Source organism: Meleagris gallopavo, chromosome 1, assembly GCF_905368555.1.
Source record: "Meleagris gallopavo chromosome 1, MGAL_WU_HG_1.1, whole genome shotgun sequence".
NCBI lineage: Eukaryota > Metazoa > Chordata > Aves > Galliformes > Phasianidae > Meleagris > Meleagris gallopavo.
The window spans coordinates 164,386,403-164,458,491 of NC_139404.1; the positions used below are offsets into that span (position 1 = coordinate 164,386,403).

At 40.0% G+C, this 72,089-nt stretch overlaps 1 protein-coding gene across 1 annotated transcript; it reads right to left on the reverse strand.

Moving 5' to 3' along the window:
* Positions 1-21,952: 21,952 nt before the first annotated feature.
* Positions 21,953-27,171, reverse strand: LOC104917523 (snaclec bitiscetin subunit beta-like). The gene is made up of 5 exons (XM_085216887.1): positions 27,086-27,171; positions 25,218-25,432; positions 23,484-23,615; positions 22,363-22,498; positions 21,953-22,087 (listed from the first exon to the last, which is right to left on the reverse strand). The coding sequence occupies exons 1-5, from the start codon at positions 27,141-27,143 to the stop codon at positions 22,005-22,007; spliced, it is 624 nt and encodes a 207-aa protein (XP_085073013.1). The 5' UTR covers positions 27,144-27,171; the 3' UTR covers positions 21,953-22,004.
* Between the last annotated feature and the right edge of the window lie 44,918 nt (positions 27,172-72,089).

The window sequence follows — 72,089 nt, forward strand, 5'->3', positions numbered from 1 at the left end:
TGTAATGAGTCTAAAATGACCCTGGACATCAGTGTTTAAGCAACTGAATCCACCTGTAATGATTAAGCATTTGGGAGGATCTTGTAATTTCTCACATTTCCTCAAGAAGAGTACTCTATAGCTTTCAATGATTTGTTTGCTACAGTCTCCTCCCATAGATCCAACTGGAACAGGGACCAGGAGCCTTCTTATTCTTTGGATGAACAAGTGACTTTGGCATCTCTTGAAGAAGCTTGCTTTCATTCAAGCTCAGGCTGGACAGGGCTCTGAGCACCTCGATCTGGAGACAGGTGTCCCTGTTAATTGCAGAGAAGTTGGACTATATGACCTTTAAAGGTCTCTTCTAACTCATATGTTTCTGTGTTGATTCTATTCTATGATGAAGCAGCTTTAGTCTTTTGGAACTTTTGGAAAATTCCAGTAGTCTCAGCACAATGCTCTTGTGGTGCTTAGTTCCCAGGATCAAGATAGTGCCTGCAATGCTGGGTTGTCTGACTGTCATGGTCAAGCAACACAAGATAAGAGCTGGTTCAGGGGCTCAGTGTCTTCAGAAGTGTGCTGTAAGGGATTGCTAACTGCCCCTTATTTTTTTCTTCCAGTAACAGTTCCTGTAATCTGCTGAAATTAATATGGAAAAAGTTAAGACAAACTCCTTTCTCAGTTTGCTTTGTTGTCTGAACCAAAAACTCTATTGAATTGCCCACTGCAGTCTTGGATAGCTTCTCATTTAAATTGTGCCCATTATCCTATTTTCTTTTAATTTCCAAATGAAGATTCAAATGCAGTTAGAAAGGTCTTTTTTCCCCCTCCCATGTGCATAACTATTATCAAGTCAGAGAATGATCTTGCATTTGTGTCAAAATTAATTTTTTCACTCCCTTTAAATTGTCCTCTCTTGCTGAAATTACAACACTGCATAATGAACCCTTCATGTTTCAATATCCAGAGGGAGGTGCTTGAATAAATATTTTTAATTGCTCTTTTTGTGTTTCACAGAGGTGAGATTCCCAGTATGAAAAAAGTCCGGAATGTCTTATTAGACTCTAAGCTTTTGCTCCTATTTATTTTTACAATACCATCCCTGAAGAGACTCTACCTTTTCCCAGGTGAACACAGACCATCCATACATTCAGCCCATATTCAAAGCACTGTAAAAGGTTTTCACTGGTGGGCATTGGACATATTACTTGATGCCAGCAAAACATCAAACACTTTTCAGCTATGATATTGCCTGACTCAGTAACATTTTGTTTGTCTGCTTCAAGAGGCCACTTGGTAAATGTTTATCTTTTTCTTATAGAAGCACGAGCTGCTTTCATGTACAATTACCATTTTCAATCGCTTGTTTCCCACAAAAATTCTTTATCGTCTGGTGGCTGATTCAGATTTGCAAACTGAAGTTTGCTTCTAGTATGCATTATCAATTTACCTATGTGTAAAACTAATTAGCTGTTTTCACATTTTACATTTAGAAGAAAGAACAACCCCATTTAAAACTGGCACATAAACTTTCACAGCTGAATTTCCACCGGATTACAGAATGGCTGGGTTGGAAGGGACCTCAAGGATCATGAATCTCCAACCCCCCTGCCACATGCAGGGCCACCAACCTCCACATTCAATACTAGACCAGGCTGCCCAGGGCCCCATCCAATCTGGCCTTGAACACCTCTAGGAATGGGGCATCCACAACCTCTTTGGGCAGCCTGTTCCAGCACCTCATCACCCTCATAGTAAAGAACTTGTCTTTGCCTTCCCTAAGTTTTTGGCTCATCCTCTGCCAGTTGAGAACTTCACTTGTTTACTTTTTTTTATCTCCAAAAATCTTTCTAATTTGGCATAGTTATACCTATTCCCTTCCCCTTTATGCTTCCAGGCATGTTTTTTTTCCTTCCTTGCTGGTTTCTAACAGATACTATAAGAAAACAATTGCTCTTGTTACTTTCCTTTTCATATTTTCTTTTTTTTTTTTTTTTTTGTTTTTTAACAACATATTAATTCATAGATTAAAATTAACATCTCATATTTTGAGGGTCAATGAGCAACATACGTATAGAAATTCTCCAGAATAACTGAGAAAGTAAAATAAAATAAAAAATGACAGTAGAAAGACCTGGAGAAAAATTGAGCAATAAACACCCGATTTAACTGAAAGACCTAAAGGGATCTTCTTCCTTCTTTCCCTCCCCCCCACAAATATTTGATATTTCATTTACGTATTGTAGAAAGCATTTGCATTATTATTAGCTCTTGTAAACTCCAAGACCAAAAGTGAACGTTGCAGCCATGGGTCTTAGAGAATATGACCAGGGAACCCCCTGAGTTAACAAGAAAACAAAGGCCACCCAAGAGACGCATATGGAGGAGGTCAGTGAGTTAGTTCCCGCTCATATTAAAGTTGAGGGGAATTTTTCTGTTGAGTTTAAAGGGAGCGGAAGCTGATCAGAAGGCAGCCAGCGTGAGTTTTGCGTAAGATTCTCAGCAGCTATCTGCTGCTTGTGCATGTGCTTGTGCTTGTAGCTCAAAGGGAAGAATTGTGTGCGTGCAGAGACAATACCGCTCGGCAGCATCACTTCTTTTCTGCTTCATCAGAGTAGAAACGTCGAGACACATAGCTGTCCTAAAGCCTAAGCATTTACTGTGGGAGAGACTGAAGACACCAAAGTCACTTCCATCTACTGAACTATGTCCTGTTTATGCACTCTGTACACTTCTGTAAAGGGTAACTTGTAATCCTTTTTTAGGATATCCAAATGTTATTGCCTCAGGAGCTGTTATTTTTCTCTAGGAATAGAAAGGGAGGAGCGGCGCAACTGTTTGAAATAACCTGCATGAATTTCTTCTCTTGTCCTATTTATGAGTTTTTGGTTTTTTTTTTTTGGTGTGTATGTGTGTGTATTGAGGAAAAGACAAGTAACTTTGAGTTGACATTGCCCCAGTGTTTCTGTTTCTTCCACTTAAAAACAGTATCTGAAGTTCTATTGCTTCGTTATCATTCTTAAGTAGCATAGCTTTCTATACCTTGTATTATTGTAGATATTATTTTTATAGAAAGCACAAAACACTGATTTTCAGTAACAAAATGCCAAAAGACTAAATATATTGAATAAAATTGTTCATTTTACTGCCCAGAACACGCCAAAAACTTTGCATGCAGAAATCTACCAGTCTTTCACCAAGAGATCTGTCCTGAATACTTTTTATCAAAGTTCCTGCGGGCTTTTTGACTAGGATGAGATTCTTTTGCCCAAAAGCAGGCATAAAGGAATATGGTCTCCCTTTAGGGTCAATGTAAAGAAACACAAACACAAAACAGAAGCAATGAAGAGAAATCCATGAGAGCGATTCCTCATCTCATAGGTTTCAGAGTGACAGCTTCTCTCTTCTTCATGTTGCTTCATGTTGCTGATTTGACATGGACTTTGGGAAGATTTTGAGTAGGTAAATCTCACCTGTAACATGGAGAAACTCTCCTTGTTCAGATTTGTCAGGCTTTGCTCCCTCTGCATCTGAATGAAGGCATAGAAGGGGCTGCCTCGTGCTCCTTGACATACACAAGAGATTTATTTGCTGCTGTTGTATATCAGACAGTTATGCATCAGGCTGGTGATGGGGCATATAAAGGTGACATGAGATTATGTGAAAAAGCACAAGACAACTGAGTTTAGAAAAGAGAGATTAGGAGATGGCAATTTAATTGCTGGAGAAACAACAGAGAGAAAGGCAAGATAACCAGTCCCAGCTTGAGACCATCTGGCAAGCATGCACATCCATCGGCTGGAGAGCAGAGGGAAAAAATAAATTCAGTCAAACATCTGGAAAATCTGCAAACCAGCCAACAGTCAGCTGCATAAAGATTGGCTGAAAGCCCATGTGATGGTTTTGCAGGGACTTTTGCCCCTTGTTTGGAACTGTTTCCTACCCACTCCAGCAGGAGACCTGCTGGAATGGAAGAGTGAAGAATAATACTGTGTGTGCCACATTTGTCAGGTGCCTGAAACAAATAATTCCTGTGAGAGCAGGAAGCACCCCTAGCTTTGGTCACCAATTAGAGCTACACTCCCTGAATAAATCCACTTTGGAAACAAATATGAGGGGGCAATGATAGTCCTACATTCTCTGATTTGTTCCCAGATCTAGCACTTACCAGCTTGGTGACCATGGTGGAACTGCGGAGAGGTTTCCTTTGCTTTATAGTGAACACACAGGAGAGTTTGAATGAGAAGTGTTTTTTGTTCCTCTTCAGCCTTCTTCTTCTTACCTCATGTGTGACCACTGCTCCTTCTGAAAGTGTTTTTAGAGACACATGTCCTGACAGCGGACGAGAATCTTTGGAGGTCCTCTCATCCCCACTTTGCTGTGTCCCATCATCTCCCCTGCGCTGACTCCAGGGTCTGGGTACCCATATTAAATTTAGTGATGTTGCTTATCTGAAAAGAAAGGAAAGTAGATTGAGAATGCTGTAGAGAAAGCAACTTTTTTTTGTTTGTTTTTATTTTTTCTCTTGTTATTATCATTAATGTTAGGAAAGGGCTGTATCTGCTCCTGTCATAGCAAGAAGAAAGCATTTGGCAAAGACACTGTAGTTGAGGTGAGCTCTGTATGGGCAGTGCCGTGTCATATCTATATGTGCACAAGCAATAATTTTATGCAATCTTACTGAATCTAGGCCATACAAGCAGTAAGATAAGACTGTTCACAACTGCCACTAGATGGAGAGCTTTAGATATACTGTGCATACGTATGTCTATATGTAAAGATTCAGAGATTGGAAAGGCTGGAAGGTACCTGAATTATCTTTGAGTCTGAGCTCCAGCAAACAAAGAAGAATTTATAACTTAAAGATTTCTCTGTCAAAGTCGTCATTCCTTGCTGTGCTGAAACATAGCTTTCTACAAAAGACAGATGTCCTTTTTTTAAAGACTGCAAATGAGAACCTACTCAATCTGTACCAAAGTTGTTCAAATAGCTAGTTGAAATATGTATTTCATTTCTTATCATGGCTTAGAATTCTAACTATTGCATTTAAACTTTCATTGATTTTAACATCAAGCCATTAGCTTAAACCGAGCGTTTATCTGCATTTCTTCATCTTTCACCTGTATTTCCCTAACCTGGTGTAGGTAGGAGCTGTCTGGCATTACTGGAGAAACTAAGTGCTCACACTTTGAATTGTTAAATTGCATTTTTGTTCTAAAAGCACTACTTTAACACTTTACACAGTTTAAAAAGGGGAAAGAAAAAGCTTTGCTAAATTCTTCTGTCATTAATTTAAGAAGTTCCGAGGAGAGTTCGGTGCTGTCTAGTTTAAGTGAGGTTATCTTGAAATGCAGCACTTGTGACTACAAATTTCTACTTCAAAAAGAGGCTGAGAATCAGTCATCAAATTGTTCCATCAAAGTCCAAAGCAATAAGAACCTTGCTTCTGTCTTTGTCATTGCTAGTTCTGTGAATTCTTTGCATTGGGAAGCTGAATCCATATCGCTGCCTTAACTCACTAAGCCTTTTCTTTGCAGTGCTTTCACTGGAATGAGGAGAGTATGAATAATATAGTAGAGACGGTTTCACACAACAAAACAGCTTTCTTACTACATCTGTTCTCAGTTCATTTCAATTTCCACTTCAGGTTATATGTAGTTTCAAATTCCCCAAAATTCATCTGGAGGTTTTGGGAACATACAAATGACATATGCTCATAGGCTTTTGTGGCATTACAAACAGTGCTTTCGCTACTCACCATACATCAGCAGAGGACCATCTCTCGTCTTTCCCTCACTACCTGGTTTGGCCCAGACAAGAGTGGGGTTAATATACCACCTCAAGGATGCCCTCTGGTCTGGCCTCATCCCGCTTCTTGCAGAGAATGTTGAATGGATGGAAAATTATTTGCAGTGCAAGCGGAGTGAGCACATTGCTTCTCAACGCTCTCTTGACTTAGACATCTCCAGGTGGAGCAGGGACTGGGTACCCATTTGCCCTGAGCACACAGTGTTCCAGTCCTCCTGTCTGCACCTCCTCAAGTCATGTAACCTCTTCATTTGCCTCCTCCCAACCTGCAGCAGGTTGTCCATCTGTGCTATCAGGAAAATAGATTCAATAGTGAGGATATAAACAGGACCGTGGGGTTAGTTTGCCTCCCTCAACCATTCGCACGTCCAAATGGGAACCCCATCAGACAGTGGCCACCAGGTCCCACCAGGGAGGAGAACGGAGAAGAGGGCTTATTTTGTGAAACAAAACTTCCTTCCTCTGGAGGATTTTTACAGCCTTAGTTCTGCTATGCAAAAATCAATGACCCAAAAGCAAAAAGAATCTTGGCGCTGAAGTATTTGCTCTTGTTCATGCACTTATCAAAGACATAAAGGAAAGTTAGACAGGAATCAGACCTTTCTGAAGTCTGCATTTTCATAAATATTTCCCTTTAAGAGTTTGTGAAATTGAATTTGGGTTGATAACCCTGCTTTGTTCAGCCAGCCTTACATCTTCAGAGAGCGGTGAGAAAAATGAATAGATTTTAACAAAATGTAATCATGGCAATTCACTACAATGACATGGAGACAAAGATAAGATGAGAAAGAAGGTGCCGTTCTCTCTGCTTTCCTTGTTCCCTTGTTTAAGTGATAATTTTCATACCTTACCTTTGAAAGATATAATTACAGTAATTGGAATCTGGCTATTTCTGAGAGTTATGCTGCACAGTACTTTCTCCCCTTGGCACTTCTATCTTTTTATCAAATATAAGATCTACTAAATAAATACATAGGACAAGATTCTCTGCTGTGTGCGAGCACTCTGTACTTCTTGGGCAGCTAAGATCTGCACTAATGCCAGCATAAGGTGCTGTGGGAAACCTTGCCCTGGAAAAAAAAGGGCAATTGAAAATGGTTTTAGCATTACAGGTGCAAGGCATAATGCTGGGTGTCACCATGTCCAAAGGAGGGCTACAAAGACAGTGAAGGGTCTGGAGGGGAAGATGGAGCAGCTAAGCTCCCTTGGTTTGCTCAGCTCAGAGCAGAGGAGCTGAGGGGAGGCCTCGTGGCATCTGCAGCTCCTCACTTTATCTGCACTTTTAGTTCAGTTCTAGATGGTCTGCTCTGTCAGGAGAGAGGTCCAGCTGAGCTGCGTGCCAGGCTGTGCGCACGACCAGATATTTCCTTCTGCTCTGTCTTTGAGCTGAGGTAAATGGAAGCAGAAATACTCAGGGGACCAGACTACTGCCCAGCCTGCCGTACAACTTGGGAAAGGCAAAGGACCATGTTATACACTTTATTGCATTCAGCTGCCCCTTGGCCACTTCTCAAGGCACAGTCAGTATACCCACTGTCTTCCAGTAACACTGTCCTGGGCAGAAGCCAAGCTTCTTGACCAGAGGGCAGTGCAAAGAGGACAGTTCTGCTAGCATCAGTGAGCTATAAATGGTCCTACAGGGTAATGTGCATGCTGCTAAAATCTTTAGATGTGAAGATCCTACCGCTTGTGTTCTGGCATGCATATGAAGGCAGGAAGGTTTTGAACAGCTGCAGGACATTGTGGGATAAGGGCACATTTTAAAAGTTTCCCTAGGATAAGTCTTCTCAGACTTCATTAGTCTGATACCATCAAACGAGCAGAAGCAGCAGTGACATCAGTGACAACCTATTATTGCTGCAGAGAGCAGGACCCACACCAGTCCCATCTCTTTCAGTCTAAATCTTCCCATGTTTCAGTGTTGACGATGATTGGGCCCCTGCTTGCAAGATTGCTGACAAAACAGAATGAATCTGGGAGATACTAGGATGGCTGGGGACTGTGGCATAACATGTATGAGGACAGTGTGAGGGAACTTGGCTTGTTCATCCTGGGGAAGAGTTGGTTTTGGAGGAAGCTAATATCAAACTGCCAGTGCCTACCTAGTCAGGGATGTGATGATGGCGGTGCCAAACATTTTGCAGTGATGCAAAGGCAAGGAGCAACAAACACAAGTTACAAAAAGGGAAATTCCAGCTTAGTACAAGGAAAAAAAGATTTAACAACATGATGAAGTGATGGAAAAAGTTGCCAAGTGAAGCTGTGCAATCTCTATTCTTGGAGATACACGAAGCGCAGTTGGAGAGCATGACCTTAATTCAGAGATAACCCTTATTCATGGAATCAAGTAATCAGAGATTGGACTAGATGACATCCAGACATCTTTTCCACCTGAATCAGCTGAGATCTATATTTTAATGGAGTGAGTCGTTAACCCTTTGGCAGCACACTGTATTCAACTAGCATGCATAGTTCCAGTAGTGCAGGCAGTACAGTACGTTTTGGTATCTTTCATCCTTACAGAAATAAATTGAGATTTCTTTTTGCTCTTTTTCTTGAATAATCTTCCTGATTGACAACCACACAGTACAGTTATATTCATTGACCAGTGCTGTAACCAGCTTCCTTGAGAGTGATGGTATTTTTATATCAAATTAAAACATTTTTTTGTTCAGCACCATCTCAAATTTATCACTATTAATTTCTGGTCAAAGGAATGAAGCAAGAGAGAGCACACGAGAGAGTTCTGCATATGTTTGCACTCTTTGGTGTAATGGACTGATAATGAACAGGCATGGCACCTTGGAGTGGTCATATACTTTTGTTTGTAATAGCAGGCTATAACAGGAAGGACCAGACATGCTACAGCACTTACCCACAAGGACTCTGACTGCTCCTAGCCCACCACAGATATCTTTAGTGTCTGAGCTCCTCTTAAGCTAAAGCCATCCCAAAAGGTCTTTGTGCTCAGGACTCAGAATCCAGTTCTCAGCCTTTTCATTTTCTGTGATGGATATTGCTTGTGTGTGCATCCTCATTTCTTTGTACATTACCTGAGAGATAGAGTCAAGGTTCTGGGAGAATACTTCTGAGAACAGAGGAGAACAAGCTTAACACCTTAAATGTATTTACTATTCATGCCATTATTCTGTGTGAATAGCACCAATTTACATATTTTTTTCCACTGAAGTTTTTCTGAAGTCTTTTTAATGCTTGCTAAATTGCTGTGTACCTTCAGTACAGAAATGTAAGATAAACTCATTATAATATAACTCAGTTTAACTGTCTTTACCTCTAACTGGAGAAAAGGGAAAAAAAAGGCACATCTTGACATCTTCCATTTTAGCAAGTAGATTTTAGTAATTTCTCATTTTGGTCTGCTTTGTTCTCTCCCCTTTAAAATGACACTGAAATAGAAAATAATCCAGTTAAAATGAGCAGTAGTAAAAAAATGGTCACTCAAGATATTCATTTGAAAAATGGCATTTGGATTTCTGGGTCAAGTTTGCTCTCATAGGTGATGCATTTGGACATTTTCTAGTTTTCAAAAGATTAACTTTTTCAGTGGATGATTATTCATTTGAGAAGGTGCTTCATGTGCTAAGAAAGCTCCTAGAGACATCACATGTGTGATGATTCAACAAATAGGTTAGTCAGAGTGGGTACTTTTTTTAGTGATTCCTACTTTTTAAGCTAATTTGGACTTTATGACTGAAGCACAAGAAGGTGGAGTGACTTTCTTACAGTCACACTCTGAGTCAGTGGCTTGGTACTTCCAGGCTTCCCATATTTTTATTCCAACCACTGAGAAGACCACATGGCTTCTTCTTGGCATGCATTGGGATTTCACGGCTGAGAGGTGCAGGCTGTAAAAGCTCTTGCTGCTGCTGATTGGTGAGCTGGTGATTTTACAGAAGAGCTTCTTAATGTAGGAGGACAGGATCCAGCCAGCAGCAATCAGTTGGCTTCTTGTCCACTCATTCCACCCCCTGTTTATGGAGCTCCTCTCAGACATTTTCCAGCAGCACTAGCGCTCACCACACAGTCTCTGCTTACCATGGGAGACAGGAAAATCGCCGTGGTTTCTGTTCCCAGGCTCTATGTCAACCTTTTGTAGTTTTGGATGGTGAGATTCATAGACTTATTTTTGTTCATTGCTTCAATTTTTGAATGAACGTTCCCTCTTTCCTATCCTCCGCCCCAAAAACCCAAAGCAAAAATCAGCTGAAATGGCCTTTTTTTTTTTTTTTTTTTTTTTTTTTTTTTGCCAGCTTTCAGATGGAAACCTTGCAAAACCACTGAATTTGGCTTTGTGTCTGCCGGAAACTATAAATAAGACTGTTCGGCTGAAACTCAGCACTTGGTTGACTCAAGCCACAACCCAAAGTTGTGAGACAGTCTCCAAACCCGGGTAGATGTTTTGGAGAATACTGGCCAAGTATAAGAAAATCTAAATTCTGCTGAGTTACCTTCTTGGTTTAGGTTTTCACTACAGAGGTTTTGTACAGCTGTATTTACCATTAAATGCTCTGAAGGTTTCATCCAGTTACCTCCTGGCCCTCCTTCAGCCCTGACCTCTGCTTCTCAGCAGCGCTAATTCACTGGTTTTTGTGTGAAGGCTTCTAATTCCTCCCTGTTAAGAGGATAATTTGAAACCTAAAGTCGAATTCTGTATGCACACTTCTCTGAGCATTGTATGACTTATTCAAATTCCTTTTTTTTTTTTTTTCTTCAGACCTAACTCAATAATCTTTGGGAGATTATTGAAGGAAACTATTCTGTTCCCATCAGTTTAAAGTAATAATAGAGGCCAAAACAAGGGTAAATATTAAGGGTATAACTCTGTACCAGTTTAACTCTGAGCTTAAGATATAACACTGAACTTCTCATGGATTTCTAAAGGAGAATTAGACTATAACAAATGTTTGGATCGATATCCCTTTCATGCAGCAAATAAAATAATTTCAACACATTTAAACAGGAAAGAAGATTAACTATATACTTTTGAATTATTCCATCTTTAGAGAGAACTGTTTAGTTACATCCTACTATTTGTTTCTATCCTTATCCCCTCCAAATACTTCACCTAAGTAGGTTAGGCTTTGTGCTGGATTACATCATGACACAAGAGGCCTTTTGAAAGACATTAGATTTTCAGTTTATTCACCTGAGATAACAATGTATTCTTGTGTGAAGCAGAGCTGTCACACTTCATTTGATAATTCAGAATTTGTTCTGTGGCTTAGTGGATGAGGTGGCTTTGCAAGGCAGAGTACTCTAATGAATTTATCTGCCTGGAAAGTGTCACCAAGAATCTGTGAGTGATCTATCTTTATATATTAGCAGATCAGCCATGACTCTGGAATCACCTCTCGGTCATGGTACATTTGAACCGCTTTGGAACTGGGCATGTAAATAGGGAGCAAGGAGCCACCTCCCAGTTCAGGTGTCTGACAAGTGCTCCAGAGAAATTAATCACAGAGCCAACCATGTTTATTGCCAATCAACCATGAAATACTATAACAAGGACTCCTTGTGAGACCATAAACACTGTGTCTTCAAATAACAGTGAGGGTGACACCACTGAAAGGAAAGCATCTATCTCAAGTTCTCTGTACAGAGGGGGATGCAGACTGTAAACCTCTTAGCAAGTCTAGGCAGGCCATTGAAGTGCTGCTTTGTCATGTAATTTTTGTCTTTTGAGAGCCCAACTTGAGTTTCCCATCTGATTTGCAGAATACTTGAGAGTTCACAGCTGTGGATACACAACACCAGCAGCTGCACTTTGAAGGGAGAAAATGGCAGATCACAGAGTGTCACAAATAAGAAATCCCCAAATCCATGGATATTCTTTGCTACTTAATCCCCACTCTACCATATTTCTTGATCTTGAATAGTGAGCCAATGCCATTTCTCATATCACAGGGATTATGAAGGACATGGGAATAGCACTAGAGCTGTGGAAACACTATATATTGAACGAAAAAGTGATTTGAGTGAAAACTCTATTCCTACCCTACCTGATTTATCCCTTGCTGTGTGGTATATCCTCTCCATAACTGCAAATTTGTCCTAGAGAGAGCTCATCCTAAGAGAACCAGGGAGTGAATGAACAGTTGGTAACATGGGTGGTTGGGTTGAGATCCAGACAGTGTCTATAGCACCAAATAAACTCTGTCCCTTCTTCCCCCAAGTTTTCCCGGTGACATTTCAGACTCTCTCCTTCAATCTGTGACCTGTTTCCTGCTGGCTATCTTTACCTGGCATCACAGGTAATCTCAATAGCACTGGGCAAGTCTTTGAGCAGGAGAAGGCCTCTTTGTCAAGTATGAGCACCTACAGTATAGTTGCCCAAAATCAACTTGAGGAGCCATGCAAAGAAATCAGCATCCTCTGCCTAACCCCATTCACAGAAAAATATTATTTTTTTGTCAATGAAATAGTATCTATGTAAAAAGAATAGCCTGAAGCAGACGTAGAAAAAGGAGAGTTCCAGTTTAAATGAAAAAAAAAAAAAAATTGTAAAGGACAACTAAACCTTGTGGCAGGTTGGGCTGAGCTGTATTTTATCTATTCTGTGCTTGCATTGTTTATATTCAATTTATCTGTCTAGACGAGTCTCTTCTTTAAAGGAATACCAAGATCTTTTGAATGTGTAGTACAAAAAACCTAAACATCAAAGAAGAGGGCATTTTAGGCCGACTGCTTGAATTTTGTGTCTTTTTCTTTTTTTTTTTTAATGGATAAACAGGACTCTCCTGTTAACTCTATTGCAACTTTATCTCTTTCTCTTTTTGTTTGCTTGCTGTAAAATGCATTAAAACAGCTCACGATGCTAATGGGTCACGTGGTCCCAACCCAATCAATTAACAGCTTTAAAAGATGACTCATTGTTTTGCCTGTAACATAAAACAAAAGTCCAGAGTGAAAGCCCAGCACAGGCTTTTGCAAAAACTCCAGAGATTTCTTTTTCTATTTGTGGTTTTATTTTTTAGTGTTTCTCCTAAGCCTGAAGCCCAGATTGTGATGAAGTGATAGGGTATGTGCATGCAGAAGGCATTTCATCTTTTGGCAGTTCACATCACTGCCCTGCTTCATCTGCAAGTATAATTTTAGGGTACAAATCTGATTCCCACTCCTTATCTTGATATAGCTGTATTCATGCAGTAAGCCTTGACTTGAGTACAAACAGCCCTATTTATGGCAGGGAAAGGGTTTTTGAAAGTGGCAAGCAATTTCCTTTTCATGAGTCTGCAGAATCTAAACTGCTTATTATATATTTTAGGATATATTAATTAATATCAAATCTCTATCTGACTCGTTATTTTAGACAGAAAGAATCTGCAGAAAATCTGCACTGAAATAAGCTTTCTCCATTTCATGTTATGTAGACAGTACCCTGTTCTAATACAGAAGACTTCAAAGAGGCTTTCTAGATTGTCACTTTTTATTAGTGTAACTTGGAGCCTTGGACCCTATCTTATGTGGTATTTTCAGCCCAGAAAATTCACTGCAAAGTAATATGTCAAAAAGAAAACAAAAAGACAAACCAACCAACGAACAACAACAACAACAACAACAACAAAGAAAAGGAAAAACAACAACTACAACAAAAAACAACCAAACAGAAGCTCTTCTCTCAATAAAATGAAAAACGAACTGGAACAAACAGACATCCTGCCTGCAAGATGGCTCTTTCTATCAGGTCTGGCTTTCTAGAAAGCTGAACAGAAGAAAAAATACTTTTTTCATGTCTCCTCTCAGATTTCTATAGTTCTTAATCATAGAATCATAGAATTGTTTGAGTTGGAGGCGACCTTTAAAGGTCATCTAGCCCAGCTCCTCTGCAGTGAACAGGGACACCTACAGCTAGATTAGGTTGCTCAGAGCCCCGTCCAGCCTGATCTTGTGTGTCTCTAGGGATTGAGAATCCTTTTTATTCAGTTAGTTATTTGTTTGGTTGTTTTTTTGTAGACCAACTAAATACTGTTGAGTACTACAAATGAAAAACAAAAACTTGTTGGATAGTTTTAGGCTCCCTATCTGTTTTCCTCTATGAAGAAGAGTCTGGCAAAGTGGAAAAAAAAAATATCCCTTGAAAGGTAAGGAGCCTACATACAATTTATTTTGGATTGAAATAAAAATAAAGGAGGCTTCCATGCTGAGTGATCAGTCTCTGAGGCAAAACCCACACCAGTGAATGAAAACACTGTTTGAGCTTTCATTACCTTTCCTCTCCCCTTATTTTTTCCAGGGAGCCTCATGTGTTGCCTGGCCCAGGTGACCCAATGTGACTCCACGTGCATTGCCTGTCTGCCTCCACCTAATGAAGAAAGTTCCTAGCTGAGCTGCATCATCAATCAGCTCCTCCTGGAAATCATGTATATACTTTATATTCTGCATGAGAAGCAGAGTATTAATAATTCCTTGTTTCGTATATTAAAATATTTATTCTTCAAGTTCTTTCTGCCCTCTCTTTCTTAGATATGGCAGTGAGTGATGAAAAGATATGTCTTACATTAAGAACTTTTCCAAGAAATCCAGAAATCTACATTATAATAAAATTTCGTTATCTGTGGTGAAGGCTCCTGAAACTCAAGATTTCTTTTCAGCTGCCATTACTGTATATGTAGAGCTGACTAATTAGACATTAACTAGTGCATTTCGTCTGAATTTGTTAGCACACAGTCTGAACCTTAACACTTCTGCTAGTAGTCTTGGTGCGGCCATACCTGAGATGTTGACTGTGGAGACACTGGTCTAAATTAAGGAAAGCATCTTCCAGGCACTCAAAGACCGATCCTGCTGGTCACCTTCCTCCATTCAATAAATGAATCTTGCTTTTTTAATCCAGTACTGTGGTGCTTAAACCAGGAAAAGCAAAACTTCTGTGATTTGCTTTATTAGCTAAACACACAAATGATGAGCTTGGAGGAAGATAAATGGGTATGGAATGGAAAACACGGATTGTGATTCATGGTGAGATTGGAGTATTGGGTTGCAGGTATTCTCTATGGTATTTGGAAATAAAGCACAATGCAGAAATTTCAGATTCATTAAGCTGCTTAGGGGGAGATCAGAAAACTGGACAATTTGAGAGCTTTATGTCTTTACCAAAGGGCTTGGCATCTTCCAAAGCACTAATTTGTAATGGCACATTGTCTTCTGCCTCCTGTCAAGGATTTCTGCCTTGCTGAACTCTGTTCACTGACTTTGCAGAGAAATGGAGACTCCTAGTTGTGATCTACTTCACCCTAGAAGAGTTGGCTGAATGTGATCAGAGAAATTTCTCCCTGAATATGCCAATTGCTTTCTAAGGCCTAAGGAGGTAGATGAGGACAGCTCTCCATAGATGACAGCAATGTAGATGCCTAGGGTCAACAAAATGAATCCCACTCAAGCTGTTCTTTTGTTTGCATAGAACTTGGCCCAGTGGAGCTGTGATTAGCTATCTTGGTCTCTCAAAGCACTACCAGCCTGTAGATCATCAACTCTGATAATGATGCTGAGAGAAACAGACACAGAGGAATGGAGCTGATCTACAAATGTGAATTCATGAGATATAATCTTTTCATGAATGATCCATCTCTCATTTCTAAATTAAATTTCTCAGTCTTGCCAATACTAGAGGCATACTGCTAAATCCAACTCATCTAGCAAAGTGGTGAGGAGATAAATTTTTTATTCTTAATGTTGTCAGTGATCCCAGTGATCCATTTAAGAAGGGCTTGATCTCTGGCCACTCAGACTCTCACCATGGTGCCCACATAGTACAGCAGAGGTTTAGCAAGAATGGAAAACACTTTTGTGATAGCTTAGTATAACAAGCCCTGGAGAGGTGGTTCAGAATAGCCTTACTATCATATCAGCTTTTTACACAAAAGTAGATTATCTTTTTTGTATAAGAAATAGTGTTGCTAGCAGGAACAGGGAAGTAATTGTACCTCTGTACTCAGCACTACTGAAGCCACACAATGAGTACTGTGGTCAGTTTTTGGCCCCTCACTGCAAGAAAGACATCGAGGCCCTGGAGTGTGTCCAGAGAAGGGCAACAAAGCTATGAGGGTCTTATGGGGAACAGGTTGAGGGAACTGGGATTGTTCAGTCTGCAGAAGAGGAGGCTCAGGGGAGACTTCATCGCTCTCTATAACTACCTAAAGGGAAGTTGTAGTGAGCTGGGGATCGGCCTTTTCTCTCGTGTAACTAGTGATAAATGGCCTCACATTGCACCAGAGGAGATTCAGGCTGAACATTAGGAAATACTACTTTTCTGATAGAGTGGTCAGGCACTGGAATGAGCTGCCAAAGGAGGTGGTGAAGTCACTGACCCTGGAGGTGTTCAAGGAACATTTAGATGTCGTACTGAGGGATATGGTTTAGTGAGAACTATTGGTGATAGGTGGATGATTGGACTGAATGATCTTGTAGGTCTTTTCTAACCTTGGTGTTTCTGTGATTCTATGATTCTTCCTTGCAGTAAATGAAAAATTCTGTGAGATTCTGCTAGTACAATTCCCAGGTGAATGGTGTCTAGTCTTTCTTGTATGCAGTTATAAACAGGAGTCTCCTTGCATCTGTTTTTCCAGTCCTCTCTTCCTTTGCACCATCTTGGAAGAGGCATTTCTCTGTGATAACACAGATCCTATCCAGCAAGGATAAGCATTGTTTTCAGGAAAGTATTTTATTTTTGAGCCACTGATACTTCAGTGAAGGTGCTATATTGTTCAAGCTGTATTTGTTGTCTATCTATCTATCTATCTATCTATCCATCTATATATTTATCCATCTATCTATATTTTTATTTAATTTTATTTTAAAAGGTATCCCTTTTAATAATAATAATTTTATTATAAAAGGTATCCCCTCTGTAAGCAGAACATAACATATCAAGAGAAAAACTACAGTTTCCCAGAAAGAGCTTTTGGCAGCACTTTAAAGACTTTTGAGGAATGATGAATTCTCTCCAGTATGTGTGCATCGTATAGGGTGCTGTATTAGCCCTTGGTGTATTTCGAGCATGTATGTTAATCATCACCTAGAAGCAAGAAGAAAATTGTTAGAGTCTCTTGAGGGTTTGTTGTATACTGTAGTGGTCTGGAAGCTGAATTAACTTACCTTTTTTGTCCCTTTTTTCCTTTTTATTCTTCTTTTTCCTCTTCAGCACAACCAACCATAGCTACAGAAATGGATTTCTTGCTTTAGAAGAAGAAAAGCATGATTTTATGTATTTCCTACCAGATAAATGCAAAAAGAACTATTCAAGTGATTTTTCATCCTTTTGGCATGGTTCTATAGGATTAGGTGCATTTGATCTATGTCATTTGTGGACTCCGGTGGACTTTTTATTCAAATTCTATGGTATTTACCTTAACATTCAATAGTGGAAGGCAGAGTTCTCACCCAGAGAAAAAATTACTTTTTTTTGTTGTTGTTGCTATGATCCAAGGATGATCTTTAAGTTTATGCATGTATCTACAGAGACATCTATCCTGCATATATGATTGTATGTGAAATAAGGCAGTCATATATATGTTCATATGAAGAGCTAGGCTTTTGTCTCCAAAAGCACACACACACACAAAATAATATATATATTAATATATATATTTATGCATATATATATATAATCTTGTTACATTTCTTAGGAATATGTAATGTAGTGAGGCAGTGGCAGGTCAAACTAAATGTTCTTTAGATCCAGTATTCTATTTCCTACAGTGTTGAGGAGTGGAGGTTTAGGAAAGAACATAAGAAGAGGCAAGTTATTCTAATGTTTTCCTCTTAACACTTTCTCAGCCTCCAATGTCTTTGAATTTTTGTGACTTTCTGAGTCTGATCAAGGTTTATTGATGTCTTAAATGTTTTCAGTCTTCTTTGGAATCTGTGTACTTTTTCTGGATCTGCAACATCCTTTGCCAAAGAATTCTGCTATGTGAAGAACAACTTCCTTTTGTTAATTTTGAATTTTGTTCCTTTTACTGTTATTTGGTATCTTTTCGTCCTAATATTGAATCTTGGCTTAAGTGTGAAGTTACAAGTCCAGCCATAGTTAGCTGTGTGCTGAAGGATGGCTTAGAACACTAATTCAGTGGCATTTTTGCCAATAAAATACAAAGAATGCTTGAAATTTTCTTTTCTTTCCCAACCATGTTATGGTGTGTCATTCTGGACCATTCCATCACAAAACAAACCTTATGCCTAATTGCTCACATTTATCCCTTTAGCTTTCATCTTGTGGTAGCTGCTTGCACAAATCAGGACTAAGATTTAGTTTGCATAGCTCAGAAAACTGTGTTAACAAGACACCAATCTAATGTCATCTATTGCCTGAGGGAAAAGAACCCACAAGTTAGGCAAAGTGTGTAGAGTGATTGACTGTCAGCAATAAAACATTCACAGAGGGCTACCACAAAGTTCAGATGGTTTGGCGAGGCCTTTTAGGCTGTGTTGTCTCACAGTTCTAACAGTGTACAAGGAGGGAATTTAATGAATAGTCAATCAAATGTGTCTTCTGCAGGGAATGGTGCTTCCCTTCCTATTCCTCCATACTGTGTTTTGCTACACAGCAATGAACAGCCCAGACTTTTCAAAAAAGGGTCATCAGCTTCATAAGCAAGTGCAGAAAACAAGAGAGACAAACCGTCTCACATCTTGGTTAGAACACTTCTCCTTCATCAGCCTTAATTCTCTTTTTTCATAAATTAAGCTATAAGCTTTCAGAACAAGAGTGCATGCCTTCCTGAAAGCCTTCCTGGAGAGCACCTAGGATAATGAAGCTTCCTTCCTTCTTCTGGCCTTTAGGCATCACCATAATATAAAAGATAAATAAAATTATTCTAATTCATGGTCATGGCACATAAACAGATTCCTTCGTATCAGCTTGGGAACACAATAATTAATTGCTTTTTAAAAATGAATTAATAAATTGTATTCCCAAACATGTACAGCTCAGGGAGGATGCTCAGTTCATTGCCTGAAAATAGAAGCTTTTTGTTCATAAATAAATAGGATGTGGGAACATTTTCAAGTTTACAAGTCTATTTGTGGGTCATTTTTCTGAAAGCATTCAAGTGCCTAATGGTGCTGGCATGAAAAGTCCCACCCCAGGAGTTTTTCTTCATCTTTTGATACCCACAGGTACTGGACAATTGTTGCTGAAATGTGTTCTGGGAGGAGACAGACTGACTGAAAGGAGTTGCTTGCTCTTAGAAAGTGATTTAAGATCAATAGGTGTTCATTCTAGGGGCAAGACTCAAGTTTGTTATTTAAGGTCTTGCTATTTCTGCTGTCCACTGATAGGCTAAATTGTGAGGTACTGCTAACCGTGATAAGGCTTCTCTGGTGTGAACAAACATTATTAGGAATTTAACTGAAGTAATGGCTTCTGTTTAAATCAGTCTGTCAGTGACCCACTGAGTGCAGATTAGGCTATGGACACTGTGTTATTCTTCATATTGATGCTGAAGATACAGAAATTACATTACAAAATCTCCAATCTTTTCATTCTCCTCCCTTTACTGTGGGAAGTCTTTGCATTTTGAAAAATATCTATCAGAGCATGGGAGCACTGTCAAATCAGAGAACTTTTAAACTCCAGTATTTGCTATATTCATTCATCATCAACATCTTTTGTGTAGTGGCTAATTCCACACATGTTCATCATCATCACTGTGTACACAGAACTGTCTTTAACAGTCACAGCTAGCTGTGAGGACATGGCACTACAGAGAGATGCCATACAGTTGATACTGTAGATGCCTATGGTTCTTGGTAGTCCTCAGTCACCAACATTGCGGTGATTGAGACAGTAATGAAGTGGGCTTGTCTTCTTTCTTCTCTGGTATTTTTTATTGATGTCTGATGATTTTATGCTATTTCCCCTCTCCAAAGTGGAGGTCTTAACTCTTCTAGATGCCACTTATCTTGTTTTCAGTTTTGACAGTCATTGTTCCTATGTATTTGGCAGAATGTCCTACTTATTTGCAGCCCACTGTGCTTATTCTCTGCATGGAAGAAATTGTTACATAGAGTGCCACCTGCAACTATACCCATCGTCATGTTCCTCACGTACTTAAGTAAAATGCATGTACATTGGATCTTATGTGTCATGAGTGTTACAAAATGCTTACATTCTGCTGTTATTTACACCAGCCTCATACATATTTGAGTTGAAGACAAATTAGTAAAAATTATATCCTGATCTATAGTTTCTAGGTGGCATAGACCTCTGTTTTGCTACAGGTGCATATTTTCTGTGTTGTCCATCTTTCTGACCTGTGTTCCCATGGCAAAGCAGGCTTGTGGCCTGTACTGCCTTATTGTCTGAACACCGCTGGCCACATTGTGCAGTGACCTTGTAAGACAGATATATATTTCTTTCCATGACTATTTCTACGGATATTGAATCTGCAGTCCCTTGCTGAGGGTGGTGGAAAGGAACTGTAGCTTGTGCACCCATTTTAGATGTTTACTTCTCTAGCAGCAGCTTTGTGCAATCCTCAGAAAACCCTTGGTGCACTCTCTTCTGTCATGTCCACATTCTCAGCTTACTCTGCGTGAGTAAATCTGACACCAGCCTTATAGGGAGGGAATGCGCAAGTAGAGAAGCTGCCGTTTTTATCTCTGTAACTATTCTTCAGTAATAATGAGATGACTGAAATGACTCCTATTCTCATTCTCCCTAACTGATGAGGTGATTTGCCATCACCTCAATGAGCCAAGTAAGCATTTTTGGGCCAAATTTTTTTCCTTTATATTTTTAGGTAGTGAGGGAAAGTGTTTTGAAATAGGAGCTTGCTACTAGCTGATGAAGTCAGCAATAGAGGTACTTACAACTAAGAAAAGGAAAGTGAATAAATTTGCCTTTGGGAATCATAGAATCATAGAATGACCTGGGTTGAAAAGGACCACAGTGATCATCTCGTTTCAACCCCCTGCTATGTGCAGGGTCGCCAACCATCAGACCAGGCTGACCAGAGCCACATCCAACCTGGCCTTGAATGCCTCCAGGGATGTGGCATCCACAACCTCCTTGGGCAACCTGTTCCAGTGCATCACCACACTTTGTGTGAAAAACTTCCTCCTAATATCTAACCTAAGCCTCCTCTATCTCAATTTAAAACCATTCTCCCTGTCCTATCACTATCCACCCTCGTAAATAGCCATTCCCCTCCTGTTTATATGCTCTCTTCAAGTACTGGAAGGCCACAATGAGGTCTCCCTGGAGCTTTCTCTTCTCCAAGCTAAACAAGCCCAGTTCCCTCAACCTTTCCTCATAGGAGAGGTGCTCCAGCCCTTCGATCATCCTCACGCCCTCCTCTGGATCCACTCCAAGAGCTCCATGTCCTTCCTGTACTGGGGGCCCCAGGCCTGGAAGCAGTGTTACAGGTGGGGCCTCACAAGAGCTGAGTAGAGGGGAACAATCGCCTCCCTCTCCCTGCTGTCCATCCCTTTTTTAATACAGCCCCAGAACACAGTTGGCCTTCTGGGCTGCAAGCGCACATTGCCAGCTCATGTCCAGCTTCTCATCCATCAGGACCCCCAAGTCCTTCTCTGCAGGGACACACATGATAGATCATATTGAGAACTTAGAAAAGCCTAACCATGAGAGCATGGTTTTATTTCATTTAATGGGGTGTCATCCTATTCAGTTCACAAAGTGATGCACTACGTCCTGGGCCCAATAACACACTCATGACTTCTCCCTGTGATTTGGGCCTCATCTTATAACTATTCCTATTTCTTGAACTAGCCATTTATATACTGAAATATTAAAAATATTCAATTTATTTTACTTGGATCTATCTGACACGAAGAAAGGAAAAATATCTAGGATTTAAAATGTATTACTTGGCATGATTAAATGGCGAAATGAATGAAGTTTTAATGCATGATTGGTAATTATTTAATAATTAAAGAGCTCTTATGAATATTCTTGAACGCCCTGTGGAAAAGCTAAACGGTCCTCTGATTTCATCAAGCATTCAAATAAAATCAGAATTTATTTTTATAAGATCATTATAAAGATAGTCTGCAGGAACATCACCACAATAATGCAAACAGAACAGAAATGTCACTCGCTTTGACACCTCTTCATTTTTAGTATAAGACCTTGATTTTTCCATGCAAAAGATTTTTCTGCACTAATGTATTTCAGGTGAATTCAATTCCAAATGCCGTTGCAGCCAGTCAGGTTTCATCAGTGGTTCAGTGATAGGTTAAGGGTGAACCAGGCTTGGTCTGTAAGTGCAGATGAATGGTAGCCTCTGGCTGCAGGGGGAGCTGTCCCATTGAGCCCCTCCTGGAAACAGACAAAGGGCGATCACAAAGGAAAATCAGATGTGATAGAGAACCATTTCACTCCTGACATGAAATCATTCAATCTCAGTTTAGTCTCTGGAAATCTCATTTTGTTTTAATTTGTATTTCTGTAGTACATACATTGCAGGTTTGTGCAACATTTTAATAAGATGGTGTTTTCTTTCTTATCCTGGAAAGAGTTATCCTACTGAAACGTCAGAAGTTCAAGATCAAAGTAAACTACAGGAATCATAAATCATTCCAGGTTTTCCTTACCTCCAATATTGACCATCAGGCAAAGCTTTATGTTAAACAGGTTGTTAATCAGTCCTCCAACAGCATAGAAAATGGATGACAGAGGCCTCTGGATAAAGGTTATCAGAGATCCATCACTCCATCTCAACAATGAACCCTGTAGACAAAAAAGAGCAACTTCAGAAATCTAATGGGAATTCAGGTTGCTTTTAAATTCTGAAAGTTGTTTGGTACAGTTACATATTTACTGATATGGAAAAAGGACTGAGTGGATACTTTCCTCCTTATGGTTGTTGAAAGAGTTATTGCTTGTGGGGATATCACTGTTCTGTAGAACAGCATGAATAATTCATTTTTAATTCCGCATTAGATTAATTTCACCTCATACTCTGTTCGTGAATTGTCTTCAAATAAATTGTAATTTTCTTGAATATATTTGTTATTCAGAACAGACAATAGCACTCATGAGTAATTCATTGCAGGTAGGTGACATTCAGATTTTGAGACACTCAGGATGGACACACGGGTCACTCATGTACCCTGTTACATGCTGAAACTTACAGAATTGAGTTTCTACTTCTCAAAGGCACTTACAAATCTGAAATTCACTTGCTTTTACCGTTCTAAAATGCTAATTTTAAATTCATCATATCAGCAAAAGCACTGGTGGATTCATTGACTGGAACACTGGTGGGAGGTCATTCTGAACAAATTATAAGAATCTGAATGAATACATCCATTTATAGAACCAAGTTGAGTCTACTGACCTGGTATTCTGCTAAACTGAGATTAAGTAGAGAAATTATTACCCACCATCCATCCTTTTCTTTGAGATTTGTACCTCATCTCTCCTTCTTCAGGTGGAATTTAATTGGAACATGATGTCCATAAGAGTTTATCCCTTCAACATTTTTTCCCTTCAACTCCTATCTTCTCCATCTTCCGAAATCATTGAAAGAATATAACAGGAGTATTTAATACTTCTTTTAGTTTTGATGAGACTGAAATTATTTTCTATGGCAACAAAGGGAAGATCTCCACTTGAAAACAAAAGCTTTTTTTTTAAAAAATAGATTTATCAGTTGAGTCCTAAAGTTCTTTTGACTGATGTTCATTTTCATTTCTGGTCCCGGCATACTTGCCTTTTGGTAAGTTCCCCCCGTCCAGAACTGGGTATTCTGTTGTCCCTGAGAAAGCTTACGAAGGAATTCATTCTGTTCTGCACTGGTGATGCTGGTTAGGTGACCTCCTGCACTTATAGCCGAACATGTTTTCTGTACAGTAGAAAGAGTAAACACGGAAAATATAAAATGGCTACAGCTTTGTCATGACAATCTTTCTGAATAAGAAGTGGGCAAACTAAAAATGTAGAATGAATGATTAGGAGATGGAAAGGGACAGACAATAAGAGAAAGTCCAAGAAAGGAAATCTAAGAGAAGTGAAAATTGGAAGTGATAGGGAAATCCATTGAAAGTTTGCAGTTTCAAATATGAGAAATCAAAGAGAGAAAAAGAGATGAACAGAGAGAAGAAATGCTCAGTAAAAGTAAAGGACTGAACAACAGGAACCAAGTGAGTAGTGTCTGTAGTGCAACCAGCTCTATGGGCTTTCTGTACAGTCAGTGAAAATCAGGAGGTGTCTCCAAACTGCAAGAAAGAAATTGAAGGGAGATAGGGTGAAGTGGCTGTCACTGGGCAGAGTTTACTGAGCAACACAGCATAGGTACCTCCATATTTTTGATAGCTAAACTCAGGTAAAATGCACTGTACAATGAAAATAAGTGCAAAAAGACTTATGAGAAGAAATGGAAATTTTGGAATAGCTGGTCCAAATGGATTCTATTTACAACGTTTCTTCCTCATGTCCTCAGCCAGATGGGAAATGGAGTAGGCAGGAACACTGCTCCATTCTCGAGTTTCTCTAAACTCAACTCAAAAAGTTTGATTAGCATTTGATAAAGAAGGATACTTTTCTCTGCACCTTGAAGCACATGTAGCTGGTGTTTAGGCTCAGAGGAAAACTCTTCATCTTGAGGCATTTAAATTGCATACACTATTGTAGACAGGGCTTAAGAGGAATATGGCATGCCAAACTAAACTTTTATGGAAATGTTTGTTATATTTTTCAAAGATACAGCATCAGGTGCAGGGCTTCAAGTTATAGGGCTCACTTGATTTCATCTGAGCAGGCAGCAAAATGAAGTCAGAATGTCTTTTAATCGCAAAGTGGAAAAGGGGCTTGATGAATCAGTCAAAGGCCAAACCCAGGAGGTATGAAACTGTGCCACAGGAGAAGCCAGGGGAGAAACATCTCAACTATAACTCATAAGTTTGGTGTCCTCTTGCAATCAACGATCCCCAAGAATCCCCTCACCTTCTCTTCATTAGTGTATTTATTCCCAGACAGCCCAGGGAAGTGGTGGAGTCACCATCCCTGAAGGTCTTCAAGAAATGTGTAGACATGGCATTAAGGGACATAGTTTAGGGGCAGTATAGGTGGTAAGTGGATGGTTGGACTAGATATTAGAGATCTTTTCCAACTTTTATTATTCTATTATTATAGATGCTTCATTTTAGAGCATGAGGAAAATAGATCCCAACCTCAAAAAACTCAAAAGGGATACAGAAAGAGAGGAGAAATAGCAATCCAGGTCTATGTTCCAAGTAGGAGGTGGTTAATTGTAGAAGTCTGTTATTTTGTGAAGCAGAGTACAACCAATCTCATCAGGACACTGATATGAATATCAGGTACTTTTGGTCAACACTGGTACATGACAGAAGCAGCAGAAAGGGAGGAAAAAAGAGTTAGGCACAAAAAATAACTGTGGGAAGCAGAGAAGAAATGATAAACACTCCCGTTTTGAGCAACCCAGTACCTCAGCTTCCAGCCATGTCATTCTCTCTTGAATAAGCATGTAACAGTGGCCTTGGTAACTAATCCAACCTTTCTGGCATCGAATTCGACAGATCTGCTTTGTAGATGAGTCTTGTTGAGATGGGTTAGGAATTATGTTATGTTCAGGCTTAAGTTTGTCAAAAAAGTCAAACAAGAACCGAGCATTGCGATGCTTGCCTGTGGAATTGCCAGCACCTGAAAGAAACACAGAATAAACTCAGAAGTCTCACTCATCTTTCCGGAAAAGAAAGTATTACTTCCCTATAACCTCTTGAATCAACTAAGCCGAGTTCAACATCTCACAGGGACATCAGGGAAAGTGAAACTACAAAATGAAGGGCATCCAGACACTTTTTTTCCTTTTTTTTTTTTTTGATAAGTAATGTAAAACATCAGTACATGAAGAGCACTAATTTAGGATTCAGATGCCATTCAGGTTATAAGCAGAGTTAACTTGCTGTTGTTGTTATAGGGTCCAGTGGGTGCAGCAGTACTTTAGCAATCTATTTCACTGTGTGGTGCAATGCATCACATTTGTGGATCTGTCCCCTGGAAACAAAGCAGCAAGTTCAGCAGGCCAGCTCTGAAAGGTGTGCAAGACTCTGTGGATTCCCAGGAGTCATCAGCATGTGGCTTGCCTGGCTTGAATTGTAGTATATTAGTCTCCTTTTGCTGAAGAGAGCCTATCTCTGCAAAAGTAATAGGGATTTCAGGCTGGTTCATCACCTTGCTTTAGAGGAGAACAAAATACATCTGTCAGACCTGAATTAAGATGGATTTTGTTGAAAGTTCTTGGAATTGATTTCTTTCCAGTTTCCTTATTGGTAAGAAGTCAGCAGAGTTGGGTTCAACTTACAAAATATCATTGATTTCTCTCCCCAAACCACAGCTTGTAATTTCCTCTACAATTATAGAGCAGGTCTCCTTAGAAACTACTTGTATCCATTCAAAGTTTCATCTTGTGGAAACCACATTTCTCCTCTCTTTGGACAGATGTGCTTGGCACTAGTCCAGACCGGAAAAAAAAAAAAAAAAAAAAAGGAGGAAGGTATGATAAATATTTTCCTCCCATGTCCTCTTTTCTGCTTCCTGAAAGGAGATTCACAGCATTACTGTTTCAGCACTCTCTGAGTGCTTATGGATTTCTGGCCATCCCAGGCAGTGAGACTTGTTAAGGTGTTGCTCACGCCTTCTCGGAATATCTAGCATGTTCCAGTCTTTCTCCTCTAAGGCAGAACAGGGCAAAAAACAGTGGGCATGTCTTCTGCCCTGATATAGTGTCATGCCACCACAGCCTAGCCAAGTCAAGGTGATTGCACAATTGTCTCTGACTTGGCTAGCAGTCATACATTTCTCCTTGTGTAGAACTTTAGCAACACACAGGGGAAGTCTCCACCTTCTCTTGACATTCTCTGTGACCTTCAAAGTAACCCATCCCTGTGAGGGGAGTCCCTGCCATGGAAAGACCTTGGCTTCTGGGCTTGAGTGAGAGGGTCAGATAAACCACAGGACCTGGTCTGGACAGATAAATCACAGGAACTAATGACAGTTTGCAGAGCTTTGCAAGAGAGAAGCTTGCACTGTGGCAAGGTCACATGCAGTGTCTCTAACTTCTGTTTTTCCTCAGTACTTTTTTGAAAAGGTCGAGATGACATTAAACTCATTTTACATTTAGAAAAATACCTCAGATCTTCAGCCTCAATGACTGTGAAGTAAGGCTGTTCTGGCAAGAGAAGCAAAAAGTTGAAGCAAAGAGACAGGTTTTATATATATATATATATATATATATATATATTATATATTTTTTTTTATAACATCAGACGTGCAACTGAATCACGTTAAACTCACCCTCTGAGCCGGAGAGAGCTAAGGCTCCAAAAAGGAAAAAAAGAAACAGATGGGTCATTGTCAGGAGACCTGGTGATCCTGCTGCCTGTGACCTGTAAAGAGCAGAAGGTGGTCAGTGTGGTACTTAAACACTGGCAGAAGCAGGAAAGAGACTTGCAGCAATGTATTTCACTGCTCTGGGGAGAGCATGCACATGAAGTGGACTGAGAACTGCAGGGCCTGTAGCATTGTGGCCAGTGTCAAAAAGTTCAGCAAGTGACCTGCAGTGGATGTCCCCGGGGTCAATATTGCTGCCAATACTTGCTAAGATCTTTGTTAATGCCCTCTGTGATGGAACACAGTGTACCATCCACAACTCCACAGATGATTTAAAACTAGGAGGAGTAGTTGACATACCAAATGGTTGTGCTGCCCTTCAGGGGGATCTCAACAGACTGGAGAAATGGGTAAACAGGAAGCTCATGGAGTTCAACAATGCAAATACCAGGTTCCTGTCTCTGGTGAGGACAAACCCCAGACACCAGTACAGGCTGGGAGCCAACTAACTGGAAAGCAGCCCTTCAAAGAATGAGCTGGTAGACAGCAAGCTGACCATGAGACAGCCATGCACTTTAAAAAACAAGGACAATAGCTCCTGGATTGCATTAGAAAAAAGATAGCCAGCAGATTGAGGGAAGTAAGAATTCTTCTCTGTTTAGTTCTAGTGCTTGGCTCTCCAGTACAAGATAAATATAAGTGTAGTAGAGTGAGTCTAGCAAATAGCCACAGTGATGAAAAATTGACTGAAGCATCTTACGTATGAGATGAAAAAGATGGGACTGTTCAGCCCAGAGAACAGAAGGTTCTGAGGACACCTCATTGTGACCTTTTTGTATTTAAAGGGAGTTTATAATCAGCAAAGAATTTTTTCACATTCTGATAGTGATAGGATAAGGGGGAATGGTTTTAAACTAAAAGAGGGGAGATTTAGATTAGGAGAAAATTTTTTAGTCCGAGGGTGGTGAAGTAGACTGCCCAGAGAAGCAGTGGATGCTCCATCCCTGGAGGTGTTCCAGGCCAGGTTGGATGAGGCCTTGGCAGCCTGAGCTGGTGGGTGGCAGTCCTGCTTATGCCTATAGCAGGGGGGTTGGAACTGGATGGGCTTTAAGGTCCCTTCTGACCCCAACCATTCTATAAGTTTGTGATTCTATAATTCTTCTGACTCCTTCCTGCTGTAAATTCTCCCTCTCAATCCACCTTATCCTTATTTCTTTCTGCCTACTCTGGTAATGCATTTCCTGCTCCTTTGCTTACACCATTTATGGCAAAGTCATTACCTCTGCATCATTTCAGAATGTTGTTCAGCTCACCAATCAGAAGTTCATTTTTTTGTTAGATTTTCCCATTTTTCAGCATAGATTTTCTCTTTCCAAATTGTCCTGATTCTCATTTGCTTTAGTGCACACATGAAGAGATAATTATCCATCTTCTCTCTTTATTTTTTTTTTTTAAACCAATTTTCACATTTCTTGTTTTAGTAAATCTGCTCTGAAGCATATGAACAGAATGCAGGAGAATGAACAGAAAGTAAAACAGCCCTGGCATTTGTCAGGGATAACTTCTAGGGAAGGTGTCACGCAGTTGGCTTTGGCAGAATTAAAAAGAGCTACTGCAGTGTATACAAGGAAGGATGCAACAAATAAGGACAGAATTGACGCAGGGCTGAAAGCAGCAGCAGAAGGTTGGACTTCATTCATTCAGTGTACGGACAAAAAGAATAGAACTGAAGTGCCATTGCTATGAGAAATAGAGATTTTGATGGACCTCAGGTTGAGTTAACACAAATCATTGATTAGTAACTCCTACACAGAGCAAATCAAAGAGTACTCCCGGTTTGCACATATTTTGACCTTCACTATACTATAAAAAAACCCTAGAGTGATTTCATTTTAATTGTTGTGGTGGCTCTGGATTGACAGTTGAGTAAAGAAGATTGAAAGCATGCCTATTGTGAAATTGAAATCACACCTACTGCATGGAAAAGTTACATCCGTAGTGCTAGAGAGATAGAGAAGGTGTAAGGAACAGATAACATATGAGAATGATACCTCTGTAAAACAGAAAGTGGCAGGTATGTATAAATATATTTTCACATAATGTACACAATCTTATGAGCATGCATGCATATTTGTAAACTTACATAAGCATACATATGCAGACATAAAGATACAAAACAGCTATGCAGAGATATTAAAAATGTTAAATGAGAATTAAAACCCACCACCTTTGCTAAGAAGCTGGGGCGGTTTTAAGAAAAAATGGTAAAAAGAAGATACCAGTTTATGGATGTGTGTTCTTCTTCCCTTTAATTCCTTCCTCCTCTTCTCTTCAGGGGAGAAATCTTTGTCCATGAGGTATTTATATTATGACAACTTTTGCTAGCACGGTTCTTTGCTCTGGTAAATGAAACCACCTCCAGTATTATCCCTGACAGCTTTTGCTGTGGGAGTGTTTTCCCTCAAACATGGGTGGGTGGGATCTGATTCTCGCCATACTTTGTGTACGTTGATTGAAATGTCTGTGTGTATTAGGGCCTTAATCTGAAACACACCCTTAATCTGGGCAATTAAGTGAGAAGTCACATGTGTCCGCAGGGCAAATTCCTATCTCAGCACCAGAGGCAGGGGGGCTGTGCCTCACTCAGTGAGGGGCTGAGAGGTTTCTATGGAAATATCATCACTGGACAAAACCAGGGCAATCAGCCCTGGCATCATTAGCCAGTGTGTAAACATGTTTTCTGTGGCTAGACAGGTGTGTGAATGGAAGTATCACTTAAGCAATTGTGTGCATGTGCTCTGTTTATGTTCTGTTGTGAACAGGTACCTGTTCATCCCTGTGTTGGCTGCAGGGCAGTACATAATGGGGACTTCACATGAACTATCCCTGCGGGAGTATTTTTACATAAGGCCAGTATTGAGTTCTGCTGGTAAAATAATATTTTATGGTACAACGCTGAGAAGCTTTTCAAGCTCTATTAAATTTACATAGGCTCCTACCCATTTCTTTAATCCAGTTCAAACATCCTCATGTACAACAAATATCTTCCCTAGTGGCTGAAAAAAAGCCTTGACGCATAGTACACATTTGCACTGATGCACTTACATAAAATCCAAATATTTAGTAAAGAGGTTCAAATCACCTCCATTCTTCCTCTACACAAATACAGGCCTACCACTGCTAGGCCCAGAAAAATCCATTCCTTAAAATTGTTCTTCACTCTTTGTCAGATGTGGAATATATTTTGATGAGGACATTCTCCACAGACACCACAGGTTGGAATCCAGGTCTTTCTTAAGATGAGTGATGTGGTTGGCTTTTGTGAGTTTTCTCCACAAAGACCGAGATCCAAGAGCCCAGCAGCTTCTTGGAATGCTCTGTTGGAAGCCCACTCGGCTCATCACCTCATCACTCAGTACAGTAGGTATCTCAAGAAATTCTCTCAAAACAATGAGATCTAAAAACACATTGGGAAACACTTTTTTAGGTGAACTTCTTTATGTACTAACTGGGGAAACACTTTTTTAGGTGAACTTCTTTATGTACTAACTGCAAAACTGCACTCGACTTCAGAAAGCTGCTTCATCTTGCCAAGAATACAATGTAATATATATTCTCTGTTTTTGGTGATGAGCAGCTGTGGATAAGGATTATTGTGTTAATCCTATGGTATGAGAGGAAACAAGTGACCAGATTTTTATATCCACTTTCTCCATAAAATATTAAATATTAAAGAAGTTATTTATGCAAAACAGTAGTCTCTTTGCTACAGCTATATGCATAACTCCTATAAATGCTGATAGATTTCATCACCTTTTTTTGTTTTCTCCTTAAATAATAAATGAATTAACTGTGGTCATGCCCTAAACATTCATTACCTTGTACTATTTGCTGGATCTTTTTGACAAATAGTCCTCGTGAACAGCTGTATTCCAAATGTTCATGCAGATATGTAAGCTATGCTTTATATGCCATTCTCTTGACTCAAGGAAATTATCAGTAATAAGGTATCAGGTTGTGAATTTAACATTTTATTTCTATGAATATCTTACTTATTGGAAAGTTAGTGTCTTGTTTGTTCATTTGCTAGTATACTTGTGCTAAATTTGTACAGAATCATAAAATCCTCTGAGTTGGAAAAAACTCTTAAATGTTATCTAGTCCAAGGTTGCAGGAATTCAAGAGTCACACCTAAAAATGTGTTCTTTAAATTTTCAAGATCTTCACAGCCCACAACTCCTGATAAAAACCAGTTGGCCACTGCATTAAGACTTATCTGAAACTTCTTCTACTTTAGCTTCATCTTTCAAAGTTGAAGCTGGTTTGCTTGAATTATAAAGAATTTTCATAGGACTTAGCTGGAATCTTTCTGCCTTTATGAAGATACCTCTTTGCTGTCTGGTTCTCATAGCATGGACATGTTCTGTTTCCCAAAACCACTGGCCGATGTTAGGATGCATGATGCCACTCATTTGCAGTCTAGCTCTCAGCAGCCCTATGAATACATGCAGAGATAGTTTTGAAGGCTGAGCAAGAGTTTCACTGGGAGAGTCAGAGCAGTCAGTTGCATTGCAAAACAGCAAAGATGTGGTCAATTGAAACAGCAATGCAATGGCTGAGGTTGTGCAAAACACTTAGATCAGTTCCCAGAGCTCTCTGTCACATTTTCTATCTTCCCCTACTCTCCTTTTTCCTCCTCCTGCTCCTGTGTTGCTAGGATATGTGTCAGCAGAATGGAAATGATACTGTTCCTGGGGGGAAATGAAATTTAATATTAATACTTTCTCCCGTGGAAAAGTGAAGGGTGAGTCAAAAATGAATAGAATTTCCTTTATACATGAAATCTTTCATTCTGCAAGGTAACTCAAAGCACAGCACTGTGAATTTAATGTTACCAACTCCAGTGGCTGTGTAGTCAAACACAGCAGGCTTTGTGCATTAAGCAGTAATGTCTCATTAGCAGGAGTTTCACTAAAAAAGAAATAGGGGAGAAATGCTCATCAGAGCATTTCTATGTGGGAAGTATTTGATATAAGTGTCACAAGGAGCTCTGAATGCACACTGGGCTGAAATCAGGTAGGATCACCTCAGTTAAATGGACCCAGCTTTCCTGTCTGCCTTTCCAGCCTTCTGTGGCTTCTCGTTTCTTTATATTCCTCCTCAAAATGCAGCTTCCTTCTCTCTTCGGCAGTGACCTCTATGTCCATATTGCCCTTTTTGTTTCCAAACAAGATGGTTTCATACAATCTGAGATGTCAGAATTTGATGGTCCAAAGCTCAAAGCAAGCAGCTTTGTCTGTTTGTTCGAGTAAGAAAGCTACCTCTGCCCTCAGAGATCTTTCTGTCATCTCTCACTGTATTTGCACTATGTTCTGCCATATCCTGCCAGATGCTGTTATAAGGAGCTTTCCCATACTTCAGTTCCCCATGGGAAAGGTGGTGTAAATAAATAAGGATGACAGGATCTGCATCTGAGATTGTTAGTTGGATTGAAATTAGTGTATTCTCTGAAAACTGTTGTAAGCTTCCTCTAGGTGTAAACTATGATTCTTTTCAACGCAGTACCACAAAATTAGAGGATCAGAAGGAATTAAGAACTGAGTCTGTCCTGTGGTGGTTTTTAAGGAGTTCCTGTCTGTAACTCCTAGGATAAAGCATTTTCACAGTGCTAGTTTTAGCAAGTATATGTTCTTCTTTTCCCAGATGATCTGACCCTGTTGCTGGTGTATATGGTCCTGTTTTCTTCTCTGTCTCATTTTAAGGACAGACAGGCATTTCACCACCTTTTTCTCTTTAACAGTTGTTTCCCACCTCCTTCCATCCCTTTCGATTTTTACTTCAATGTGAAATAGAGCTGATCTTTTTTTGACCATTTATATGACCCTTGTGTTGATTATGAGAAAATACATGAGTTGAAAGATGTTAGGCTGTTATTAGGACCTTGCTGCTATTTGACATCAGACAAATGCAGCTAACTTGGGGTGTCAGTTCCAAAGACTGTACCATCCTTGACTACCATCAGTCAACCACAGTAAGGAAGTCTTTCCAAAGTTCAGTCATGTGATGGCTAAATTACACCAAATAAAAAAAAAATAGTAAGACACATCACACTTCCCAACAAGGTCAGTTTTCCCTGGTTTGTAGGCTGAAAACTTTTGGTAGCCAAGCCTACTGAGATATGCTCCGTCCCTGGAGGCATTCAAGGTCAGGTTGGATGGGGCCCTGGGCAGCCAGCTTAGTAGATGGCAACTGCCACAGCAGGGGGTAGGAGCTCGATGATTGTTAAGGTCCCTTCTATCCTAAGCTATTCTATGATTCTATGATTCTATGAAGTAATCCTGTGCAGCCGTACAAGCTGGTGGATAGATATTTCCACCTGGTCAAACAGTATCATCAAACAAGAGGCCACTATTACTTCTGACATGCTGCTTTCCCCATTTGTGGCCAGTCATAGGCAAACACAAAGGGAAGAGGGGGCAAGAGAACAACAGAACTGAGGAAAGAGAGAACTGAGTGCTCTGTGCTTGCAGGATCAAACGCAGATGGCCAGTCACAGATGGATGCTTTGGGCTGGCAGGTCAAACCACAACAGCCATCACTCTGATCACTGGCTCACTTCCTTAGTTAACTGTGTAGCCTGGTCAACTCTCTTTCTCTCTCTCTTTCCCAGTCTGTGCAAAACTGCATTTCTCTGTTGGCTGCAGAGCTGTCAGTGTCAACTCAGCTGAAAATTTGAGTGTGAGACTGAGAGAAAGGGCAGAAGATGGAAGAGGAGACTAGAATGGAGTGTAAATAGGAGAACTGTGCACTTTTTGGTCTTTGCTCAAGTAGTGGATATGGTTAGGAAGACCTCCAGTGGGCATCTCTTGGTGTCGTTGTGATTCCTCAGGTCTAGCAGGGCCTTGCTGCTGGAATAGAGTAGATACATACTGATCCCTGCCCCTTTTAGAAGTCCTCCTTTCCTCCTTCACCTACTTGCCTATTTTTTTTTTTTCATATGCAAAAAATGAGATGAACTCATCCCTTCATTATCTTATCTCATTACTTCTGCTATATCTTTTAATTAACTCATTTCCGACTCCAAGCAATCTCTATACATTCCTTGGGGTTTTCCAGCTGGAGGGTTTTATTGGCATAATTCAATCTCCCTCTCCTGCTTTTCCATCTTTGCTGTCTGTGCTCAGTGTTCAAGACTAACAGAGTATTTATAAATCTGTGCATGCTTCCCAAGCTAGCGTTCCCAACTACTTTAAGCCTCAGTCATTACTGTTCATGCTTGTAGAAGTCAACAACTGAATTTAAGGAATACTCAGCTTTACTAGCTTTACTGAGATCAACGAAATCTGGCAAAAAATACTTTACAGCCTTCTTCCTCCTGTCCTCATTCTTGGACTTGTGGTCCCCAGCCAGTGATGAGCTATGCTGGCATGACTATACAGTGTGAATGGAGCTGCTATCTTTTGGCCTGCTGCCATCTGCTGCCCCAAAGTGCCCATCATTTTGGAGGTAACAAAGGGGATCTCTAACCAGAATTGTGTCATGGAAACATGCTCTTAGTGATTTGTAAATGGTTAAAAGTGTTCCAATATATCCTTTACTTTGTACTTTTCTGTCTTGTTTTTATTCTCTGCTTCATTTAATAAAACCCCGCTGCAAGAGAACAGTGAAAGAAGAAAAAAATATGAAAGAAAAATCCCATTCAAAGCCATGTGAAATTACTTTTGAATCAGATGCAAATTTGGTCCTACTGTTCACCGATTGCAGTGTGCTGCCTTTCTCTGACAGGATCTGAAGCGAAGAAGGCAGAAGTGTTATCTCTACAGCACCATGAAACTTAATGTTAGCGGGACTATGAGGAAAACACTGTACCACCATTGTGTGCTCAGTCTCCAGCAACAGAGCTCACAGGGTAAGTGCCTGCTGGCACTGGTAAGTACATCACTAACCTAAAGCAATTGGAGCCTAGAGTGTAAAGCTGGAGTTGGAGAGGTTTATGGGCTATGTAGTCACCACATACACACACACAAATGCACACAGGATAGGAAGACCTAGTGGAACCTTATGACTATTGAACAGTACCCTTCTTGTTGGAAATTATGACCGCACCAACAGGTCCAGACTTTGTGCTTCCAGCTTTTCACATGAATTTCTTCACTGAGAAAGTGCCTGTCCCCTTCCACTGTCACTAGCCATACAAAAATTAAATGCAGACAGCTGGAGAGTGAATGAACAGATGGGCTATTTGTCCTGTCCATCTACTTGCTCCATAGCCATGTTGCCTATGCCTTTATGTCTTTTGTCTCCATGCTCTCTGTAGCTCGGTGAAAATTATGAATCTTGGTCTTCAGGGAATCATTAAAGAAGGGTTGTAACCTTTTCCTGAAAGAGCACAGTCAGCTGAACCTTCTTGGAGACATGTAATAACATGCATAACATGAGTTTACCTAATACCAAAGAATTGGGTATCACCCAGGGATGGTTAGGTCTCACACAATTAAAGATTTCTTTAGGACAAAGCTAAAATTGGTTGCAGTACTTAGATTTCTAGGAGGGGATGTTGGTCTACAGTACACCGAAAGAAAGAGAGAGATGCTGAATGTTGCCCGTTTTGTTTTGCTAGCTGAGCCCATATCCTTGATATTTTAGATAAGGCTGCTACTACTCTCGTGAATCATGGCAAGAGTAGTGGCACATCACCAGGAGATGCTGGGTCTTAGCAGAAGACTCAACAGCTCCAATTTTTAATTGAGTACTGTATCTTCAGACTCCATCATTCAAACTTGGTGAATGCCAGTTGGCTTTACAGCCTTCTGCTGCTGTGAGCAGTGCTGCTGTGTGTGTGTGTCTCAGCTGGCTTTAATGCACTACAGGAGCCTTCTTCAGTACATGATCCCACCTCTGCAGCAATTCTAGTGGTATGTGGTCTCGCAATCCACTTGGGCAGCAGCAATCACTGCACATGCGTATTTATCTGATGACAGATTGATTTCCATATTCCCCCACCTGTTATCCAAGTCATATTACCCAAGAAGAAGTCAAGTTTTACATCTCCTTCCTGGACATCCCCCAGCAAAGTCTCGTTTAGAAAGATCATCTCAATGGAAGGGTTCAGCTGGCTCTAGATGAGACAGATTGTACAGACACAGTACTCTGAAGTAAAGATATGTCTGACAGCTGCTAAATTCTTTCTGACCATCAATTTCTGTTGGGTTATTCTGCCTCTGGTGAATGTAATCTTAATAGTATTAACTGTATTATTTTTCTCTGTTCTACCATCATCCAGGAACTCATATAGGTTAAGTCCTACCAGGTGAACATGGTGAATTCTTGTCCTTTAGATCCATGCTAAATAATTAAAATACACCCCAGTTTAAATAAATAAATAAGCAAATAGAATAGAATAGAACAGAATAGAATATAATCTAGGTTGTTGTTTCTAAACTGTGTGTTTATATGAGCAAAAGGGAAAAAGACAGGTTTGTTACAAGAGCAGACCGGAAATGGCTTACAAAGACAGCATGAAACTGTTCCCATCTGGCCATGGTGATGATTTAAACTGGGATTTTCAAAGGCACCTGATGTAGTGATGTGCCCAAAAGCAAAAGGCTTTGCCAGATTTCCAAACTTTAATGTGGAATGAAGAGCACCACTGCATGCACCACATCTGAAATACTCCACTCTGCAAACTTACTGGATGTTTTGCTGACCAGTTTTGTTCCTGTTTGGAAGGGAAATGACTTGGACAGGATCAGTGTTTTTGCTTTCTCTCAGCTCTCCCAGTCATCTGTAGCGGTAGCAGTACTTTGTTCTATTTGCTCTCATTTCAAGGTCTTCAGTGTGTGTCAGCAAGTCTACTTAGGCTTGGCAGGAACGAGATGTGTTAACTGTTCTGCTACATCATTCCCCTGGAGCCTTTTGGGTACCTTTAAAAAAAGAAAAAGAAAAAAAAAAGGATTAAAAGCATAGAACAATTAAGAATCTCCATCCTGATTCTGAAGTCTCAATGATTTTACCAAGTGCCTGGACACCTTGAACAGTAAAGCAACCTGTCTAATAATAGAATCATAGAATGGCCTGGGTTGAAAAGAACCACAATAATCATCTAGTTTCAACCTCCCCCCTTGCTATGTGCAAGGTCGCCAACCACCAGACCAGGCTGCCCAGAGCCACATCCAGTCTGGCCTTGAATGCCTCCAGGGATGAGGCATTGGGATGATTACAAAGCAAAGGAATCCAATAATTACGTGAGATTTCAAACCTTGTCTCTCACTTAGCAAGTACCCTCAATAGACATATGAAACAGGATGAGCTATACATGTTTCTGGCAGAAAAGTGTTGAAGTCAAGTGAAGCAAAGACAATACTGCTGATGGCTTTACTGTTGTTGAACAGTGAGGAGGATGTATCTAAGGGTTGATGGCACTAAGTGGCCTTTTCTCATGGCATCTTTTCAGCAAAATGAACTGACACAACTACAGTTAGTCAAAATTTTCCATCTGTATTATCTTCAGATAAAAATGGGGCTTAAACTAAAAAAAAAGCAACAACTCAGTTTTCCAAGGAAAATCTTTTGACTTGTGAGGTGTATTCCCACCTCATATCTTAGCTTATGCAGAAAAGCAGTGCATGATATACTGCTATGATACAGAAAAAATGAGCCATTTGGGGCTTGACATGACAAAGCTTGTAGATGTGATTTTTTCTCAAGAAATGTATAAGTCTGGGCTGAAAATGAGGCCCAGATTTTTAAAATGAAAAATAAACACTTCCCAGAGGAGAAAAATAAGCTCTTAACAATTTTAATTAATTTTGTATCTGCTCCTCCCCCCAAAACCAAGATAGTTAGGAGCACGTACAGGAATACCTCCAGACACTGTGCTAACAACCTAATAAAAATATTTACTTACATTGACTTTGATTCAATTAGTGATTTATTCTAATTATCTGACAGAAATTAACTACCCTTCTTTATTAGATCCCAAATAAAATTAATTTAATTTAATTCTACTGACTTGAATAACTCACAGAGGGGAAGAGCTGAATATTGGCTGGCGAGGAGTGCAGGCTGCTCATCTCCTTGCAGAATGGGACCTTCTGAAGGCTCCCCTCTCCATGGGCTTGCTCTGCATCTCTCCAGCCCTTGGAAGGATAACAGACTTATGAAGGGATAATGAAATCTCTGTACAATTATAATGGATTACTAAAAGTATCAGAGTTGTTGTAAATAAATCATTATATCAGGCTCATTTAGCCTGACTCCTACCCTCAGATGACTTGTAACACAATCCCAGCTCTGAAAGTCAGCCATTCCTTCACAATTAGATTTATCACTAATCAGAAATGGAAGTTTCCCTGCCAGCCCTGAACAGTGCTTGAAAAAGTTGGGCTCCAGCCTCAAAGTATTCATTCATTTACTCAAATCTAAAAAAACCCACCCATCTGTGAAGATTTAGGTGGCCAAACTATTAATTAAAATATATGGTGACCACCCCAAAGTGTGCATCATCCGCATTAACCCAGCCATCTAGTAAATCATAGCAGCAGAAAGTCTTCTTTCACCTCCATGTCCTTTGGCAACACACCTTCCATCCTCCCCAAAAAATCCATTAGTTTCATGGTTTACAGCAATCATGTCCCTGCAAGCCTCAATTGTCCCTTTCCACAAAGCCTGGCAGGAAGAGGCACATGAGAAAGGAGCCAAATACGCGTTGTGACCGGAGACAGAGATCTCTCCCAACTGGTTTGGGTGGTACGCCAGTGGGATTTGTGTCCTGGAGGCTTTGGGTCACTCCTAATTCAGGGCCAAATTCCCATGCAGAAGTATATAATCCTTCTCCCTCTCCCCCATAAATAAGCAAACAAAATTACCGCTAAGTAAATTCATCTTCTGCAAATATATATGTTGAGAACAGGTTGAATGTGAGTTAGCAGTGTGCCCTGGAAGCCAGAAGGGCCAACCATGCCCTGGGGTGCAGCAGGCCCAGCACTGCCATAGGTGAGGGGTAGGGTTGTTCTCTCTGCTCTGTGCGATATGGCCTCACCTCCAGTACTGGGTGCAGGTCTGGGTGCCACAACATAAGGACACAAGACTATTAGAGAGTGTCCAAAGGAGTGCTGCAAAGGATATTCTATGATACCAGGGTATCACATGATATACTGTGTGAATGGATGTAAATAAAATCCCTTCACCATTGAAGTCCAGCCATCTCTGGGCAGGTATGGCAACTGAATAGCAGTACTCATATTCTTTCATCAGTGACACAGCAGAGAAGTTTTTTATAATATAACATGGGATGACTTTATTCTGAGTTTCACACAAGAAAGGGGAAAAGTAATATTGTACTGAGTTACAGCATGAGCAAAAACCAGCTGTGTGTAGGAGGAGACATCTGGATACGACCAGATTATATTTTGTAGTTTAATCCTTTTACTGCTTCACAAAAAGATTTAGGTGTCAAAATACTCTTTGAAATTTCCTTAATGAAATTATTTCTCAGTGAAATTCATTTCAACGAGCAGCACTCTGCCAGTCTGTATACACAGTCTCCAATGCCTTCTGAAGACACAGAAGAGTTTTTCTACTACTGTGTGACCTCATGAAATAATAATCCCGGATATACTTCATGTATAATTCTTGGTCCCTGAGGAGATGATTAAAGAGGAAGAAATGTTTTGTCTAGGGACAGAAAAATTGTGGGAATAATAAATATCATGTGGAGCAGAACTACACAAGGCAGCAACCCAACACCAGCCTCCATCCGGATATCCTCCCGTGCCAGTCTTTGGGAGTGTACAGTCTATGCTATTAGATAGAGACTTGAACGTAGAGAGTATTAAAAAAACATTACTCTCCTCCGTCATAGATTATTTTCTACACCCCAAAAATCTAATGTGTTGCACAGAATGGATTAATTTTGACAAACTTTCTCTCTTGGGGACTACACTGAACATACATAAAAATGTATATAAACAAGAAGCATTAATGGATCTCATGTTGAAATTTTGCCAAGTATGGCATAACATTTCTATAATAAAATCTTACTATTTCAGTATAACATGTTGTTTGGTAGAGCCCAGTTAAACACAGCTATAGCTATTTGGTATGTAGAACTAATTAATATAGTAATTGAGTGGCATCATGCTTTAGATTTCAGTTAGGTAGTCACAGTGTATTAGTGCATGTATTCATGATCCAAGAAAGCTTCTGTCAGCCAAACCTTGTAGGATGTGGTGCTGCAAAGTGTGAACATAGCTCTGTCCCTGCTGATATGCCAGTCACATATCAGAGAAAGTTGTGCATCTGGTAAGGTGTGAGGGTACAGAGCTTCCTAGTTCTGTAAAAGGGGAGTTCCCGAGACACTTAGGGCTATCCTTTTAATTCTCTTACTAGTCCCTTGGTCCTGAGTATAAACTGCCAGCACAGCTCCCAGGCCATAAGGATGAGATGCAAACATCATCAGAGAGGATGCTGCTCTATAAAGAAACTCAAAAGTGGCACCTTTACCAAAAATAAAAAAACCTCTCTCCTCCCCATAGCACAGATGAGCACTGTACAAATACCCCATATGAATTCATGCTCTTCGTTTTCAAAAGAATTCAGTAAATCTGTAAGATCTGATGACAAAGGTAAGGGTGAACAGACCCTCAGTCACAGTGGCATACCTCTCTGACACAAGGATTGCAGTACTAAACCGGATCCATGGTATTCATAGGAGAACCAGTATTGTACATTGAAATAAAGCAATTAAACTGGATAATATGTTTCAATGAAACTACTGTTTCAATCCAGCAGCAGCAGCAGGCAATAATTTCATTTTATTTTAGAAAACTCTTCTTTTTCAAAAAGGACATTTTAAAAACTCATAAAAATTTGAGTAAATGTAAAGGAAAGTCTTTAGTCAGCACTCAGAAAATGAGAAAATGGATGATTTAAGATGAAGAACCTATAAACTAGACATTCTTGAAGTTATCAAAGCTAGCAGAAGATCTGATAATAAAAGGAACATTTAAAAAAATAAGAAAATGACGCAGAATAAAAAGTAGTGACAAATGCTTCATATATTAAAGCAATTATTGTTCAGTTTGCTGCATTGTAACATTAATATAGCACAAACTTTATGAGCAGCTTTGTGAATTTAGCAAAAATGAGAGGAGGCAGTTTTGAAATCTTCACATCAAATGGTTGTATAGTGATTCAGCTTTGTCTGTTTGATCTGGGCATCACTTTTAAAGCTGAAATTGTACTGTGGGGTCCAGGATGATCTCTCCTTTCCACTTTAGTTAGTACAACAAAGGCTTCAAGCAGAGCTTATGTCACATGCACAGCGTGTACTACAGCAGGCATTAACAGCTTCTACCATGTCTGATGGATTGCATGTTTGCTCATCATCTTACCTTGCCATAGCCACCAATTTCAGAGTCAGCAGCAACTGCTCTTGGCCAAGTTGTAATGAAAATCATGAAGGACACAAGTGCCAAATGCTATCTTGGTCTTCAAGGTAAGAGTGACTAAGCTTGACTTAGTAACCTGTTATTGGAGATTGATTAATTATGTACTTGGTGGACTGGAGCCTACATTTAGACTGTCTATGATGGATAGTCACTTTGGGCATTTGTTAAATTCTACCTCTGCTGGTTGCAAAGGTGTGGCAGCCCTGCCTAGTGTCCCTGAGTCATGCATTGCTCTTCTGACAATAATGGATGTCTTAACAGGTGTCATCTCAGTCTAGCTTAGGTGTCATGGTAGATGGTCTGAATATGGTCTATGATTATGCTTCTAAAAGGAAAAAGGGCCAGATCTGTCTGGATTCTAAAACACTGTCGTAGGAAATGGTTTGTAGTTTTTAGTAGCAATTCTTAATTTTGATATAGAGATCATCACGCAATCAAGATATTTCCAGTAACACTTATACTGTGTAAAACAGTTCTCAAGCATTAAAGGAAACCTGGTCCCTGCCTTGTAGACCTCTTCTGCTTTTAGCATTATAAGAACTATATCCTTTCTTATCCCAGCTGCTCCCTTTTACAGGAGGATGTTTGCTGTACTGTGAGAAAGCTAATGAATTCATTTGAGAAACTAATTCTGAGTTAAAGGGGATTAAGGAAGTGACTCACAGGTTTTGGTTGCTGAAATTTTGTTAAGATTGTTGGTGGTAACAGCTGTTCCTTGAGTGAGTGAATCTGAAAAAGCTTTCTTCCCTTCTTATCATTACCAGAGTTATTAAAAAAGAAAGGTAAGGTAGAGAGCTGGCTCTAAGGAAATCTAAAATATCACAGTTAATCTGCTACTGGCACTTGGATTGATTCATCTAAAGCATGGTTGTCCAACCTTTTGATTTGCCTGGGCTACATTGGGAGAACAGGTATTGCCTGTGGCTACATATAAAATATATAATACATTTAATGAACATAAGTAATAAAACTCATTTTTAATGTATTTTTATTAAAATGTAAAAACAAACAAACAAACAAAAACCAAACCAAAACAGAGAGCAACAATATCATATAACTTGTGGAATGATTGACCTTGGTTTTGTGAAACAAATGCATCAGGGTGATTTGATGGCAGTGGTTGCCATTCCTAGTGCATTCTTTAGGTGTTCGTCTGAGATTTTTGATAAAATATTACTCTTCCTGTGCTTCAACCTTGACAATGTTTGTTCACAAATACATGTATAGCCAAAAACTGATGACATGAATAAGGTGTGACTGCCAAGAGGGATATTTTTCTCTGGTAAAGAGACATGACCAATTTTTTCTTTGAGTTGAACATCTGATTGCATCTCTGTACATTCCATGTGAAAATTTGCAGGTAATGTACTTATGACAAGTGAAAATGGAGTTACAAATATACAAAAAATAATGGTTTTTTTTTTTTTTTTTTTTTAAATCTTGAAGCCTATTCTCAAATTCCTGTATCAAAACATAAAGCATGGCTGCATATTTTTCACTAATCACTGGACTGTGTTCAACCAACGTAACAAAATGTATAAAATTATTTGCCACACTTGAACTTGCCATAATTTAAGCATTGTTTCAAACACTGTTATTATCTGAAACATAGCATATATACGGTGATTTTCACCCTGAAGACTCATGTTCAACTCATTTAAATGAGCTGTCAAATCCCCCAAAAATGCAAAATCTGTGAGCCATTTTTAATCTTCACATTCTGGCACAAATTTTCCTTTTGATTCCATAAAAGTCTTGATTTCATCTTGCAAATCATAAAGTATTTTTTAGCATTTTGCCCTAACTTAGCACCTTCCTTCAGAAAAGTAAATGATGACTCCATAACCAGCATCCATTACAATACTTGTAAGGTATTCCTAAAATTGGCAATGATTCAGTCTCTTGACTTTTAGAAATCCTCAATTTTTTTTTTTATTATTTGCATGATATTATCTACTTTTAAAGTTTTTGCACATAAATTTTCTTGATGTTTGATGCAGTGATATTTCAGAATTACCTGTGATAACTGCATCATAATCTATTAATTTTATAACTTCCTTTTTTTTTTTTTTACCAACCATCATTAGGGCACCATCAGTAGCTATACCAGACATGTTGACAAAGGTTAAAGAAAATCAATGTAATGCATCTTTTTTTTATTGCTTCATCCAACTCAAGAGGTTTAGTTGTGTCCTTCATTGGCACCAAAGAAGCCATTTCTTCAGTGACATTATACTCATTATCAATACCTTTAATGTAAATAGCAAGCAGAACCATAACTATAGCATGTCACCAAAGCAAAAAATTTGAAATTAGCAGCTTTACTCTCCAAAATTTTTTTTATAGTTTTTCCTGTTACTTCAGTTTATCCAGCTGTAGTTTGGTGATACGAACTGGTTTCAGAAAAATGTATATATATATGCATGTGTATATATATATATATATATAATCAGTACTTATTATATCTTCCTTGCTTTCCATACATTGCTTAAAAAACTCACCACCAGGAAATGATTTTATTTTATTTTTTTTTTTTGCAATCAGATCTACTATCACGTAACAAGCTTTCTACTATCACGTAACAAGCTTTTATAATAGTCTGTTTCAGCTTTAACTTTTAAAAAAATACACTGTTGAGGTGATAGACTTTTTCCAGTTCCACTACTGTGTCTTCACAAAGCATTCCTTGATATGTATCTATTTGGCAGCATGTTTCTGCGTATAAGGTTTTTTCAAATTGTAATCTTTGAAAACTGGCACAATTTCCTTGCAAATTAAGCACACTGAGATATTATTTGGCAGGAATGCACTGTGCCTGCCCCATGTCCCTGGGGGACAGAGCTGACACCATGATGACGTGGAGCAGGTGACATGGGCCATAGTGCAAACTGAGCTGGGCCATGTGCAGCCCACGGGTTGTCAGTTAAACATGCCTAATTTAAAGCCTGATCAGGTCTTTCTTTTGGACATCAGTGCAGATAAGCCTTCACCAGGCAACTGTAGGTAAATCCCAAGGGAGGAAAACACAGCAGTTCTACCAACACTTCCTAATTTGTGCATGTTCCTTCAACATGCAAGTGGTTGATTTTCTAGCTTTGGAGGTAAAGAAAATCCTTCTGCAGATTTAACTGTGAATTGACATCCCTGAGATTGCTCATCTATAGAGGTAAAAATTCAAAACAGCATCTCACCTTCTCAAACCGCTTCCATTCCTACCTGCTTTATAGGCATTCATACGAAGATGTAGGTGGTGACGCAGCCAAGAATTGAAAGTAGCAATGAACAGTCTCTCCTTTGGAGACAGCCAGGTCAACCTAGCCCCAGTTCTGTCCTGGATGTGTAATACAGGCAGATTCACTGATCCTAAAAGAAGAGGCAAATGGAGAACTTCTTTCTTATAGCAGAATAAAACTGTTGATGCAAGCCGTTCTAGTGAGACTACTCAAGGGATAGTGTGAAAAGGAAACTCCTAATTTAGCCTTATGTTAAAAACAAACATCCATCTATTCAAACAAAGAAACCAAAGTCCTTTCCCAGGAAGCTTCTGACAACAGTAGTTAATGTGAGCATTTGGATTCTCCCAGACCTCCTTGGAGCAGGTAGGATGCTAACCTATGCATAATCCCACTGGAATAAATGGAGTTGGAGGGGGGGCTACTCCTTAGGACCATCACATAAGCCTAAATCCACTGAATAGTGCTGTTTAATAAGGGAAGACTCTTTAACTTACTCTTGTTTCTATACACTGAGTGAAGAAACCATGCTGAAACAAAGGGGCAGTAGAAACTGAAGAAAAGTAAAAGAGCTTGGCTGGGAGAGCTAAGGAAGGAGAGACAAAAAAATCATCCACTTCACTGAAATCTAGTAGCAGAACCTGGAGTGGCATTTTGGGGAAAGAAGAGATGAGGTGTTATTAGAGATCACAACAGACAGGGCCTTAGCAGAAATGAAAAACGATCCTGTGATTAGTTAGGCAGCCCCAGGATCTGTTGTCACACATAGAGTAACAAACCCCAAAATCACATTTGCCATCTCCCATCTTTCCTCTATCCATTTGCCATCTGCCTCTTCTCCCTAGGCTCAATGTCTGTTCTTTCCCTCCAAAATCCATCTAGATCCCACAATCTCTCCCCAATGTCATGAAGGCGTCAGAGTCTGCTCTAAGCAGGAGACGTTGCACAGCAAGAACAAATCTGACAGAATAGGGACTGAGCATTGTTTACCCTTCCCACACCCACGCAGAAGCACTACCACACAGTAAGGAGATTAGACATGCTCCTCCTGACTCTGGTTGCAATGAGAAACAAGAAATAATGAGGTGATTTATTATCCCCTGTCCCTCCTGAAGACTTCACCATACTCTGCCTCTGTCCTGCACAGCTCTGCAATTGATTTCAGAGAGACAGAATTCTGTTCACTTTTTTGCTGAAGCAAAATACCCTGTCTGTTCCTGAACACAAACAAATGAGGGGAACAGGCAAGCTGCCAGGTTCTCAGAACTTTCCCTCATAAAAGCAATATATGTGCTCACTGTTCTTCTAGATTACAAAAATTGAAAAGGAGAAAAGAAATAGTAAATTGCACGGTTTATTTTATGGAATGGAAAACACAGCGGCAGACCACTATTGGAATGATGTCTGTCTAACCATGAATGTGTCAGGACTTGACTGAGAGCAGTCTTCACATAGATGAGTCAAGATTCCCCAAGAAGAGTTTCCACTGAGTTCAGCACAGTTTGTTGAGGAACATAGAACCGTAGAAATGCTCCTGGCTCTGACCAGTCCATCCCTTAAGCATCATCACTCTTTTGCACTCCAGGGTACCCCAAAGTCTCAGAGTCAGAGTCCTTTTCTGCCAAACATTGTGCAGAGATGAGCAAACAGTCCTTGTCCTGGAAACATTGTGAAGCTGTCTTCAGATGATTCTATATTTCAAATGTGTCTGAATGGAATACAAGGAGGTTATACAATACTAAGTTTTGGATTGTGAACTTGCACAGGATGGGTTAGATTCTTAGGCTTTAAATCTGAACTGGTTGTTGTCATCTTTGATCGTCTTGATTTCTTTGAAACCCCGGATGAAATAAACATGGAATGAATCTAAATCAAGCTGCTGAAAAGCAGGCACCAGTACATCCGGTGATATTACTGGTACTGCTGACTGTACAAGCAAGAGCAGGGTATCCGGGCTGGTCCTGGTTGAGCAGGCAGCTCTCCAGAAGAGTGGTGTTGATACAGTCACGGTATACTGAAAAGTTTAATTAATGTTTATTTACAGTCTCCTGCAGTGTATGACATCATGACATACTGTTGACATAGAGTGAAGAATGCATTTCCTGAGAAAAGCAAGGTCCCCATGGGGCCAAGGAAGCTGCAGGCTTCTTGCACTGGCTTGGTGTAAGATGAGGACAAGACACTGAAAGATCTTTGCGTGGCATTCTCCCTGTCCTGCAAGGTGAGCATGTAGCTGAGAAACTGCAAAGTTTTACAGCTTGATGCCTACAAGTCCTCCCACTCTGTTCCTCTGTGCCTGGGGTCTGCTTTGACAGACAGCTCTAAGACATACCTTCAGTGTGCTATGAGGCATTGGGAGAACAATTCAAAGCTACCCCCACGCTGACCAGTCTAACTCAATGTCAGCAGATGCCCCATCTTCATCCCAGAAGTGCTGTGGCTGCACTAGGCTACTGCTGTGCCCAGGATAATTAGATTTGCCCCTCAAGAAGACTAAGGATCTTGGGCAGAATGACATGGCAGTTTAATGGCTCTGCTTCCAGAGCTAGTTCAGGATTCGAAGCATTAGGCTGAATTGCATAGTTTGAATGTATCAAAAGTTACTTATGATTTTTGATTACATCATTCAAAATGACCATAGAATCATAGAATAAATCATAGAATGGTTTGAGTTGGAAGAGACCTTTAAGATCATCTAGTTTCAACCCCTTGCTATAGGCAGGGGCACCTCCCTTCAGACCAGGTTGCTCAAAGCCCCATCCAGCCTGGCCTTGAACACCTCCAGGGAGGGGGCATTCTCAGCCTCTCTGGGCAACCTGTTCCAGTGTCTCACCACCCTCACAGTAAAGAATTTCTTCCTAATATCTAGTCTAAATCTACTCTCCGCCAGTTTAAAACCATTTCCCCTTGTTCTGTTGCTACATGTCCTTAGAAAAATCTCTCTCCAGCTTTCCTGTAGGCCCCTATAGGCTGCTATGAGGTCCCCCCAGAGCCTTCTCTTCTCCACGCTGAAGAGCCCAAGCTCACTCAGCCTGTCCTCATAGGTGAGGTGCTCCAGCCTTCTGATCATCTTCATGGCCCTCCTCTGGATTTGGTCTAATAGCTCCATGTCCTTATTGTGTGAGGAGCCCCAGAACTGGACTCAGCACTCCAGGTAGAATCTCACAGGAAGCAGAGTAGAGGAGAAGAATCACCTTCCTTGACCTGCTGGTCACACTTCCCCTGATGCAATCTAGGATACGGTTGTCCTTCTGGGCTGCAAGCATACATTGCTTGCTCATGTTGAATCTTTCAACAACGGACACTCCCAAATCCTTCTCCTCAGGGCTGTTCTCAAGTCATTCTCTGCCCAGCCCATATCTGTGCTTAGGACTGCCCCAACCCAGATGCAATATCTTGCTTGTTGAACTCCATGAGGTTGGCGTGGGCTCACCCCTCAAACCTGTCCAGGTCCTTCTGGATAGCATCCCTTCCCTCTAGCATTTCAACCGAACCAGTCAGCTTGGTGTCATCTGCAAACTTCCTGATTGAGTTCACTCAATCCCACCATCCCTGCTGCCTACAAAGATGTTAAATAACACTGATCCCAGCACCAATCGCTGAGGAATGCCACTCGTCACCTGTCTCTGCTTGGACACTAAGCCATTGATCACAACTCTCTGAGTGTGACCACTCAGCCAATTCCTTATCCAGTGAGATGTCCATCCATCAAATCCATTTTTCTCCAATTTGGCAAGCATCATGTGGGACAGTGTTAAATCTCTTGCACAAGTCCAGGTATGATTACCCACTGGCAATGTAACTTGGTCATAAAAACCCACCAAATTTGTCAGGCATATCTTGGCCTTTGTCCTCGATGAAGTCATGCTGTTTACCACCAATCACCTCATCTTTATTTCACATGTGCCTTAGTAGGGCCTATGATCTTTGATAAGAACTCATAAGGGAGAGATTTAGCACTGCAACTGTAAGTACTCTACTGCTATTGATGGTCATTCTTTAGTGTTTTCCCTTCTAGCCCCAAAACCCATGGTGCAAACACACAAGTGCTGTCCTCCTCTAAACTCCAGTCTCCATCTGTCAGAAAGACACCTGACAGAGCCTTCCATTCAATCCTTGAGAAGAGCTTACTCTGGCAATTTTTAGGACTGTAGAATGGGGAAACACAATGTTAAAGGAATGAAAATGAATGGTGTCAAGTACAAAGGAATCAGGTTAGGTTAATAATATTGGAAGGTCATTATTAATTTTTGCTGGCTTTTCATAATATACATTTTTTCAAGGCAGCTCAGATACGTTACCATGATAAGCACAGCACAAAAGCTCAGCCAGACATCCAGACACTGTACCTTCACCTTATTATGTGTGACTGAAACTGCAAACAGCTCAGATCAATCTCAGAGATATTAAATTAGAGCTGAATCTCTCTCTGTCTCCCATACGAAGTGAGCTGAGCTAAATCTGAGATAATGCCCATATCAAGAGACATTACAAACCGTACTCTGCTGGGTGAAGATTTATTTTTAGTTTTTCCACAGAATATTTCTGGTTATATGAACAATGGGAAAGGAGAAAAATTCTTGGCATTAGAAATGCATTGAATCTGTACATGCATTATGTAGCAGCTAGAAGTTCTGTCTTTAAGTCAGGATGGAATAATGGTTCTTGCATAATGTAACAATATGATAACTAAGAAGAAGGCCTGAGCTAAAACGGCTACCAGAGACTATTACAGAGTCGCAACAACAAGGGCATTAGAAAATGAGGGCAAATAGGTAAGCAACACAAGAAAAGAAAAAGTAGATGCAGTGAACAGAAAGGAAACATTCTTTATGGAGTGAATGCAGAGAAAGGGTTAATAAGTTAGATGCCTAAATTAAACTAATTTGCACATGCTGGCATTTTTCTCTCTCTTACATCTTTGAAAAAAACATCTTTGTCCATTTGTCACATAGCTACTGCAGTTCTTCTGGGGATAAAATGGATTATGCATCCTGTTCCAGTGTCCAAAACACTGAACTGATCACTGTTGTTATGATCACAGCTAAAGTGGTTGAAGTCTTCTCAGAGGGATCGGTGACCACTTTATGCTATATCAAATTATAGCTGTAATTAAAAAAAAGACTGGGTATGGGCTGACACATCATCTAGGATCACCCCAAATGCTTATTACTAAAAGATCTCTGGCATAATTTTTGCCCTTTCCTAATTAATATTTTACCAGATGGACACAGATGAGGAATTACCTGGATAAGAGGCATTTTGAATGCAAAAATATTTTTCGGGGTATTGGGAGAAGGTTTAATCATGTGAACATTAGTAGTGCAGTGCAACTTGGTCTCAGTGCAAGATTGCAATCTTTGGTTTATTTAGTATTAGAGAATTTAACCTTTGAGAACTCATAGAGGTCAAATGAGGTACCGAAAAATAGTAACACATGGCAAGCACAGTGTCTATACATATATAAGTAAAAGATCAGTCAACATCAGTTCCTGGAAGAAATCTAGAGCAAATAATCAGCTAAATTCTCTGTAAGTATCTGAAGGACAATAAGGAGATAAATAATAGCCTGCTGGAATTCATCACAACTGGACTGCATTAAATCAACCTAACTTCTACAGAGTTAGAGATGAAGCACTTATCTTCAACATATTTTGATTTCAACACTGCCTCATCTGATATTCTTATTAAAAAATCTACATGTATGTTTCTTTAGCAGAACTTCTACAGCACGGGACAAAATTTCTGAGAATATTTCCAGTAGTTCGCTGTTAAGATGGAAAGAGATGCTAAGTGGGGTGCCAGAGGGATCTGTCTTGGATCTCTCTCTACTTGATATTTTAATTAATGACCCAAATGATGGAAGAGAAAATATGATTATTAAATTTGAAGATGGCCTAAAGACAAGAAGGACATCAAATGCACTGCAGGACAGATCTAGAATTTGAAGAGAACTTCAGAAATGCAGTCAAGTAAAATTCAAAGTGGAAAAACACAAGATATGACACTAAGATAAAAGTAATCCCTTGTACATATGTAGTACAATCAGAAAGGAGCTCTTGTTTAAGACAAGTTTTAAAAGTTAAGGGGTCTGTATATGCAAGCAGGGATGTATAACAACAAGCTAAAGAATTAGAGCTGAGGATCCAGGAGTTTGGGTTTACATTTAAAGGGTTTACTTCAGTTTAGCTTTACTCTGGTCTTACGGACAGACCACCCATCAGCAGCAAATAGCAAGAGCAGACTTGAGGAGCATCTTCCAGTTTACTCTCATCCTGAAGGAAAGCACGTCATGTACTTCAAGACTGTTCTGCAGTGCAAGACAAATCATGTTATGTTGGGATAGTTTCAATCACTTCAAAACTAGAATTCTAACAACTGAAATACAAATGTACTTGCATTGTCATAGAGTATTGATACGTTGATGAACTCAGCATCATTTTCCCATTATAAAAATGGCAGACATCAGATAAGGTTTTACATACAGGAGAACAGCTTCCAAGACATACTGTTTTGTTCCTCTTTTTGGAAGAGTTCATCTGATGTGCTGTTTATTTCTGGGTGTCAGAAAGAACAATTTGGAGTTACTCTACAAGAAAGAGATTTTGAAAGCATAATCTTTAGAAAAAAACTGAATGACTTGGGATTGTTTAACTTGGAAGAAGTTTGATTAGGGACATGACAACATTCTGCAAACTCTTTGAGAGAGAAGAGAATAATCTGTTCTCTCTTCCCATAATGAATAGCGCAAGGAAGAGTAATGGGAAAAATCTACTAAATCTATGTATAGAGAAGCGCTGGCATAGATTGCCTAGTGAAGAGTGACAGTCTCTATCCAGAAAGGTCAGTAGAGCAATTGAACAAGTCAGAATATCCTTCCTTAGGCTAGGTGGCTGGAGTAGGCTAGGTAGGGCAGGCCACTCCCAATCAATTTTTTCTATGATTCTATGCTCATTCCTTCTGAATCCATGGAACTACATTATATTTTGCAAAGTACTTTGCTTTGCACTGTGGAGAGCAGGATGCTTTGGTTGTAGAACAGCCATTCACTGGTGCTTAGGATGCTCTCCTGGGATGCAGTCAGAAGCTGAAGGTGAATAAGTCCTAGGATCCCATCTTGAGTATCTCACTCCTGAGAAAGTCTGACTCCTCTTGCCATTGAACTACTGGACAAAAATAGATGCATACTCCAGATCTTCCTCCAGTTCAAACCATGGTTTTGAATAACATTGCTTATTCTGACTGAGATCATAGGGGTGCAGACCAGATCATATGCAGAAATAGAACTTAAGGCAAATATATTGTCAGTTTTCTTGGGAATATGATGAGGTATTGAGAATTGAGTTGCAACACTAGATTCTGCCTAAATTCCATGTCAAGCTCTCGAACTTCCTTGTACACATACATCTAAGCCAAGTCCTTCAAATAACATAAGAATACTGTGGTGAACACAAGTGCCTTCAATAGAATAAAAAGAAGACAATGAAAAGTAAAAAGAGGGAAGGCAAAGGAATTACCTGTTGCAGAGGCATATCTACAGGGTAAATTAAGCAAATACCTGACTACTGACAACAGTCCTTATCTAGAACGAGACACTATCTGTATTCATCTAGTAGTAAACTGCTGTTGATTGCAGAAGGTATTTGTATTTTGTCTACTAAGATCCACCTTTCTTTCTGGCATGGTGCAAATAGCACAGAAGAACATCTTTGCTGAAGAAACACAAGGTCTGCTGTAAAGCAGTGTGGGCTTGAAAGAGACTCACAGTATTTTGTCCCTCACAGAATAAAGGCCAGACATCCCACTCATTCAGAGAGTAGTTGTTCTTCAGGAAGAACAAGACTTTAGCACGGAGTCAAGAAAAAAGTATGGCCTAAACAGTGCAGAATCATTGTGTTGATGACCACATGTGCAGTGATATTTTAAAAAAAGAGCTCTGGCTTTGTAGTGCTCTACAAACTGCCAACTTGATCCTTTAAAGCCTTCATGCGTGGAATTCACATTTACTTGCATATAAGGAGGACTAGCTAGTTCAAAGCTTTGAATATTAAACAATCACTTGTCATCCCTGATGTCACTGCTTGGAACTCGCATCACGTTATTTTCTGGGGGCAGAAAGTGTTCAAAACATTTTCATACTCAGGCTTAAGTGAACTGAGAGCAATTATTATAGATAGGAAATCTACACTCTTTTTCATCCCTCAAAAAAAAAAAACAAAAACAAAAACAAAAAACACCATCACCAACCTGAAATGAAAATAGCATTGGCAATATCTACAACAAAGCAATCACTGAAACAAGTAGTCAATATTAAAAAGAATATGAGGCCATCCCAGAACAACCTCCATCTTATTAGGTAGTCTAGACAGTCTGGCTGCAATAACATCAAGAATTTTGCTTTCTCAAGCTGCAACATATTATTTTTAGCAGCCAAAATGCTCCATAGCAAGGAGAGCATACAGTCAAGTTTTATTTTGGCAGTGCTGTTGATTTCTAATATATAGTGAAATAAATTGTAAGGGTGTAGGCATTATTCACCAGAGCTAGAATATAATGAACTACAAAGGCAGGGAGAATGTGCCTCCTGACCTCCAGGCTGATGCAAGTTAACTCCATGTCAACCACAAATTTAAATCTGATTGAAATCAAACCTCTGATGAAGTCAAGATCAGATGGGTCCCTAGAGAAGTGTAACGCTAAGAACTGCAGTGGTCTTTGCAGTTCATTTACTCTCCAGGGAAAATACAATAAGAGCTTGTAGCTGTGGCAGACTCCTCTCTAACAGCAAATTCCTCCATTTTATGAAAATAGAACATGTTCCTTAAGTATCTGGAAAGATTTTACAGTGACACAGGACAAAATTATCCTCCTCCAATTTAGAATGAAAAAGTAAAAAAGAAAAAAAAGGGAAAAAAAGAAGAAATGTAGGGATAAGAAGACTGAGAAACTGAAAATATATTCACTAGGAGGTAATATTTAGAAGCAGTGCATTTTTAGACGGAAGTTGATATATCTACTAAATGGTCATATTATTTTTAAATAGAAGAAGTTAACATATGTCCTTAAGATAAATTCTTGTTAAATTTGAAAAATTGATGTCTGAAAGATGAGTAATCTATCAGCGGTAACACAAAAGAGCTAGTCAGCATTATGTGAATGGCAGATGCCTTGAGCAGCCTTGCAAACTTTGTGAAAGTGGTTTTCCATTCAAATGAAAATGAAGAGGAAATGTAGCAAAAAATGTCTAGCCTTCTCACCATCCATGATTTGGATCCAGCTCTTTATGATGTCCTGCTGTAAAAGGTTAGCTAGATTATGCTTTCAGATATATTTTAAGGAAGATTGCAGGAAGAACGTGACTCGAGGCTTGTTTGGAGCAAGGTATTCAGACTCATTTCCCAAACCCATGCAAAAGCCAGTCAATTTGTATTCCTAATACTATTTATTTATTTATTTAAAATTTCCTACAGGATGACAACGTATATCAGATATGCAAGTTTGTGTAGGACTTCATTATTCTAGATTGGCTGTGGTCCCTAAACAGTGCTCTCCAATAGATGATATTAATAATAATAATAGTAGCATTATTAGTACACTGTTCTGTGGAGAGCCATCAGGCAAAGAAACAAAATGTGCTGATTCTATCTTTTCATCTGAGTCAGGATTAACGCCACTGCGGAAAGAAGAACTGCTGTGGGGCACAAGTCCAGAGGTCTTTAAGTCATGTCCATTACAAGAACCATGTTTGTTTGTACAGTAATACTAGTAGTAGTAATAGTAACAGCCATAAATGTTCAAGCCCAAGCTGACTGATCTTTCTAAAGGGAGTTTCTATCCTTTTGTACTAGGAGAGAGAGGTCCCCAAGGAATGTGGAACCTTCTATGCCCACCACACTAATTTCCCTTATTATTGTACCTACTAATCTGCTTATTTCATTAATCTCTTCAGTTAGAGTTATGTTAAGGCAGGGTTTTTTTTCTGTCATATAGTTACTCTGGCCAGGATTCCTCCTATTTCTGGAGCACTGTAGCATCTTTTGCAGACAGCTTTGAGAATACCTCCAGCAAAATATGCATAATACGTTATTTACTGAGAAATTCCTGAAGAAGGAGCTGCCCTTTAAAATAAACTTTGCTAGACCTAGGAAAATAGATTTAGAAACACTTGTGTCAGAGCATTTTCATCTACATGAAAGGATTCTTTTTATTTACCAACCAACAGCTGTGCTTGGTGGATAAGCCCCAGCAGAAGGAAACACATCCATAGCTGTTACGGTTACTTTAAAATACTATTGCCAATATTTAGCTTAGACACTTTCTTCTCTGTGTTATTTTCTAAATATCCTCTCAACTGGAAAACATACCTACAGGACTTTTCCTCCATTATTCTTGTAGGAAGGCAAGTTGAGAAAATGTAGCGCTACACTGAAACAGCAGCAGTTAATTTTCATGAATACGGGTTTGGTAACCAATGCAGAGTGCCCTCTTGACCAAAAAGACCAAGACTTTGGTGGTCTGGGTTCTTCTAGTAAATGCATTTGCTTTTCTGGGAGATGAAGTATAATTTCACACAGGCTCCGCCCAGGAAAAAGAAGGATTGCACTGTACACACTTAAGTTTTATATATAGTTTGGAAGAGAGTGGTCAGAATATTTAAACATACTAATTGTCACTTCATTCACTGATGTCAGATCTCAAGAAGAGCCTTACAAGAGGGCCAGCAAGAACCTGCCATTATTTCATTTTCAAGGTTAAATGAATATGTTGCAAACACCAGTACCACTGATTACACTGGCTGGTAGCTCTGGTAGAACTAGTGTGAGAAAAGTCATCACCTCAGCCTATCAGAGACACGGTGCTACCATTCAGCCTGGTGACAGTCATTTCAAGCCCTCTTTTGTAGGACCCATTTGCAACTGGATTGACTTGCAGTTGTGTATCGTGCCTCAGGAGTGATGCTGCAAACAGTGCAACACACTAGGAAAGACCTCACGTGGTTTGTGCACCTTCCTTTGCTCCAGCTGCTGCTGTCTTCTTTTCAAGCACACCACCACTTGGCCCTACTTTTACTCCTTAGAAAACATACTATTTGTCCACTTTCTTTTTGACACATACAACAACTTGACTCTTACATCAAACGTCATCAATGTTTATTCGAGTGCAATTCTGAGCTATCATAGTAACAAACTAGAAACAGGACACATCCAAGGAACATGAAAACATGAATCAGTTTTAGTAATGCACTATGCTGGTGTGTACTGAACTGTAAGTGGTGTATTGTGCTTATTTGTGGTTGACTGCTTCATCAGTTTTTATTTGAGAGTTGAAATGGAATTTGGAGGTAGATATGGTATTAATTAGGAAGGAAATTGGCTGCAATATGCTTAGAGATAAAAATCTTTTCTGGTGGGAATTTGATTTTGTATCACAGCCAAATTGTTAAAAAATCATTTTACTGGAAAAGATATTTTTACACAACACTGTTACCTTTCACAAGAGAAAAAGTGAAATGTGAAGCTGATTAAATTAATAATAATAAGAGAATTTCCAGCTACGGTAGATTCTCAAAAATAAACCTTTGATTAGCAGTGCATATTACACAGCCCATATATATTTCTCTGTATGTGTAAGTAGCTAGGCAACTCTCATCATTACTGTATTTTGCATTATTCATTTGGCCAGTCTGTCAGGAACACAAGATAAGATAAAATACTTACAAAGATACATGTAGCTTCAACTTCTGTCCTATAGCCTGTAAATACTGTTGAAACATATCTTAAGTTCAAGCACCAAATAATGTTGTGCTCATTTTAAAAATTTGGTAGGAGCTGGATTCTAATCTAGGGACCTCTGGCATGGATCAACCTCAGATATAAAAATGAAGATTCTTCAGGCTTTGAAGAAATTCAATTTCCTTTCCAATTGTAGAGCACAGCTACCTGAAATGGAACTAGCCTTACATAAGTTTTCTTGCTCTACTGGGTTGTAAGTGCAAACCAGGTAACAAGATGATAGCAACAAAGCCAGAAGAGAAAAAAATATGGAGGATAGGAGGATACACACTGGCTGCAGTCAGATATAAAGCAATAAAAAACATCACAGGTGAGGAAGCGGGGAGGGATCAGGAAAACAAAAACAAAAACAGAACAGATTAAAGAACATACCAGGAGTGCATTCAAGTGTTTGTAAGACAGGAAAGAATGAAATATAAGGAAGAAAAGCAAGAAGTAACTGAAGGATGTGGAAAGACAGTGGAAACTAGAGATAGCAACTCTGGCAATCAGTAGAAGAATTGAAAGACTACAGCAGTAGAGGAATTTAAATTCAAGGAGTGAAATACTAGAGTCAGCCTGCCTGTCATGGAACAACATGGAAACTGAAGTCTGGTCTCCTAAAGAAGAGACAACTTGAAACAAAGGAAAACAAAACCCAAACTCCAAGGAAAAGGAAGCTGAATCTCTGGAAAGAGGAGATGAATCAAGAAGTTAGATTTCCAAAGAGAAGTAAGAGAAAAGAGAAATAGAGATGGAGAGAAATAGACAAGTGCCTTGATCCAGGTCTCAGAAAGATCTAGAAAAGCAAGGAGATAAATAAGTGGTCAAAGAAATCCTTGTGGGAAATCTGGCAAAAGGCTGTAAGGTGTGGTAGTGGTGGTTCTATCATCCATGTTGTATCAGAGGGCTGTGAGAAGGACACCGTAGAACAGCAAAGAAGCTCAGTTTGGACATGCCATTTAGGTTTGATGTCAAGTCCAATTGCTTTGTGAGGAGTGTTGTGGAAAGGAGAGTTCTATAATGACAACAAACTGTGGACTTCTAAGACCACCTAGGTTCTAAAAAATTGTGCAAGCTGCAGCTGGTGCTTGGCGACTTGAGGACAAAAGGCTGTCTTAAGTAAGAGTTTTTACCTTTTATGTTAAAGCCAAGCTTAAATCTCAGCATGGCACAGGTGGTAAGTGTGAAGGAGAACATCCAGAAGGGACTACAATTTCCCTAGAAGGTATTGGGCTCTTCTAGAAGCGCAGAATTACAACTCTTCTTAAAGGAGATTTCTAAACAGGAGCTGTCTCTTACCTGGATGTGCTTGGCTGGAGAGACTGCTTTTAGCCATGACATTAAAATTCTATGTCAGAAAATTCAAGGTCAAGCTTTTGTTTTTACCAAAGCTTTAAATTTTTAAAAACATTAGGGACTTACTTTTGAAAGTATCCACTGTTGAAAACCTAGTGGAAAGGTTTACTTGATCTGCAGAATGGCTCTGCTTATTTATATGGAAGACCTCTTCTGCACCAGAGCAATTTCAGTCCATGCTCAAAGATGCAGTGCCACCTTTTGGACAAAATGATATTATATTAGGTCAGGGATGAAGTTAAAGACGGAGGAAGAAATAATAACTGGTATTCTGGCACTGACCAAATTTTGTTCTCCAGAAACGAGTTGCAAACAGGAGAAGATAATCAGGAGCAGTATACACGAATGCCTGCCTGGTTTTCCTTTAGAAAACATATGAATTTGTTTGAAAAGCTTTTCAGGGGCAAAAGAAATCTACAACTATTAAAAAATAAAAAATAAGGAAGAAGGAAAAAACATGCCATGGTTGTGTAAAGCTGGTGTATGGGTATCAGCTCACAGTGCCAGGCCTTGCCTACTAGATGCTAGATAAGTAGTACCAATTTCCCCACTGACTACAAATCTACAGTGTGCGATCTTCACGATTTAGGGAAGAACATTCAAACAAATATGTATGCCATCATCCAGATCCAAGGGAACCATCTCTGTGGTCTTGAAGATTTAGAGGATGACAGCACAGAAACTGTGCAGAGTTCTTGTTTAGCAGAGGGATACTTAAAATGATCTATCACTCATCTTCAGTTAACTGTAAAGTCTGTGCATTACCTTGACTGTCCAAAGCATCAGTAAACAAGAATGAAGCTAACCATGTAAAAAAGTGAGCTGATTTGTCTGGAAATCACACATTCTCCCAGTGGTACCCTTTGTGGTTCTGTACACACTTGAGATGATCTCCTTGGGCTGTCTGTGCGCTGGAAAACACTGCAAGGACAGAGTGCAAATAAGGTGTCCAATAGAGGATGTATTATGAAAAAAAAAAACAACAAAAAACATATCTTTCTTCAGTGTAAATCCCTTGGCTTGTACCCAGGACAAATCTGACAATAAAGTCTTGGACAAGTTTCCTCTGTGTCTTTTCCCTCATAAAAGCAGCAGCAGCAATTGCAGTTTTTGCTCAGAAGAATTCTCTTGAGCCCCAATAGTTTGACACAAAATAATATCTGCACTTAGAAAAACCATTACTGTGTCCTAGCACTTTCCAGGGAAAGCTGAAATAAAGACTTGCATGCTGAAGTGGGACAATATTCTGCTATGGGATCCTGGCAATGCCAGGGCTACCACACAACAGGAGGATGTCAGACTGAAACCATCCCTCACCTTTGTCCAGCAGTCTGTGTCAGTAAGACATCCATTTTGTCACTGCTGTCACTTTCTGCAGCTTCCATCTTATCTCCTAGCTACCAGATCTGGAGTTCAGGGGTCTGGGGACCCTTCTTAATTTACCTGAAATTACTGGCAAGTAATCACGGTGGTCCTGAGACCCATCACACATTTAATCTCTCTTTCCCTTGTGTGCTAGCAGAGGTACTGTTATTAGATGCTGCCAGTCCCTTTCTACAACTGGACTGATTGCAGTGGCAGATAGTTTTCTCCAGAAGCCTGAATTACAGAGCACGCACATATTGCTTCCTAGTAGCAAAGAGGAGCTTCAAGAATGACACAAAGTTCTTGCTTGCAGGAGCACACCTGCAATAAAGTAGCTGTCCTCTCTGCACTGCTTTCCTTGTCTTTGACAGAGGACATTGCAAAGCACCCTCTATCTCACAGTCCATTCCAATAATACCATGAACTGAATGTACATCAATCTGTGGTCTCGCTAAAAGCACTGTTTGTTTATTTTTAGGCTGGTGGCAAAACAAAAATATATTTAGGAAAGCATATTTCAAGTAACAGAAATCCTTTTGTTTCAATTGCAAATGAGGAACTTCATTTTTGCTTTGTGCATTTTTCTTATACAATAAAAATCAAACTAAACAGAATTTAGTCTTAAAAACAACTAGGAATGTCACCATACATCTGCTGTATATAACTGTACTATATTATAGTATGCTATGTTAATGGTATAATATACCATTCTATGCTATATTGTATTAAACTATACTACACTGTATGCATTTCTATTGTTGAAATACTTTGAACTTTCCAGTTTAAAAATTGCTAGAATTAATGTTTCACCAAAGCAACAACAAAAAAATCTGATTGATATAATTCCTTAGAGAATCATGGATTTTGGCAGGAATTCAAGTATTGGCTGTTCAGATCATGATTTTCCTTTAGCGAATAAATGATGCGTATATGAAAATGCATCTGATTCCAATCACATCTTTCAATTCAGGTATGTGTTAGGGGAAAAAGTATTGTGTTTGCTTTCAATTAGTGATGTATATGGAAATACAAAAGACACAAAGACAGACCTCTAATGGAAAATTTTATTGGAAGTTTTATTGTATTACACTTAATAGAACACTGTTATATTACACTCAGATTTAGTTCAGATACTTCTTTTTCATGTGTATCCAGTATAGGCATGTACCAGCAAATGGCAATTAACTGTCTGTGTTCAGCATTCTCTGTATTTGTTTGTTTTGGCACTGCATGAGCTGTGTTGTAGGGATGGTATTATTGTTGATTTTGTTGTTGTTGTTTGTTTTGTTTTTAATACACCCTATGCTGTGGGGACGCAAAACAATCCAATGGGATAGTTAAACCAGAAGAAACATAATGGTGTGTAATTTTCCACAAACACAACTGCTGCCGTACCTTAAGTTCTGTAGGGGGAAAAGGTGACTGGGGAATGTAAATTAAAGGATCCAAGTACAGCTCTTCTATTACAACAGCAGCTGCCAAAAAATCTGATGTGGCAAAATGGAGAGCTAAGACATTGTCTTTCCTGTCACGGGAAACAAAATCTGTCAACAGAAGCAGAGTTTCCCTTCACTTTCTCCAGGTAAACATGTTTGGTGGAATCTAAAATGCTACAAAATGAGGGCATGCACACTGAAGAGATGGACGAGCAATCTGTTGGACTTAGGAAAAAAATATCCAATCTCATTCACACAGCAGGCTCCAGTTAATGAAATGGAGGAAATAAGGTGTTAGCCTTATTAAAAAATACAGAATGAAGATGCTGTCATGCATAAGAATAAGGTGATGGTTTAAATCTAAGGTCATGCTGCAATTATTTTTCCTGAGGTGCTAAGCATCTCCAAATCATCATCTAATATTCATGCCAATATGCTATGATTAGCAATGACTGAGTAGCAACACACAGTATTCAAGGGAGGAAAAGATAAAGATGGCTAAAAAAAGCTTCTCTTCACAGCTGCAGCAAGAAGGTCTTCCAGTGAGTGCATCAATTTCACTTAGGACACTGAGTTCAATTTTCAAGTCTACACACAGAAGCTGTTTTCCCTTAACAGGACCAATATTGTAAAAGCAATACAAACTGTCTCTTGGATGAGCAGAGTTTCACTGAGCAACTTTGGAGATAATAGATTGTCCTCTAGAGTTACTCACTGAACTGTGTTTGGACAAGGGTCATCCTGAGATGTTTGCAAAAGAGCGCACTCTTCTACCCGTGCACCTCACTATTGCCTCAGAAGAATGCCATTAAAACAAACGATCCACCCACAGCAGGCATGAAATGAAGTAGAGTAGAATTCTAGTATTGTGGAATCACCAATATTGGAAAACATCTCCAAGATCATCCAGTCCAACTGTCCACCCACCACCAATACTTCCCCACTATACCATGTCCCTTAGTACAACAGCTAAATATTTCTTGAATATTTCCAGGGATGGTGACTCAACCTCCTCCCTGGACAACCCATTCCAGTGCCTGAACATTCTTTTGGAGAATAAATTTTCCTTAATATCCAACTGGAAACTCCTCTGGAAAAATATTAGGCCATTCCCTCTAAGTCCTATTGCTAGTTATGCGGAAGAGGCCAATGCCCACCTCACCACAATCTCCTTTCAGATAGCTACAGAGAACTTTAAGGTCTCCCCCGAGCCTCTCTTCTCCAGACTGAACAATCCCAATTCCCTCAGCTTCTCCCCATAAGAATTGTACTCCAGACCCTTCACAGCTTTGTTGCCCTTCTCTGGATACACTCTAGGGCCTCTTGTAGTGAGAGGCCCAAACCTGGACACAGTTCTCAAGTTGCGGTCTCATCAGAGCTGGGTACCAGGGGACAATTGCCTCCTCGCTCTACTGGCAACACTATTTCTTATACAAGTCAGGATGCCATCGATCTTTTTGACTAATAGGATACACTGCTGGCTCCTGTTTAGACAAGCAGCAACCAACATTCCCAGGTCCATTTCTTCCACACAGTCTTCCAGCCGTTCTGCCCCAAGCCTGTAGCGGACTGGGGTTGTTGTGGCCAAATGCAGGACCTGGCACTTGGTCTTATTGAACCTCATCCCATTGGCCTCAATCCAGCCATCCAGCCTGTCCAGATCCCTCTGTAGAGCCTTCCTGCCCCAAGCAGTTAGACACCCAGCTTGGTGTCATCTGCAAGCTTACTGAGGGTGCACTTAATGCCCTTCTCCAGATCATCAATAAACAAGTTCAACAGGACAGGCCCCAGTACCAATCCTTGGGGAGCCTCACTTGTCACCAGTTGCCAGCTGGATTTAACTCCATTCACCATCACTCTCAGGGCCTGGCCCTCTGTTTACCCATCAAAGAGTGCACCTGTCCAAGTCACGAGCTACCAGCTTCTTCAGAATACTATGAGAGACAGTGTCAAAGGCTTTGCTGAAGACTAGGTAGACTATGTCAACAGCCTTTCCCTCATCCACCAGACTTTCAAATATAGAAGCAGATCAGGTTGGTAAGGTAAAACCTGCCTTTCGTGAACCCATGCTGTCTGGGCCTGATCCCAGCATGAGTTAGCAGTGTGTGTTAGACCCACTGACTGAAGGTGCCCCACTTCTGCATCTACTGAACACTTTCCATGATTCAGTGCAAACTATGTATTGGTTTAGTATTCTGTTAAGAGAGTTTGTTGATTCAGCAACACAATAGATTTTGCAGAATATTTCCACAATGATCTGGGGATAACAACATGCTGAAATATTACTGGAAGATTCCTGAAAAACTTCTGAGACCAAGGTCCTCAGATTTCCTACCCAGCTCTTAGTGGGATGCATTATTTCTAAGATCTGTCTGGATGGTGGCATCACTTAAGCAGGAAACCATGGGAAGTGATGCCTAAGAACAGAGTGCCCAGGCTTTACTCCCACAGTTCCCGCTGTTTTTTTTTTTGTTTGTTTGTTTTTTTTTGTTTTTCCTTTTTTCTTTTTTTTTTTTTTTGGAAATACATTGCATGAAGTAGGTTTGAGTTTTGCAATTACAGCACTCACCAGAGAGCAATTGGTGCAGCTGGATCAGTTTTAGCCCACTATGGAGAGAAGCAGCAGTCAGATGCTTTGCAGATAGGGTGATAGGAGTCAGCAACCTACGTGACTCCCCGGGTCTTCCTAATTTTCAGCACTGGAGCATCTATATTAATAGTCTGCTGCCAGCTGTTCCTAAGGAAAGCCATGAGAGCTGCCTCAAATACTCTTGTATGCACTCTATATGCAGCCGTGGCACTGGAGTAGAAAAGACAGCAAATGAAGTGTATGTGGGCCTTTGGTCTTGTTTCTGGCCTAGTTCTGTAGACCATGAGTGTAGTGGACTGTGCAAATAACTCTATTATGCACACATACTTTCTAGAAGTGCAGATTAGTTTATATCTTATTAATCAGCAGAAAGTTAAATACTAGATGAAGAGGGAGGGCTTCCTCATCCAGATAATCTCTGCCTGATTTTACAGTCTCCTGAGGATTTTTTTTTCAGCTGAAAAATGCTCAAAAATAAACATTCATTCAGCATTTACTATGCAAAAGAGAGTGCATAGTGGCAATGCCAATGCTTTCTATAATTGGTAAGACTGCAAAAGTATGTACTTGACTGGATTCTTGAGTGGCAAGTATTTTATTAGGAGTAAACAACAGTAGATCATCAGAGAGGCATTCACAGGAGAGAGACCAAATCAGTGAGTGAGCAGCAGATGGGGCTTGAGATTCAAAAATGAAGAGCACGGGCGACTTCATCTCCTAAATCTATTATTGATTAAACCATGAACAGTCAAGGCTCTCATTTTGCTGACAGTTAGTGCAGCAGTTCTTGGCTGACAAGCTTAGAGAGCAAACAACCTAGCAGGAATTAGAAAAGAGTTGGATAACGACTCTGTGCAGATGACGAGCAATCACGCCATTGTTCTTAATAATAATTCATGCACTGCTGAAGCCATTTGAACAGTTACTAAAATAGGAAATGAGGAAAGAAATTTTTAGTGGTACCTGTGCCACCACAGATACACTAGTGTGGGACTGGCATACAGTTCCAGTTACTGAGTAACCAACCTTCTGAGCACTGCTCTTCATCACCAAACACCTCCTTTCATTCCTTCCTACTGAGACTCACTCTTCTTGTTCTCTTCCCTGTAGTAGCTGATCCACAGCTACAGGGGTACTGGTATCTCTGCCTCATCACAGAGTGATGCTTTGATATTTTTCTTCTCCTTTAGCACCTAGTCCACAGTAATAGATTTTTTTTTTCCTACCATGTTGGCTTCTTTATCTCCTTGATACAACTGGGTATTGATTTTTTTTTTTCTTTGATCCTAGCTCTTCTTGACCTCTGCCTTCTTTTGCGTATGATACCTGATCTTATCTTCCTGTCCAGGGTTATCTCTTTCTTCAGGCTTCTCTTCTAACAAACTCTGGAAACTTATCTTGGGGTCTTAACCCAGTGACAATGTAGTGACCACCCATTTCTACAAGACAAGTAGTACGTAGGCTGTTAGTAGAGTTACTTCCTATCCTTCTTTGTGAACTCAAAAGGCTAACCCAAATAAACTATTAAGCACTTAAAGACAATGTTTAAGATTTTAGCTCTCATTCTTCCTTGTTCATTCTTCCTGCATCTGATTGATATAGTTCATACTGACCTTGAGATATTTTCCTGCTGGCATTTGGTAGTGCCAACAAGATGCTGAATAACAAAATGCTATGTCACACTAATCCTGAAAACTTGCTGTCTTTGCATGCTGAATCCAGTGGCAGAACAGCTGCTTTAACACTCTAGCTGAGCATCTACCTTTAACAGCATGTGTAGAGAACATACTGGGAAGAAAGCTGTAGTTTGGCAGCCTCTGCCTTTTGACTAAGAAAAAAAGAAAAAGGAAAAATAGCCTGACTCCATCTTCTTTACTTCTTTACTCAGATATTTATGCACATGGACAAGATCCCCCAGAGTCTTCCCCAATTGGAACAGCTCCAAATCTGACATCTCTTATAAGAGAGGTGCTCTAGTTCCTTCATCATCTTCTTGACACTTCGCTGGACTCGCTCCCATACGCCTACATCTGTCTTGGTGGAGGAGAAGAACTGAAGGTGAAGGAGCCCAGAACTGAATGTAGCACTTCAGGTGTGGTTCCCATAGTGCTGGGTAGAAAAGAAGGTTCACCTCTCTCAATCTGCTGGCAATGCATCTTAGGAGGCTGGTTGGTTTTTTTTTTTTTTTTTTTTTTTTTTTTGCTGCAAGGACATATTGCTAACTCACAATCAGCTTGCTGTTGATTAAGATCCCAAAATTCTTTTTTGCCAGGCTGTTTTGCATCTAGCTGACCCCAAGCCCGTACTGGTACCTGGCTTTGATCCTCCCCAGGGGTAGGAGCTGGTGTTTCATGAAGATATGAACATTCTGAAAATTATTAAGATAATGAGGCTCCTGTCAGCCCATTTCTCCAGCCTGTTGAGGTCCCTTTGGAAAGTAGTGTAACACTCTAGTGTATCAATCACTCCTCCTCAGTTCTGAGACATCTGAAAATTTCCTAGGGGTGCACTCAGTCCCATCACCCAGGTCATTAATGAAGATGTTGAACACTAATATCAAGTCTTTGGACACATCACTAGAGACTGACATTCAGTAGGTTTTCATGTCACTGATGGCAATCCTCTGGGCCTGGCTGTTCAGACAGTTCAGATAGTCTACCTCATTGTCCACATACGAGACCCATACTCCATCAGCTATGCCTGTTTTAAGCTCAGATGGTAAAATTTGGGCTTTCAGCATGGAGGGTCCTAGCTTGAGATATAGAAAGGGTAGATTGGATTTAAGCCATTGGCTTTGTCTATAGCATGTGGGAGTTGGTACAACCAACCATGTGAGCACTTTTGATTCTGTGAAACAGAAAACGATTAAAGCCTTTTTCAGCTTCCAACAGCTCTTAACTCAAATAGAGCATGACCTGATCTACCTGCTGACTGCTGTCATCATATTTTGCTTTCTATTTTGTCCCAAGGGGTGGTTACATCTTGCTTCTTGCTAGACACACCTGGCCACATTTGATTATGCCCCATTTCTTAAGAGGTCAGGTCTTTAGGCAAGCAATACAAATTGTCAGTAGTGTTTGGAGAATTACAGGTTTGTTCTACATCCTGTAGCCCTCAATGCTCCGCGTTTATTCAGAAATTCCTGGTCTGTCTCGCTTAGCTATTTTGTTGGGTTTTTTTTCTGCATTGGGCTCTTTTTTCTTTCTTTCCCTTCTGAATTTATTATCATGATTTTCAATTACTTTTAGAACCTTGATAGTAATTTATTTTTAATTATCTACACTGTGTAGCTGTAACTTGCTAAATATGCAGGTCAGTTTAAGGTCTGCATCTGAAAATGAGCATTATAGTCATGGAAGACTCTCAATCTAGTTCTATTACTGTTATTAATACAAATTAAAATAATAGTTAGTACTTATCTAGCAGTTTTATGTCTGTAGTATTTTGCAAACATTTACCAATTAATTCTCACACAATTATTGCAACATAGGTAGGAAATAACAGTGAAAAGCTCTGTAGCATAGAGTGAAAAATAAGAAAGAAAAGTCACTTATCTACAATACAGGTAATTCTCAGGCATGTGTTGCCTACAGTGTCCTACTGAAAGTCTGTAGTTTTCTGCACACTGTATGGTCACAGAAGACACATCATGACAGCAGGTAAGCTAATGCAAAATGTGTTTCCTCTCAGTAGGGAGCAGAGATCAAGTTCACCACATCATCAGATTCAGCTTGAAAAGAAGAAATGTAACCCCCCCAAGGTCAGGATTTTAACAGTGATTAGATCTCCCTGTCTTGACTCAGACCATGAAGAGAGTGGGATTCTTTAGCATACAGTTAAGTATCAGGGGAACAGGACTAAATAGACAAGATTGGACTGAGAGGTAAAGAACAGATATAAAATTCAAATTAGGAAAGAAATAAGTCCTTGGCCTTGTTGCCAAAATTGACACTCACAGAGATTAGTCTTGGCACCATCAGTAATTAGAGAGTTGGGGTGCTTTTTAAGCTAAATTTGCTGCCAGTATCTAAAAGGTTTGCCATCCACGGATGAACACAGCATGTCAGAAGGCCAAGAGCCATTAATACGGTAAACATGTGATGACTGGGGAAGACTGAGGGAACAGCATCTGTAAGATGGAAGGAAGTTCCAAGTCAACATCACTTTTGCAGTGTTACAGTTCTGCGGAGCAGAATATAGAGCATCTGTGATGCAAACCACTGAGCAGCTCATTTTCCAAGGGGCACAAGCAAAGGACTTGCTCAGAGAAGAAAAAAAATTAAAAGAAAAAAGAAATTGATGTCTCTGCTACTTGAATCAGAATGATGCTATCAGTATAATACTTCTAAGCATAAGAATGTCTGATCAACAGCAGCCATCAGAAACGGTCATGAAGAAGCTGTTGCCAAATGCCCTTAATACCTAAGTCATTAAGACTCCATGGGCTGAAGACACCAATACTGGCCAGATTTCAAAGATGTTATGGCAGAAGACATTATTATTATGTGAAGTATAGGATGAGTATATTCAAGTAAGGATGTTTACTGTGTTTCAAGAAGTGCTACTTGCTGGCATGAGACCAGTACTGAAACAAGCCAGTATGCATCATGAATTATGGTTTAACAGCATGTGGGGAATTGTGATAGGACTATATATAGTATAGAGGGAAATACCAAGAGCACACTGCAGTTTCATTATATCACTTCCACCTACCCGCAAAGTGAGAAATATCAAAGATCACAGCTGTTGATCTTGAAGGTCTTTTCCAACCTGAGCAATTCTATGATACTATGATTCTGTTCTCTACTGAGCTGTGGGGACTCCTGGGAGTATACTCACACAGGAGCTATGATCAGAAAATAGCATTTTAAACAGGAAGATTTTAAGAACATACCCATGGCTAACGCCCTGAAGAGCCCTGTTTGTTACCTTCTTCTTCTGTTGGGCAGTTGGCCAAGCACAGTGTGTAAATGCTTTTCCAGAAGTAATGCCTCCTATTTTATTGAATTGGCGCATGACATCAGAGGAGGATGTTGGTGGTTTGGCAGTAGTGGTTGAATCTTCCCACCAGTATTCCATTACATTCTGTTGCTGTGCAACAGATGGCAGCAGAGGGACAGTCTGACAAAATGGTGCCTGGCATGGAAATGTGTATGGAGGAAAGGTGTGTCACTGAATTCCTCCATGCAGAAAAAATTGCACCCACTGACATTCATCAACACTTGCTGAGTGTTCATGGAGACCTAATAGTAGATGTGAACATAGTGAGGTGGTGGGTGGTTTGGTTCAGCAGTGGCAACGGCAACATGCAAGACAAGACATGTTCTGGACAGCTATGCATAAATGTCACACAGCTGAAATGAAAAAGAAATAAGTTCAAGATGCAGCCCTCAGCAGTAAAATGATGTACACAGTCTTTTGAATCAACTCTGATTGCTACATCATGATGCTAAGTTGGATGGTCAAACTTCCAGAGTAAGGCCAGAGAAGACAACAACTTCTCTATTGCGAAACAATAATGTCAGGCCCCATATTACTATGAAGACTGTAGAACACATTGACAAGCTTGGCTGGACTGTTCTACAACACCTACTGCACAGTCTGGATTTGGTGCCTTCTGATTTCCGTTTGGGCCAACAGAAGATAGGCTGCAAAGGCAACATTTTCCTAGCAATTACACAGTCTTAGCAGCTGTGAAACAGTGGGTCACCTCTGTTGGTGCAGAGCTTGTTCACTGCTGATGATAATGCATAGTTAATAGTAATTACTATGTTGAAAACTAGTGTTTTGTAGCTGAGAATTTGCTCTATCAAATAGTGTTATTGTGCTCTTTGTATCTGTTATAGTTTCCATGGAAATATGTAAGAGGCATTATGTTCAGAGCAACCTAGGTAGACATGGTAAACAAGGGTGCTACATGAAGATTAGTCATATCAATTCCAGCTCTCTGTTCATTTCAGAGCATTTACTGCAAATCTAGAAAATATCTCATAATTCCCTGCCTAGTGAATAATTGAAGACGTAGGCTTAATGCTTTGACCCCATACAAGAATCAAAGCCATTGCCCTACTTCTTGTGTATTACAGAAACAAGACTGAGTGCAGGTCTCTTCACTGCCAAGCACACATCACAGTTCCCCAGCCTATGTTTTTGGCACACAGCCTTGGCTGGAGTAATAAAAATCATAGAATCATAGAACTGCGCAGGTTGGAAAAGACCTTAAAGATCATCAACTCCAACTGCAACCTAACCATACTACCCTGACAACCCTCTGCTAAATCATGTCCCTGAGCACCACATCCAAACGATTTTTAAATACATTCAGGGATGGTGACTCAACCGCCTACCTGGGGAGCCTATTCCAGTGCTTGAAAATTTATTTCTGTAAAGAAATTTTCCTGATATCCAGCCTAAACCTCCCCTGGCACAACTTGAGGCCATAAATGTTTAGCAATTAGTTCTAAGAATCCTGATGATAAAAAAATCTGTCTTCCCCTGTTCATATTAGCAGGTTTTGCTCCTCAGCTAGCGTCAGAACTTCTGTTAGTTCCCTTGCACAAGAACCATCAGGTCAGCTTGCAACCCATCCTGCCCAGCACCTCTTGATGAATCACACAGAATCACAGAATGGCCAGGGTTGGAAGGGACCTCAAGGATCATGAATCTCCAATCCCCCTGCCACATGCAGGGCCACCAACCTCCACAGTTAATACTAGATCAGGCTGCCCAGGGCCCCATCCAATCTGGCCTTGAAAACCTCCAGGGATGGGGCATCGCATGATGAAAAGTGATGGAGCCCTGAAGACTGCAGGAGTCTTTGGTCTTGGTCCCATGAAGGAGACTAGCAATGGACCAGCAATGCAATGAATCCATTAAGGGAGAAAAATTTATACTTAGGAAAAAATGACTGAAGTGACTGCTAACAATACATATGAGGACATTTTGCCTCACTCTGCAGTGCAATGCCATTTTTTCTTAATAATATTTCTGTTCACCTCTTAAGACCCAAAGTAATATAATTCTTTAATCATGACAGTTTGGCACCACATCTAAATTTATGGCTAAATGTAACTTTCATTGAAGTCAACCCCCTGCTGGCATCCCAGTGGCCATGAAAAGAAAATCTTCTCTTTCAGTGGAGAAAAAAAGCAAAGGTGGCTGTAAGAGAATAAATGAGCTACTTATCAAACTGCATTTTAAGTAGGTATTTTTAAAGTTGCAGGATATTTTAAGTGACTTACTGCCTTTCTACTCTGTTTTACTAATTGGTTGTTCTTGATGAGGCCCCATATGGAGTACTGAGGCCAGGCCTGGAGCCCCCAGGACAAGAATGACGCAGAGCTCTTGGAAAGGGTCCAGAGGAGGAGCTCTAAGATGATCAGAGGGCTGGAACACTTCTCCTATGAACAAAGGTTGAGGTAACTGGGCTAGTTTAGCTTGGAAAAGAGTAAGCTCCAGGGAGACCTCATTGTGGCCTTCCAATACTTGAAAGGAGTGTAGAAACAGGAGGGAGATCGACTGTTTACAAGGGTGGATAGCGATAGGACAAGGGGGAATGGTTTTAAACTGAGACAGGGGAGGTTTAGGTTAGATATTAGGAAGAAATTTTTCACCCAGAGGGTGGTGACACACTGGAACAGGTTGCCCAAGGAGGTTGTGGATGCCCCATCCCTGGAGGCATTCAAGGCCATGCTGGATGTGGCTCTGGGCAGCCTGGTCTGGTGGTTGGCAACCCTCCACATAGCAGGGGGTTGAAACTACATGATCATTGTGGTCCTTTTCAAGCCAGGTCATTCTATGATTCTATGGAATAAAGAGGAAAATTAAGTAAGAGAGAACATAAATGCTGACCAGAGAATTGATTTGATTTCTCACAGTATGGTCATGCTGTGGTTGGTTAGCCACCAGCTCAAAAATGTGCACAGGCAGGACTGTTCATGTACCCCTAGCACAGAAAGAACATTTCAGACTAGTTTATAAACCATGAGAGTACACGCTGTTGACCATTTGGTGCTGGGTTAGATGGTGAGATAGTCAAGCAGACTTAACTGAAGAATCTCCATTCCTGGAGACATTCAAGGCCAGGTTGGATGGAGCCCTGGGCAACTTGATCCAGTGGGTGGCAACTCTGCCCATGGCAGTAAGTCGGAACTAGATGGTCTTTGAGGTGCCTTCCAACCCATGCCATTCTGTGATTCCATGATTCTATGAATCTGTGAAGGAAAGCAGAGAGCTTTCACTTGTATGATAACAAAAAGGGTCACACAGAAGCTGTGTGAAGTGACATTGGTTTAAAGTTTTGGAGTACCTTTAAATAATGTGGTTTACTGAAACATTAGAGCAAAATAACCTGTGGAGGGCTAGGGCAGCTGTATGTGACATTTCATTTCATTTCTGGATATCAGGAAGATGAATGTGCAGTGCCCCCAGCCAGTATATTTCCATTCTCATTTCTCCCAAAAATGAAATATCATGTAAAGAAACTTATACTTTATAGCTTAATTTCCATCTGCCCAACAAGCTAATCAGAAACATAAAGGGACAAAAGCAATTCTACAATAAAACTGTATGTGTATTATATAACAGCCATATAATTCTTAACTTTTGCTCTATTTTTGCCAAAGGATCGATGGATAACTGAAACACATCAGGAAATATTTTGTTTGCTTGCTTCCTAAAAAAAACAGAACCACCCGATTGATAATAAAAAATTGCATGTACTTTCCTTTGAATGCATTCTGGTGCAGCAATTAAGTATTGAGTG

Bases quoted from the DNA above. Each gene is read 5' to 3' on its own strand.
- LOC104917523 (XM_085216887.1), bottom strand. From the start codon at position 27,143: ATGACCCATCTGTTTCTTTTTTTCCTTTTTGGAGCCTTAGCTCTCTCC. The intron at 25,433-27,085 runs GTGAGTTTAACG...TGTTTCTTTCAG, and splicing joins AGCTCTCTCCGGCTCAGAGG to GTGCTGGCAATTCCACAGGC. The intron at 22,499-23,483 runs GCAAGTATGCCG...TTTTGTCTACAG, and splicing joins CGGGGGGAACTTACCAAAAG to GGTTCATTGTTGAGATGGAG.